This window comes from Ascaphus truei, chromosome 9, assembly GCF_040206685.1.
Source record: "Ascaphus truei isolate aAscTru1 chromosome 9, aAscTru1.hap1, whole genome shotgun sequence".
Taxonomy (NCBI): Eukaryota; Metazoa; Chordata; class Amphibia; order Anura; family Ascaphidae; genus Ascaphus; species Ascaphus truei.
This window is the reverse complement of record NC_134491.1, coordinates 11,176,823-11,248,911: the sequence shown is the minus strand read 5'-3', so window position 1 is coordinate 11,248,911 and position 72,089 is coordinate 11,176,823.

Sequence of the window (72,089 nt, the reverse complement as noted above, 5' to 3'; positions counted from 1 at the left end):
CCATATGGTACATTTTGTAGCCATTTCGGGTGATGGCAACTGGAAGGTGTGATAAAGTTATTGATATCGACGTCTTTGAAGAAGGTTTGAGTACTAATCTCTCCCTCTTCTATGAGTACAGTCAGGTCCAGGAAGTTAACCCTTTCCCGACTGTACTCACAGTTAAATTTGAGGTTGAGTAAGTTATCATTAAGATAGTTTATAAATCTTTTGAGACTTTCCTCGTCCCCTCTCCAAATAAAGAATATATCGTCGATATATCTCCGCCACAGGCACAAATCCACACCCAGCTCTGCAATAGACCAAATATGGTCTTCCTCCCATGCACCCATGAGAAGATTTGCATAGCTGGGTGCAAATTTCGTGCCCATGGCGGTACCACACTTCTGAAGGTAGTATACTCCTTCAAACAGGAAATAGTTGTGCTCTAGGATAAATTTTATCCCGTCTAGGATAAAGTTTGCCTGTTCAGGAGGCATATTTGTATCCTTAGATAACGCTCTGTCTATGGCATCATGTCCATCTTTATGACTGATACACGTATATAACGAAGTTATATCACATGTGGCAAGAAACCATCCTTCTTCCCATCTTTGGTTATTTATAACTTGCAGAATATCTGTAGTGTCTTTCAGATATGACGGAAGTTCTTTCACATATTTCTGCAGATACGTGTCTATGTATGCCGACAAGTTTGACGTCAGGGAATCTATACCTGCTATTATTGGTCTTCCTGGGGGATTTACTAAACTCTTATGGAGTTTAGGGAGATAGTAAAAGATGGGTCTAATAGGATGTTCTTTATGCAAAAACTTGTATTCGCTCTCATTTATGACTCCATCTTGTTTCCCCTTGTCCAGCAAAGTTTTTAATTTACACAGAAAGTCTGAGGTTGGGTCCTTTTTTAGAGGTGTGTAAGTATTTTTATCACCTAAAATCCGATGTGCCTCAGATATATAGTCTTCCCTGTTGAGAATGGCCACTCCTCCTCCCTTGTCAGCTTGTTTAATTACAATGCTAGTGTCTTTCTGCAGGATTTTGAGGGCATCTCTTTCGTTTTTACTCAAATTATTCTCAAATTTCTGATCAGAACTAGCTAGCTTTTCGAAATCTTTCTGAACTAGTTGTGTAAAGACATCTAGGTTTTTACCTTTCATATGTTTTGGGTAAAAGGTAGAGGATGGTTTTAGACCTGAATGTATCACAATATGTGCATTTTCTTGTGATAGTGTCATATCTCTTTTAGGTTGAGTGTCAACTTCTTTAGGATCTATCTTAGAATCTATTTTCGAGTTTTCACTGGTTCTAAGCTCAACCTCCTTCTGCCTAAAGAATCTTTTGATAGTTAGTTTCCTTAAAAATCTTTGGGCATCCAAAAAAAGGCCAAAATTACTAGAGCTTACAGTGGGGGCGAACTTTAAACCTTTGGAAATAAGGGACTCTTCGGGTTTGGTTAATACCCTAGAGCTCAAGTTGAATATGTTTTTACCTATTTCTTGGGTTTCTTTTGGTATTTCTTTCTGTCCCCTTCCCCGTTTTCGTCGGTTTTTTCCCTTTTCCTTTTTTCCGAGGAGTGATCCCTTCTCATCAGTGGGGCATATGAATTTATTCCCTGAAAAGAAGTTGACCCCCCCTCCCCTAAAAAATCCTTCTTGTTGTTAAACTTAAGGCCACCTTTCTGAAACATTTTATCTCTTTGGGTTTCTCGTTGTTCTTTTCTATTATATATACTAATTTCCCCTTCTGAGTCATAATCTATACTCATAGATCTTTTCGGGGTTAATTCTATGCTTACTTGTGTTTTAGCATATTTATTACCCTGTTGGTGTGGGGTTCTATATGGTTTTGTCCTCCAATTTTCCCTTTCTGGACTTTTCCTAGTTTTTTTAGGGGTGTATTTTCTAGATTTTTTCTTTCCCTTAGATATGTCCTTTTTTGGTGAGGGTTTTTTTGGGGTTATTTTAGATTTTTGAATGGTTTTATCCACTATTTTAACAGCACTGGATTCAATTTTCTCAAGTTTTCTAGGGGGCCCGTCTTTATAGTCCTCCTCATCTCTTAAAAATTTCTTTACTTTCTTTGTAATTGTTTCTTTCCATAATTTATCTAATTTCTTTTGCAGTTGTGCATCTTTTTCTTTGAAGAGAGCGGTCTGATCTAAAGTACCAATTCTCTCTTCAATTTCTTTCACCTCTATGTCAATTTGTGACACATGATGTTTCTGTTGTTCTATAACTAAACCCATTAGGTCATTAGAACATTTCTCTAAAAGACCATACCACTTGTCAAGGAAGCTTTCATCTTCCAAATCCATGGATGGATCCTTATTAATTCTAAGGCCTCTTGGGACTCTTCCACTTAAAACATATTGCTCTAAAAAGGTGTAATCCCAAAATTTCTTAATATCTTTAGTTAACAACTTCTCCAATTTATCAAATTCTGATGCAAGGATATTTGCTTCCCCTATAATAGGGGCTTTATCCAAATCTAATTTCAGAATACTATTGAAGTCCACAGATCTCGTGTGTCTTCTAGTGAAAATATTGGAGCAGTTGTTATCTATTTCTATATCTTCCATTGTGAAAAATAGTGCAGCCTATCTTAATAAAACAAAAACAGATATATAGAACACACAAGATGGCGCTCAATACCTAAACACAGTGAATAATATGTAAACACTTAATGGAAAAACTATGTATAAATAAAAATAAAAACACTCAAACCCTTAGACGGACTGTTTCAAGGTCCACACGAAACATAGGAAGAAAAAACCAGGGGAGCGTAGATACCTTTAAAAAGAAAAAAAGACAAACATAGTGCAACCTGTAGCAAAATATGTTATAAGGAGCTCCCAGCTGGGCACCACATACTAAGGCCAATGCCTAATGGGATATATCAGCAGGAACAATTCGGAGGAGATAATCTTTAGAAAAGAGAAGCACACATGCAGTATCCAATAAAATACAGTTTATCCAAAAATGATAAAAGTGGAGGCTTACAGAATCCCAATGGGAAAACAGCATTGACGGTGGTGATCTCAAGACCACATCACAGCGTCTCTGTTGTTAACCCCGAAAAGATCTATGAGTATAGATTATGACTCAGAAGGGGAAATTAGTATATATAATAGAAAAGAACAACGAGAAACCCAAAGAGATAAAATGTTTCAGAAAGGTGGCCTTAAGTTTAACAACAAGAAGGATTTTTTAGGGGAGGGGGGGTCAACTTCTTTTCAGGGAATAAATTCATATGCCCCACTGATGAGAAGGGATCACTCCTCGGAAAAAAGGAAAAGGGAAAAAACCGACGAAAACGGGGAAGGGGACAGAAAGAAATACCAAAAGAAACCCAAGAAATAGGTAAAAACATATTCAACTTGAGCTCTAGGGTATTAACCAAACCCGAAGAGTCCCTTATTTCCAAAGGTTTAAAGTTCGCCCCCACTGTAAGCTCTAGTAATTTTGGCCTTTTTTTGGATGCCCAAAGATTTTTAAGGAAACTAACTATCAAAAGATTCTTTAGGCAGAAGGAGGTTGAGCTTAGAACCAGTGAAAACTCGAAAATAGATTCTAAGATAGATCCTAAAGAAGTTGACACTCAACCTAAAAGAGATATGACACTATCACAAGAAAATGCACATATTGTGATACATTCAGGTCTAAAACCATCCTCTACCTTTTACCCAAAACATATGAAAGGTAAAAACCTAGATGTCTTTACACAACTAGTTCAGAAAGATTTCGAAAAGCTAGCTAGTTCTGATCAGAAATTTGAGAATAATTTGAGTAAAAACGAAAGAGATGCCCTCAAAATCCTGCAGAAAGACACTAGCATTGTAATTAAACAAGCTGACAAGGGAGGAGGAGTGGCCATTCTCAACAGGGAAGACTATATATCTGAGGCACATCGGATTTTAGGTGATAAAAATACTTACACACCTCTAAAAAAGGACCCAACCTCAGACTTTCTGTGTAAATTAAAAACTTTGCTGGACAAGGGGAAACAAGATGGAGTCATAAATGAGAGCGAATACAAGTTTTTGCATAAAGAACATCCTATTAGACCCATCTTTTACTATCTCCCTAAACTCCATAAGAGTTTAGTAAATCCCCCAGGAAGACCAATAATAGCAGGTATAGATTCCCTGACGTCAAACTTGTCGGCATACATAGACACGTATCTGCAGAAATATGTGAAAGAACTTCCGTCATATCTGAAAGACACTACAGATATTCTGCAAGTTATAAATAACCAAAGATGGGAAGAAGGATGGTTTCTTGCCACATGTGATATAACTTCGTTATATACGTGTATCAGTCATAAAGATGGACATGATGCCATAGACAGAGCGTTATCTAAGGATACAAATATGCCTCCTGAACAGGCAAACTTTATCCTAGACGGGATAAAATTTATCCTAGAGCACAACTATTTCCTGTTTGAAGGAGTATACTACCTTCAGAAGTGTGGTACCGCCATGGGCACGAAATTTGCACCCAGCTATGCAAATCTTCTCATGGGTGCATGGGAGGAAGACCATATTTGGTCTATTGCAGAGCTGGGTGTGGATTTGTGCCTGTGGCGGAGATATATCGACGATATATTCTTTATTTGGAGAGGGGACGAGGAAAGTCTCAAAAGATTTATAAACTATCTTAATGATAACTTACTCAACCTCAAATTTAACTGTGAGTACAGTCGGGAAAGGGTTAACTTCCTGGACCTGACTGTACTCATAGAAGAGGGAGAGATTAGTACTCAAACCTTCTTCAAAGACGTCGATATCAATAACTTTATCACACCTTCCAGTTGCCATCACCCGAAATGGCTACAAAATGTACCATATGGTCAAATACGAAGGGTCAAGAGGAACTGTTCGAATGATGACGTGTTTAATACACAATCTCAATTTATGCAAGAAAGGTTTAGGGAAAAGAAATATGAAGAGCAAGTTATTCAAGATGCAGTAGAAAAAGTAGGATGTCTAGAAAGGAAAGATCTTATAAAGAACATAGAAAAAGTTAAAACTAAAAAGAACTTTGACTTCTCTTTTCTCACAAACTATAATAGACAATCCGAAAAAATAACTAAAATAATACGCAAACACTGGCATATTGTCCAAAATGACTCTATCCTAGGTGAAATAGTACCTGAAAGACCGACAGTCATTTTAAAAAAAGCTAATTCACTAAAAAATGCACTTGCACCTAGTGCCTTACAAAAGGTCTGTAAAGAGAGTAATAGGTGGTTACCCCAAATAAAGGGGTTTTTTGGGTGTACCACATGCCTGGCATGTAGACATAGATCGGACGATAAGTTTGGATTCCAGTCTAATATTACCAAAGAAAAGTTTTTCATAAAACAACACATTACGTGTAGATCAGAATACGTGGTTTACCTAATACAGTGCCCTTGTGGGCTTCAATACGTAGGCCAGACCACTAGGCCAGTTAAAACACGTATTCTGGAACACATTGGTAATGTGCGTAGAGGTGTCACTACTCACTTTTTATCCAATCACTTCATCAATATACACCAAGGTGACACTTCAGGACTAAGGTTTACAGTGCTTGAACATGTTCTGCCCCACTGGAGAGGTGGGGACAGAAATGCTGCACTGAAGAAAAGAGAGTTTTTGGATCTTTTCTCTCAAAACCTTAGTGCCACAAGGCCTGAATGTGGACTTTGAACTTGGTGTTTTTCTTTAAATTTGGTGTTTTTCTTTAATCTGGTGTTTTTTCTATTTTTTCTGTAAATTTCATATTTTTATAGGATTTAGATGGGATTGCACCTTTTATATAATTTTTGAGAGCATTTTTTATTGACTGGTGTTCAGTCTTTGTGGTCCGATCTATGTCTAAAATAGTCAAGATGTCCTTATAACTTTGCCTCATTTGATAAGATTATTGGAATTTGATGTTGTACTCTAACCTAATTTCTTTGTCTTTTTAAGATTCATCTATCGTCTGCTCAATATGACTAAGAAAGAGTAGGATAGCTGATGTGTTTTTTTATATACTTTAATGTGTATTTTATTATGAGTTAGGATTATTATTTTTAATATGTTTTTAAAATATGCTTTGGTACTATTAAACTATTTTATTATAATTGTATAATTAAATGTTTATCACTGTTTTTAAGTATATGTATTTCCCTGTGTGCGGTCACATGCATGTAATTGGCCCGTGACTTTGGGGGATGTTCTATCAATCATCCTATGGAGGAGGGGAGTTTGATAGCAGTATGGGTATAAATAAGACACCCAGGACAGGTCACTGCTACTCCTGACGAAGCCGTCTGCAAGAACGGCGAAACGCGTTGAGCGTGACCTATTAATCAAGAAGGAGAGAGTGCCTGGGTATCCGTAGCTGTTTTCCTACCGGCGGCGCAACCGGAAGTGACGTGACGGCCCCAAGACCGGAAGTGACGAGACGGCTCCAGGCTGAAGTGTACCGTGGCGGTTTGCTGACACAGAGACGCTGTGATGTGGTCTTGAGATCACCACCGTCAATGCTGTTTTCCCATTGGGATTCTGTAAGCCTCCACTTTTATCATTTTTGGATAAACTGTATTTTATTGGATACTGCATGTGTGCTTCTCTTTTCTAAAGATTATCTCCTCCGAATTGTTCCTGCTGATATATCCCATTAGGCATTGGCCTTAGTATGTGGTGCCCAGCTGGGAGCTCCTTATAACATATTTTGCTACAGGTTGCACTATGTTTGTCTTTTTTTCTTTTTAAAGGTATCTACGCTCCCCTGGTTTTTTCTTCCTATGTTTCGTGTGGACCTTGAAACAGTCCGTCTAAGGGTTTGAGTGTTTTTATTTTTATTTATACATAGTTTTTCCATTAAGTGTTTACATATTATTCACTGTGTTTAGGTATTGAGCGCCATCTTGTGTGTTCTATATAGTGAGAATTAGTGGTCAGAATTAATAACAGTGCAATTACTAAAAAGTAGCTGTAATAAAATAATAATAAACACTATGCCTAAACACAATAAAAGTCCAGAAACCTAGCTCTAATAGCTATGTTATAACTCAATCATAAAAGGATCCAATTCGGGCGTCCTCTGGAGCCCTGGCAGCTCTCTTCAGGGAAACAACCACCTCCTCGATAGATATCTAAACAAAAAAAAGAAGAGAAAGCGCCCGCTCCATGTGTAAATTCGGTTTAACAATTTCATTTCCTGGACAAGATAAAAATAGCAAACTCACAAACATCCGTTTGGTAAAAGCATTGTGTGAGACAAGCTCGGGCTCCGTGGTAATCCGGTGGTCAATCCGCAGCTCCAGACTTTGGACGATGACCGGGAAACTCTATAGGCTGCGCCCCTCACAGTGTGGTCCTCCAGCAATCTGTGGTATGTTGTGGTTCCACTCTGTAAATCCGGTGTCTCGTCTTGGTCGCTTACCAACTTCTCTTCCGGCGTCAGGACGTATAGTGTGGCAATAGCAACGAGAAGAAAGTACTGAGGTGGGGTTGGATCCCCCTCGGTTATTTCTTGTTTTATTAATAAATAATTTACTATATTTTAATCTCTGGTGCGCATTGTGTGCATTTTTCTTCTTGTCTGCACAGTGCTTCAGATGCTGCATCTGAAAAAATGCCGGTGGATTGGGATGTGAGATAGGGAAGTGACGTCCGCGCCGGAATGTTATTGCCACGCCTCCAAATATTTATTGCCATGCCCCCAATCGCACCCGCTGCATACCCTGCAAAGCCATAAAAAAGCTCAGGCTTCAGCAAGTGTATTGCAGCATGTGTGCCTTCCCTCCGTCTGAAATACTATAGACGCAGCCTTATCGACGCTTACTAAATAGGCCCGTGTCTCTCTCTCTCTCTGTGTCTCTGTCTCTCTCTGTGTGTCTCTGTCTCTCTCTGTGTGTCTCTCTGTGTCTCTGTCTCTCTCTCTGTGTCTCTGTCTCTCTCTGTGTGTCTCTGTTTCTCTCTGTGTGTCTCTGTGTGTGTCTCTGTATCTCTGTCTCTCTCTGTGTCTCTGTGTGTGTCTCTGTGTTTCTGAAATAAAATCAGCTTGATTGGCATGTCAAAAGAACATTTCAGTATTGCCAAAGCGTGAGTAATAGGGGGTGTGGGACAATGATTACACGAATACTAGGGGGTACGGTATAATGGTTATACAGTACATTACTTTTGTCTCTCTCTCTCTGTGTCTGTCTCTCTCCCTGTGTCCCTCTCTCTGTCTCTCTCTCATTCTCTGTCTCTCTCTCTCTGTCTCTCTCTCATTCTCTGTCTCTCTCTCATTCTCTGTCTCTCTCATCCCTGTATGATACAGTAGGTATGTTCCAACTCTATTTTTTGCTCTTCTTTTCCGTTTGAGAGGAGGGAGTCCCTCACCTCTTCAGCCACACACCAGGAACGCTGGATTCCTTTCAGACGCTCGGAGAGGCGGATACAGTCGTGGATTGCAGGCACTGATTTATCTGGTAAGTACCGCAAACATGCTTGAACAAGGGCCGTACACATTTTATTTGATGGTTTAGATTATCATTGTCTGTGGTTGTTAGTTATTGGTATTAGATTTTTTTTATGTTGTTACGAATCAAATACATTTTGAAGTAGTAATCCCCTCCGAACTGGGCATTCCTGGCCAATAATGTCCTGGCTGTAAGAGTTGAAGGGCCCAAGCAAAGCCCCCACCTCTATACACACTAACACTGCAGGGGCATCAGAGTGTCTTGTTGTCATGGCAACGGGGGGGTGTCACGTGATGTAATTTGTTTAATAAATTATTTTTTAAGGTGTCCCGGTTTTTCATTTTCGAAATCTGGTCACCCTATTCATCAAGCAGAAAAAGTGAAGAAACAATTGTAGTTTTGCTAATGGACGTCATTTTGGCATATCATTACCTTTGAGGATACCCATAAATATGAAGAAAAATAACATCGATTCCCAATGTAGCCCCCCTTCCCTGGGCCAATCGCAGATCGGGCCCCCTCCTCTGTACTAGGGTCTGGCTACGTGTCTGAGTGTGGTGCATACCTGCTGGCAACAGGGGGGCCTGAGTCTCCCGCGATGGTATGGGGGATGACAGGATCAGGTTTCTGGGGTGAATGCCTCCGTCTCATCAGAGCAGGATGAAATTTCTCTTCAGAAGGACTTGGAGAGACTGGAAACATGGGCAGGTAAATGGCAAATGAGGTTTAATACAGATAAATGTAAGGTTATGCATTTGGGATGCAAGAATAAAAAGGCGACTTACAAATTAAATGGAGATATATTGGGGGAATCCTTGATGGAGAAGGATTTAGGAGTGCTTGTAGACAGCAGGCTTAGCAATAGTGCCCAATGTCATGCAGTAGCTGCAAAGGCAAACAACATCTTATCTTGCATCAAACGGGCAATGGATGGAAGGGAAGTAGACATAATTATGCCCCTTTACAAAGCATTAGTAAGACCACACCTTGAATATGGAGTACAATTTTGGGCACCAATCCTAAGAAAAGACATTATGGAACTAGAGAGAGTGCAGAGAAGAGCCACCAAATTAATAAAGGGGATGGACATTCTAACTTATGAGGAGAGGCTAGCTATATTGGATTTATTTACATTAGAAAAGAGGCGTCTAAGAGGGGATATGATAACTATATACAAATATATTCAGGGACAATACAAGGAGCTTTCAAAAGAACTATTCATCCCACGGGCAGTACAAAGGACTCGGGGCCATCCCTTAAGTTTGGAGGAAAGGAAATTTCACCAGCAACAAAGGAAAGGGTTCTTTACAGTAAGGGCAGTTAAAATGTGGAATTCATTACCCATGGAGACTGTGATGGCAGATACAATAGATTTGTTCAAAAAAAGGTTGGACATCTTTTTAGATGGGAAAGGTATACAGGGATATACCAAATAAGTATATATGGGAAGGATGTTGATCCAGGGATTAATCCGATTGCCAATTCTTGGAGTCAGGAAGGAATTAATTTTTCCCCTTAATGGGGTTTTTTGTTTGCCTTCCTCTGGATCAATAAGTAAGTATAGATATAGAATAAAGTATCTGTTGTCTGAATTTAGCATAGGTTGAACTTGATGGACGTACGTCTTTTTTCAACCTCATCTACTATGTAACTATGTAACTATGTATGTAATGGTGCAGCGCCTCCATCTCTGAGCCCCAGGAATACGGGTGGAATCCTTCCAGAGAGTCGTCCCCCCCTCGGGGATGAGAGATTCCAGTCTCACACTGTATATCTTTAAAAGCAGCCGCAGCTCTTTATTCACAGCAGCAGAATAGCAGCAACAAGACTGTCAATCAGGTACAGGATGTCTTCCTCCACACAGGACTGCTCTCCCTCAGGATGGTCTCTGTGTCCCTGCCACCACCCCAGGTCAAGGGCACCCAGGGTGGGGCTAGCTCTTCCCTCGCCCCCTAAACAGGGTGAGAGGAATTGGTCCACCTCCCTAACTAAGGTTGCATCAGCTCTACTCAGAGGCTGATGGCTCCCCTTCTCCAACGGCCAATTGATATAGGCTCTCTCTGTCACCCTGGGCCAGCCAGGTGACAGACTCAGCAGACTCTAACTCTGGACTGAACTCTTAACTCTGACACACACTTCTACTAAATAGGAAGTGCACTGCTCTTTATGATATTGGCAGGCACTGCCCCTGTGTCTCTGCCTACCACACAGGGTCAGGTACCAATTTCAGGAATGTCCCGTTATTAGCGTAAACACAACAGAGTTCCATGGATCTAGCATTAAGACTGTAAGCTCTGCAGGCCAGGGATTTCCTTTCCTATTGTCTGATTTTGTTTGTTGCACTTATTGTACTATAATTCTCTATACTGTATTGCCTCTCTTATAAAGCGCTATATAAATAAAGATTTACATACATAATATATCTTAATGCATCTTAAGACACCTTAGAGTTCCCTCTATAAGACACTTTATGGTCCACTCAAGTGAATAGTCTGTAAGTAGGGTGACCATTCGTCCCGGTTTTGCCGGGACAGTCCCGTTTTTTTCTGCCCTGTCCCGATTTTAGCTCCGTCCCGGTTATGTCCCGGTTTTTGTCCCTGGTCCCGGTATTGCGGGGCAGCGGCGGTGAGGAGAATGCGGCGGCCGGTAAGTATTTTCTATGTGTGTGTGTGAATGCTGCCGGGGAGACTGAATGAAGGAGAATGCCGGGGGCGGGACTTAGAATGCCGGCCGGCCCGCATGGGATTGGATGAATGATGATGCCGGGGGCGGGACTTAGAATGCCGGCCGGCCCGCAGGGGATTGGTTGCAGGCAGGTCAGAGGAAGCCGGGGGCGGGACTTCCGCTTTGTGCAGAGCACACATGTCTTCCCGCTCCCGGCTCCTCTGTTCGCGGTGAGTGTCCCCTTTCTGTCCCGGGTCCCAGCCAGGGGGGGTAATAGGAGGTGGTAGCGGGGGTGCGCCTTCCTTTGTACCACCTTGTACCTTTGCCCCCCCGGCGCTCCCACCATTGCCCCCCCGGCGCTCCCACCATTGCCCCATCAGCGCTCCCACCTTTGCCCCCCGGCGCTCCCACCTTTGCCCCCCGGCGCTCCCACCTTTGCCCCATCGGCACTCCCACCTTTGCCCCCCGGCGCTCCCACCTTTGCCCCCCCCGGCGCTCACAGCTTTGCCCCCCCGGCGCTCCCACCTTTGCCCCCCCGGCGCTCACAGCTTTGTCCCCCCGGCGCTCACAGCTTTGCCCCCCCGGCGCTCCCACCTTTGCCCCCCCGGCGCTCACAGCTTTGTCCCCCGTCGCTCACAGCTTTGCCCCCCGGCGCTCACTTTCCCCCGTCCCCTTGGTGTGGGAGATGGGCTCGGGGGCGGGCAGTGGTTGATGCGCGGTCGCAATCGGTGCAGGGGGAGGCGGGGTGTATCTCTGTGTGTGTGTGTGTGTGTGTGTGTGTATCAGTGTGTGTGTGTGTGTGTGTATCAGTGTGTGTGTGTGTATCAGTGTGTGTGTGTGTGTTTCAGTGTGTGTGTGTGTATCAGTGTGTGTGTGTGTATCAGTGTGTGTGTGTGTGTGTGTGTGTGTGTGTGTGTGTGTGTGTGTGTGTGTGTGTGTGTGTGTGTGTGTATCAGTGTGTGTGTGTGTGTGCGTGTGTATTAGTGGGTGTGTGTGTGTGTGTATCAGTGTGTGTGTGTGTGTGTGTGTGTGTGTGTGTATCAGTGGGTGTGTGTGTGTATCAGTGTGTCTGTATCTGTGTGTGTGTGTGTGTGTATCAGTGTGTGTGTATATGTGTGTGTGTGTATATCAGTGTGTGTGTTTGTGTGTGTGTGTATGTGTATCTCTGTGTGTTTGTCTATCTGTGTGTGTGTGTATCTGTGTGCGTGTGTATCTGTGTGTATCTGTGTGTGTGTGTGTGTGTTTCAGTGTGTGTGTGTGTGGTTCAGTGTGTGTGTGTGTGTGTGTGTGTGTGTGTGTGTGTGTGTGTGTGTGTGTGTATCAGTGTGTGTGTGTGTATTTTTGTGTGTGTGTGTGTGTGTATGTGTATCTCTGTGTGTTTGTGTATCTGTGTGTTTGTGTGTATCTGTGTGCGTGTGTATCTGTGTGTATCTGTGTGTGTGTGTTTCAGTGTATGTGTGTGTGTGTATCAGTGTGTGTGTGTGTGTGTGTGTGTGTGTGTATCAGTGTGTGTGTGTGTGTGTGTGTGAATCAGTGTGTGTGTGTGTGTGTGTGTGTGTGTGTGTGTGTGTGTGTGTGTGTGTGTTTGTGTGTGTGTGTGTGTGTGTGTGTGTGAATCAGTGTGTGTGTGTGTGTGTATTAGTGGGTGTGTGTGTGTATTAGTGTGTGTGTGTGTGTGTGTGTATCAGTGTGTGTATCAGTGTGTGTGTGTGTGTGTGTGTGTGTGTTTGTGTATCAGTGGGTGTGTGTGTGTATCAGTGTGTCTGTATCTGTGTGTGTGTGTGTGTGTGTGTGTGTGTGTGTATCAGTGTGGCTTTTTTGGCGATAAGCTGGTGATAAGTGGCTTATCGCTGCTTACTGCATGAGGGCCTTAGGGAGGATTTGTTCCTTTAAAGTACACCTAGTTTGGCATAGGATTTGGATGTCAGGGTATCAATGTGCAACCCAAATGTTAAATGGGAGTTGAATGCCCAGATATTTCAAACCAGTAACAGGGGCTAGGATGGTTTTAGAGCTGGTTTTTATCTGAAGCTCTGTCATTGGTAGCTTTAGCAATTTAGCTCTGGTCCCAAATACCATTGTTACAGTCTTGTCAGTGTTTAAAATCAGTTTGGTTTGGGAAATCTAGTTTCAAGTCTCAAAAAATCAGATTGAAGTACGTGTTCAAGGTCAGAGAGGCGAGGGCTGCGTGCATATAGGATAAGATCTAAGGCCTCTCACAATAACCCATTAGGAATATTAATTCCTCATCTATCCGACATAAGTATAAAATATAGTCTACCAAGACCCCTAATACAGAGTTACCCACCTTATACGGGAGCAGCTGCCAGACGAGTATAGTAAATGTATCTTATTTCTTTTGCCACTGGAGGGCAGCGTGGAGATACACGGAGTGGCGCCCGTAAGGACGACTTGCCAGTTAGGCGGAAGGAGAAGCGCACACACTTTTATGTGAAACGGATATATTTGGGGAGGGATTTAGGAGTCTGAGTAACAAAATTAACCATTTAAATATGCACAGATTTTATCCCACTTTTGGAAATTGGGGATGTTGCCTAAAAGTCTGAGAATGCATAAAGTGCCACCCATGGGCTTTAATGAAGCAGCATTTGTGGGCTAAAGGGAACAGCATTCTGTATAAAGGTATTTTGGACTCGATATAAATAATTGATGCCAAAAACTAATATTAAGTAAATTGAGAATGGAAAAATCTTCAGCACAAACGTACAGAATGTGATATTCTGAGAGATCTTACAGATGTTATCAAATCCCACAATGAATATATAGAAAATGTCTGTATAGAATGAGTCAAACAAGAATACGCCAATAAAACGTTTAAAGCTGCAGTTCAGTCTTTTTTTTTTTTTTAATTTTTTTTTTACTTCAATATTTTCATGTGGGCAATCTCTAATTACCTAAAGAACTGTATAGCTGCAGGTCAATTCGTTTTCCATGTATTGATAGGCGAAATTTGGTGACATAATTAGTGAAGGGATCTGTTTTTCTTCTGCTTCAGTCTCTCAGTGGAAGCTCATGAATATTCATGAGCACTCCTGCATTGACATGTGCTAGAGGGAGGGCAGGGCTGACAAAGGGGTGTGCCAGGGCTTGTGACAGGACATGAAGGGGCAGTGCCTTAGCAAATGGCTGTTAAAATAGAATACAAGAAAATTGGTCTTTCAAAGTTGTTTTTTTTAAAACAGAAAATGCTAAAAGTATTTTTTCTTACTACAGAACTGATTAATTAAAAAAAAAACACACATGCAGGATATTGACTGAACTGCAGCTTTAATTGGGAGATACAGGGGCCACAATTCAGGTCATTTAGCTGAAAGAAGGGAAGCCAGTCAGCCGGTAGAACAGGTCAGTCGGTCAGCCAGAAGAGCAGGTCAGCCGGTCAGCCAGTAGAGCAGATCAGCCGGTCAGCCAGTAGAGCAGGTCAGCCGGTCAGCCAGTAGAGCAGGTCAGCCGGTCAGCCAGTAGATCAGGTCAGCCGGTCAGCTCTGAGATCAGCATTACTTATATCTCCTAACCTTTGCCCCCTGCATGTAATGCTGCAGGACAGCCTACACTGCATATACTGTACATGAGATACTTAACCCTTTCTTTCGCTCGACTCTAATCTGAATAATTTGCTAATTGGTTTGTAATTAGAGAGATATTTGTAGCAGAATCCCATGTATGTTCTTTTTACCTTTTTAGATACCGTTTTGTGTAATAAAAGATATGACAGATCAGAGGGGCTTCCTGTTTGCACTCGTGTTTTGGCAGAAGTGTATATGTGACCCTATAAACCTTCTTCACACCCGGGCTTGGCAGCGTGACACTAGTGCAGCGACCTGGGGAAGAATCACTGAGATGTTAGCAATAGATACAACGGATAGAAAAGACACTACACATAGGTTTGATTAAAGAGAGTATTTTATTTAAATAATGAATCTCTTTGCTGGGAGGGGCCTGCAGCACATTCCAGAGCGATATAGTAACACGCAGAGCAGTGCATTGCAGGCCCCTCCGGCAGCGAAGGGGTGAAGACCAATGCAGGGTGTATAAAGGTCTCACTGATAATTCATGCACAAAGGGCAGTTTGTTGCTGTGATCCAGAGGAAGGCGAAACATAACCCCTGCTGTGCAATGGGGAAAAAAAATTCCTTCCTGACCCCATTAAATGGCGATCGGGTGGTCCCTGGATCACTGCGCAGTGAGATCAGATAGAGCAGCACAGATCAGCGTTGTTATACACAGGGGCACACTCAGTATATAGAGGTGCGGGTGATGGGGCCCTTGTGCCCCTGTGTATAACTCATCTGCTCCCCCATCCCCCTGCATATCTATCCCATTCACCCCTTTTCCTCCCGCATACCTCGCAGGGCCGGCCGGCCATTAGGCGGTCGCCTAGCGCGCAAAGGTCCTAGGGGCGCATTAATAATCATTATTATTTTTTCCTCTTATTATTTCTAATTTATTTATCTTTTTTTTAAAATTATTTTTCTTTTTTTTATCCAGTATTTTGGCGCCCTTTTATTTTTATTTTGCGTCACGCTGGGGTGCGGTCGCACCCCCTGCAGCCCCGATAGCTACGCCACTGTTTATTTTATTATTTTATTTATCTTATTATTTTTTATACAACTGGGGCACAAATTTTAAGTTTCGCCTCGGGCGCATGAAACCCGTGCTCCAGCCCTGCTCCTTGTTCTCTCTCACCCTCTCACGCCCAATATCCCTATCTCCCTCTAGTACCTGCCCCTCCCGCAGCCTTCCTGATCTTATCTGCCTCTCCTGCGGTCAAACCAACTTCTCAGGGCCCCTAGAATACCCCTGTATCTACGCCCTGGCTCCTCTGCTACCTGCTCCTGGCTTCTTCTCCGCCTAAAAAAGGTGAAGCAGCAGATCTGTCCGCACCTCTCGTATTCTCCTACCTGCTCCCGGGGTCTTCTCCTCCGCCTAAAAAAGGTGAAGCAGCAGATCCGGCCACACCTGTCGTATGCTCCTTGGTCATCGTACACCACGTCTGCGTCATCGGCCGCCTTGTAGCCCACCTCATTGTTCCACTTGACGCCCGCTTTGTCGTATGCCTCGTCGTCTGCCTCGTAGCCCGCCTCGTCGTCTGGTGGCACAAAGGGCACCACCTTCGTGCGTGTCCTGATCTGCAGGAGACATGAAGTGTTTGTAACCAGGGACAGTGATACTCTGTATCGCAAGAGCTCCTGTGCCACTTATACCCCATCCCCAATACCACATTATACCGCCCTCCACAGGGCAAATACCCGTTATACCCACCTCCCCAGGCCCAGTACCCAGTTATACAACCCTCCCAAGGCCCAGTACCCTGTTATACGACCCTCCCCAGGCCCAGTACTCGTTATACCCACCTCACCAGGCCCAGTACCCATTATACCCACCTCACCAGGCCCAATACCCATTATGTACCCCTCCCCAGAAGGTCATGTTTCTATTTATCAAAAATACATTGAGTTACCTCTGGTTTTCAGGCATGTCCTGGGGGAGTTATCACAGAGACACAGAAGCGTCGCTGAGTTTGGGTTAGTAACTCCCTTAACCTCTCAGCAGTTGAATTCCCCATTAGGCGCTTAGCACGTTAAAAACAAGCGTTGCTATTTCTCTGCATGAAGTTGCAGGTAATTGGAAGAGTTACACAGTGACGGCTATTTCATCACTCACCTTCTTACCCCGGAACGGTCTTTTCTGTCTTATTTCCGGATTCACATCGGATATCCATATCCATTCTTGGCCTCTGATCTGTATGCAAGGCAATGCTTTAAGACAGGGTTGTGCAACCTTTTCCCCCTGCTCCCCCCTCCACCTTCCCCACCTTGTCTCCGACGTTCTGATGTAACGACGTCATGTGATATCACGTTGCTATGGCAATGCCACATCATGTGACGCCACGTTGCTGTCGCCAGAAGCCGCCGGAGACAAGGAAAGGGAACTTACAGAGGCCTTGCGCGCGATCTCCGGCATTTAATTTAAATGCTGTGGGGAAGAGCGAGGGGCCTCTGTAGGCGCCGAGCCCCTCCTCCCAAGAAAATGTCGTGCCTCTCGATTTGCGCACCCCTGCTTTAAGAGATATTCTGGGACCCTCCAACTCCTCCATCGGACCCTTCCTCATATTGACTGACCTTGCAGTGCTCTGCACTGACTTGCACTGACCTGCTATGATGCCTCTCAAAATACCATGCTAACTCATTCTGAACATACATGTGTCCTTTCTACATGTTACTCAGCTTGTATGGGCCACAGACAGCTTTCCCGGGGTCCAGGACTAGTTTCTACCGGGGACACTCACCCATGGGTCGGCGACCTTGCGAGAACCCCCCCCCAACCTGTTTTCTCTTGCACTGCCATAGACAACAACATTTCGGCCTGCTGGTCTTTCTCAGGTAAAGTGGCTAAACCCACTAAATCCAGCAAAGAAAGGCCAGCAGCCGAAACATTGTAGTCTGTGGCACAATAAATTATCTTTTTTTATTCAAATCCATGTGCCCTTTCCCATCAATCATATTGTATGCATTGGACGAAATGCCGGTCTTCCCTGAGACGAAGGGGCACCGGTAAAAGTATCACTACTTATTGTTTTTTTTTTGGTGTGCAGCAAATCCCCATCATTTTTGCGTTCTCTTGCTCTGCCCCAATCTGACACACCACCTTGCTCTCTCACCCCCCTCTTAGACTCCCCCGTCACCCTTTCCTTCCTCAAAGGATGTCCTTTAATCAGATCTTACCCAAATTGTCTCCATCTCCAATGGAAATGTTCTGTCTTTAAGCTGTGCGGCTCCTCTTGATCCGAACTTTCTTAGCTGACCCCTTTAGGTTTCGGCTCCGAGGGTCTAAAAAATAAGCGACTCCGAAAAGATGTGAAATATGCGCACGGGTCCTAATGGGGCACTGAGGGGGAGACTTAAATACTAGTAAATATAATCTACTGTGCTAACAAATATAATCTATTAACTAACAAATATAACTTATTAAACTAAGAAATATAATTTATTAAACTAACAAATATAACTTATTAAACTAAGAAATATAATTTATTAAACTAAGAAATATAACTTATTAAACTAAGAAATATAATTTATTAAACTAAGAAATATAATCTATTAAACTAAATAAATATCTATTAAACTAAATAAATATCTATTCAACTAAATAAATATAATCTATTTAAAAACAATACAATAAAAAGCTGGAGAAATGATACGTCAACCAAGCCACAGATGTGATGCCAATGAGCGTTGAACTCCTTGCAGATCCACCGTCAGCTGGTTGTGGCAGAAAGTGGTGACATACAGTAGAACAGAGTGGTTGAGCTGTAACCACGGCAGTCAGGTCAGAAATAAACACAATATTTTTTGAAATTTAGAATGAGAATGTTCAGTATGTCACATTCTGGGCTCAGACTCTGAGCCCTGTCAGATGTTAGCAGCTTGTGATAATAGAAAGTATCCATATACTGGGATGTGATAAGAAACATGAAGGTCATTTTATACTGGGTCCCATAACCTGCTTTATATGAAGTATCATTTTACACTAATTAGTAGAGATGTTACATTTTGAAAAATAGCGCTTCTGGCGACATTGTTCATTTTCTCTACAAATGATAAATGAAAAAGTTGGATAAAACGTTATATGTGTGTGTGCGCGCGCAAAATATATATATATATATATATATATATATATACAGTGCTCGACAAACCCGGTCGCCAACTCGCCAGCTGCGATCGGATATTGGCTCGTGGCCAGTAACCTTTCCCCTGCTCTCTAAAAAAAAAAATCCCCTGCTCGAAGAAAAAAAAAAAAAACGGAAAAAAAAAAATCAGAGCTGATTGGCTGTGACGCGGGATGGAGTTGCCAGGACTTCAAACCGCCCTTTCTGCATGGGTAAGTAATGGGGGGGGGGGGAGTGCGTGCGTGTGTTTCTCCTCGTGCGTGTCTCCTCGTGCGTGTCTCCTCCTCCTCCATAGTATCCTCTTGTATAATTGTGTCAGCTCCTTACAAGACCTGCACTGATCCAGCCATGGAGGAGTTTGTACAGATGCTTGAGGTGGGGGGAATTTAATACACTTTAAATATTTATATATACACTGGTACATCTTTCCCCCTCTCTCCGGCGCTCCCGCTGCCCGCACGGGACCTAACATACTCTAATAGGCCGGGGTGCTTCTCTCCCCCCCCCCTCCCTCCGGTGCTACCGCTGCCCGCGCGGGTCTGAAGATGCTGCAGTAGCCGGGGCTTTTCTCTCTCCCCCCCCCTCCCTCCGGTGCTACCGCTGCCCGCGCGGGTCTGAAGATGCTGCAGTAGCAGGGGCTTTTCTCTCTCCCCCCCCCCCTCCCTCCGGTGCTACCGCTGCCCGCGCGGGTCTGAAGATGCTGCAGTAGCCGGGGCTTTTCTCTCTCCCCTCCCCCCTCCCTCCGGTGCTACCGCTGCCCGCGCGGGTCTGAAGATGCTGCAGTAGCCGGGGCTTTTCTCTCTCTCTCCCCCCCCCTCCCTCCGGTGCTACCGCTGCCCGCGCGGGTCTGAAGATGCTGCAGTAGCCGGGGCTTTTCTCTCTCTCCCCCCCCCCCTCCCTCCGGTGCTACCGCTGCCCGCGCGGGTCTGAAGATGCTGCAGTAGCCGGGGCTTTTCTCTCTCTCCCCCCCCCCTCCCTCCGGTGCTACCGCTGCCCGCGCGGGTCTGCAGGAAGTAGCAGGGTGTTTCTCCTCTCTCCCCTCCGCGCACGTCCCTTCCCGTGTGTGTGTGTGGGTGGGTATGAGAGTGAGATTGAGTGTTTGTGTGTGTATGGGAGAGAGAGATTGAGTGTGTGTGTGTATGAGACAGAGATTGAGTGTTTGTTTGTGTGTGTGTATATGGGAGAGAGAGATTGTGTGTGTGTGTGTGTGTGTGTGTGTGTGTGTGTGTGTGTGTGTGTGTGTGTGTGTGTGTGTGTGTGTGTGTGTGTGTGTGTGTGTGAGAGAGAGATTGAGTGTTTGTGTGTATATGGGAGAGAGAGATTGAGTGTGTGTGTGTGTGTGTGTGTGAGAGAGAGAGATTGAGTGTTTGTGTGTATATGGGAGAGAGAGATTGAGTGTGTGTGTGTGTGTGTGTGTATGAGAGAGAGAATGTGTGTGTGCAGGACACCAGAGGTAACCACCCAGTCACCCCACCCCCCCACCCAGTCACCCACCCAGTCACCCACCCAGTCACCCAACCCCCCCACCCAGTCACCCACCCAGTCACCCCACCCCCCCACCCAGTCACCCACCCAGTCACCCCACCCCCCCACCCAGTCACCCACCCAGTCACCCCACCCCCCCACCCAGTCACCCACCCAGTCACCCCACCCCCCCACCCAGTCAAGTCACCCCCCCACCCAGTCACCCATCCCACCCCCCCACCCAGTCAAACGCAGTCACCCATCCAACCCCCCCACGCAGTCACCCAGTCAGTCATCCCACCCCCCACCCAGTCAGTCATATGTCAGTTATCCCACCCCCCACCCAGTCAGTTATCCCAGCCCCCACCCAGTCAGTTATCCCACCCCCCCAGTCAATCAGTTACCCCCGTCTCTCCCCCCTCTCTGTCTCTCCCCCTCTCTCTCTGTATCTCCCCCCCTTCTCTGTCTCTCCCCCCCTCTCTGTCTCTCCCCCCTCTCTGTCTCTCCCCCCTCTCTGTCTCTCCCCCCTCTCTCTGTCTCTCCCCCCTCTCTCTGTCTCTCCTCCCCTCTCTCTGTCTCTCCCCCTTCTCTGTCTCTCCCCCTTCTCTGTCTCTCTCCCGTTCTCTCTCTCCCCCCCTTCTCTGTCTCTCCCCCTCTCTCTCTGTCTCTCCCCCTCTCTCTCTGTCTCTCCCCCTCTCTCTCTGTCTCTCCCCCTCTCTCTCCCCCTCCCCCTCTCCCCCCTTCTCTGTTTCTCCCCCCTTTCTCTGTCTCTCCCCCCTTCTCTGTCTCTCCCCCTCTCTCTCTCTCCCCCCCCCTCTCTGTCTCTCTGTCTCTCCTCCCCTCCTCTCTGTCGCTCTCCCCTCTCTGTCGCTCTCCCCTCTCTGTCGCTCTCCCCTCTCTGTCGCTCTCCCCTCTCTGTCTCTCTCCCCTCTCGGTCTCTCTCCCCTCTCTGTCTCTCTCCCCTCTGTCTCTCTCTCTCTCTCTGTCTCTCCCCCCTCTCTCTGTCTCTCCTCCCCTCTCTCTGTCTCTCCTCCCCTCTCTCTGTCTCCTCCCCTCTCTCTGTCTCTCCCCCCTTCTCTGTCTCTCTCCCCTTCTCTGTCTCTCTCCCCCTTCTCTGTCTCCCCTCTCTCTCTGTCTCTCCCCCTCTCTCTCTGTCTCTCCCCCTTTCTCTGTCTCTCCCCCTTTCTCTGTCTCTCCCCCCCTTCTCTGTCTCTCCCCCCCTCTCTGTCTCTCCCCCTCTCTCTGTCTCTCCCCCTCTCTCTGTCTCTCCCCCCCCTCTCTGTCTCTCCCCCCCTCCTCTCTGTCTCTCCCCCCTCTCTTTGTCTCTCCTCCCCCCCTCTGTCGCTCTCCCCCTCTCTGTCGCTCTCCCCACTCTGTCGCTCTTCCCTCTATGTCTCTCTCCCCTCTCTCTCTCTCTCCCCTCTGTCTCTCTCTGTCTCTCCCCTGTCTCTCTCTCTCTCTGTCTCTCTCTCACTCTCTGTCTCTCACCCACACTCTCTCTGTCTCACACTCTGGACATGGATATCTTATTTACCCTATATATCTTAACAGCCCTATACTACACCGAAATAACAAACTGCTTTCTTCCAGATCTGACTCAAGCTTCACACAGGAAACATCGGAACCCCCCCTAACCCAGAAGACAGGTAGGGAACGCCTCCCCTCCAATGTATAACATTGCGGGAATTAAGGTATCTGGACATTGAGGGACTGCGGATCAGGTAAGATCCCAGGTGGGATTGCTGCTTTAGATATTGTGAAGCGAGGCGTCCAGACATTGGTTAAGGGGTTCAGGAAACTAGTCATTCACATCTGGCTTTTTTTTCTAGATCCGACACACACACACACACACACACACACACACACACACACACACACACACACACACACACACACACACACACACGTAACAAGGACTAATTGTAGTATAATGTAATACAATAAATAAACTTATGTCAAAAACGAATGTTCTTACTAGGAATTTACTCAATTTATTTTATTTATGTATTTTTTTAAAAGCGGGCGGGACTAAGGGCAGGGTTGGGGGCGGGACTAGGGGCGGGGTTGGGGGCGGGATTAGGTGGCGAGTAGATTTTTTGGTTCGGCGAGTAGATTTTTGGGTGATTTGTCAAGCACTGTATATATATATATATATATATATATATGCAAATACAACTGTATGCTCATCTGCATGTCTTAGGCAGGTCTGCAACCCCACCTTTCCTCATTATCACCTAGCATACAGCACTTCCACTGCAGCAAGGGATTCTGGGAAATGACATGCAAATGAGCACACAGTGTCACTTTTTGCCTCAAAGCTGTGACCATGTAGCAAGCTTAAGCCTATAGGGAACCATGTTAAAAATGGTTTTTGAGGCAAAAAGTGACACTGTGTGCTCATTTGCATGTCATTTCCCAGAATCCCTTGCTGCAATGGAAGTGCTGTATGCTAGGTGATAATGGGGAAAGGTGGGGTTGCAGACCTGCCTAAGACATGCAGATGAGCATACAGTTGTATTTGCATATTTGCTTTCCTGTGGAGGGTTTTTGTCACTTTTTTTTACTCACCATAACTTAACTCAGTATTATGGTATATATATATGTGTGTAGAGGTATCAGTGCCGTGTTAGCCGAGCTTCAATAATCAAAAAATAAATAGATGATACCGTTCTGTGGCTAACGAAATGCTTTTATTTGTGCGAGCTTTCGAGATACACTGATCTCTTCTTCCGGCGATGTTACAATGAATGAAGCAAGCAAAAGGTATACTTAAAAACAGTGTCTCTTGGAATGTTATCTGTGCTGGTCCTTCCCCCGTGTGTGGATGTGTTTTATGCCTAGAGGTGTCAAAAGGTTCCTGAAAGCAAGTGATGAAAGAGTGTGTATGTGTATCAGTGTGAATGAAAATGAATGGAGAGCCCACAGTATACAGTATATAGTGCTTTACAAAAGGTGTGTGTGGAGTTGGAGTGGATATAAATGGTGTGGGTGGGTGTGGAAATGTGAGAGTTTGTAGCACAACTAAAAGTGTGTGTGGATACTTTGTGGTCCCTATTGGTGTATAGGGATGGAAAAACAGTATTTGTATGTGTAAGAGACAGCTGTGTGTGCATACATATAGCACAGTATGTTAAATTACGCCACGGGGTCATGTGACGTCACCCTCGTCAAATGCCGCTGCAGGTCACGTGACGCCGCATCAAGGTAAGGGGGGGGGGGCGCGAGCACCAGCAGAGGGAAGGCAGGGGGGCGAGCTGCAAAAGTTTGTGCTCCCCTGGTATAACCAATAAATAATATAGCTGATATAGCAATTTGGTTGTGGCTAGAGAGAGATTATAATGGCAGTGAGAATTAGTGGCCAGAATTAATAACAGTGCAATTACTAAAAAGTAGCTGTAATAAAATAATAATAAACACTATGCCTAAACACAATAAAAGTCCAGAAACCTAGCTCTAATAGCTATGTTATAACTCAATCATAAAAGGATCCAATTCGGGCGTCCTCTGGAGCCCTGGCAGCTCTCTACAGGGAAACAACCACCTCCTCGATAGATATCTAAACAAAAAAAAGAAGAGAAAGCGCCCGCTCCAAGTGTAAATTCGGTTTAACAATTTCATTTCCTGGACAAGATAAAAATAACAAACTCACAAACGCCCGTTTGGTAAAAGCATTGTGTGAGACAGGCTCGTGCTCCGTGGTAATCTGGTGGTCAATCCGCAGCTCCAGACTTTGGACGATGACCGGGAAACTCGATAGGCTGCGCCCCTCGCAGTGTGGTCCTCCGGCAATCTGTAGTATGCAGTTGTGATTCCACTCTGTAATTCCGGCATCTCGTCTTGGTCGCGTACCAACTTCCCTTCCGGCGTCAAGACGGATAGTGTGGCAATAGCAACGAGAAGAAAGTACTGAGGTGGGGTTGGATCCCCCTCGGTTATTTCTTGTTTAATTAATAAATAATTTACTATATTTTAATCTCTGGTGCGCATTGTGTGCATTTTTCTTCTTGTCTGCACAGTGCTTCAGATGCTGCATCTGAAAAAATGCCGGTGGATCGGGATGTGAGGTAGGGAAGTGACGTCCACGCCGGAACGTTATTGCCACGCCTCCAAATCTTTATTGCCACGCCCCCAAATCGCGCCCGCTGCATACCCTGCAAAGCCATAAAAAAGCTCAGGCTTCAGCAAGTGTATTGCAGCGTGTGCGCCTTCCCTCCGTCTGAAATACTATAGACGCAGCCTTATCGACGCTTACTAAATAGGCCCGTGTCTCTCTCTCTCTGTGTCTCTGTCTCTCTCTGTGTGTCTCTCTCTCTCTCTCTGTGTCTCTCTGTGTCTCTGTCTCTCTGTGTGTGTCTCTGTGTCTCTGTCTCTCTCTGTGTCTCTGTGTGTGTCTCTGTGTCTCTGTGTGTGTCTCTGTGTCTCTGTGTCTCTCAAATCAAATCAGCTTTATTGGCATGTCAAAAGAACATTTCAGTATTGCCAAAGCGTGAATAATAGGGGGTGTGGGACAATGATTACACGAATACTAGGGGGTACGGTATAATGGTTATACAGTACATTACATTTGTCTCTCTCTCTCTCTGTGTCTGTCTCTCTCTCTCTGTCTCTCTCTCTCTGTGTCTCTCTCTCCCTATGTCCCTCTCTCTGTCTCTCTCTCATTCTCTGTGTCTCTCTCTCTCTGTCTCTCTCTCATTCTCTGTCTCTCTCTCATTCTCTGTCTCTCTCTCATTCTCTGTCTCTCTCTCTCATCCCTGTATGATAGGTATGTTCCAACTCTATTTTTTGCTCTTCTTTTCCGTTTGAGAGGAGGGAGTCCCTCACCTCTTCAGCCACACACCAGGAATGCTGGATTGCTTTCAGAAGCTCGGAGAGGCGGATACAGACGTGGATTGCAGGCACTGATTTATCTGGTAAGTACCGCAAACATGCTTGAACAAGGGCCGTAGACATTTTATTTGATGGTTTAGATTATCATTGTCTGTGGTTGTTAGCTATTGGTATTACAGTTTCTTGATGTTGTTACGAATCAAATACATTTTGAAGTAGTAATCCCCTCCGAACTGGGCATTCCTGGCCAATAATGCCCTGGCTGTAAGAGTTGAAGGGCCCAAGCAAAGCCCCCACCTCTATACACACTAACACTGCAGGGGCATCAGAGTGTCTTGTTGTCATGGCAACGGGGGGTGTCACGTGATGTAATTTGTTTAATAAATTATTTTTTAAGGTGTCCCGGTTTTTCATTTTCGAAATCTGGTCACCCTATTCATCAAGCAGAAAAAGTGAAGAAACAATTGTAGTTTTGCTAATGGACGTCATTTTGGCATATCATTAGCTTTGAGGATACCCATTAATATGAAGAAAAATAACATCGATTCCCAATGTAGCCCCCCTTCCCTGGGCCAATCGCAGATCGGGCCCCCTCCTCTGTACTAGGGTCTGGCTACGTGTCTGAGTGTGGTGCATACCTGCTGGCAACAGGGGGGCCTGAGTCTCCCGCGATGGTATGGGGGATGACAGGATCAGGTTTCTGGGGTGAATTCCTCCATCTCATTTAATGGTGCAGCGCCTCCATCTCTGAGCCCCAGGAATACGGGTGGAATCCTTCCAGAGAGTCCCCCCCCCCCTCGGGGATGAGAGATTCCAGTCTCACACTGTATATCTTTAAAAGCAGCCGCAGCTCTTTATTCACAGCAGCAGAATAGCAGCAACAAGACTGTCAATCAGGTACAGGGTGTCTTCCTCCACACAGGACTGCTCTCCCTCAGGATGGACTCTGTGTCCCTGCCACCACCCCAGGTCAAGCGCACCCAGGGTGGGGCTAGCTCTTCCCTCGCCCCCTAAACAGGGTGAGAGGAATTGGTCCACCTCCGTAACTAAGGTTGCATCAGCTCTACTCAGAGGCTGATGGCTCCCCTTCTCCAACGGCCAATTGATATAGGCTCTCTCTGTCACCCTGGGCCAGCCAGGTGACAGACTCAGCAGACTCTAACTCTGGACTGAACTCTTAACTCTGACACACACTTCTACTAAATAGGAAGTGCACTGCTCTTTATGATATTGACAGGCACTGCCCCTGTGTCTCTGCCTACCACACAGGGTCAGGTACCAATTTTAGGAATGTCCCGTTATTAGCGTAAACACAACAGAGTTCCATGGATCTAGCATTAAGACTGTAAGCTCTGCAGGCCAGGGATTTCCTTTCCTATTGTCTGATTTTGTTTGTTGCACTTATTGTACTATAATTCTCTGTACTGTATTGCCTCTCTTATAAAGCGCTATATAAATAAATATTTACATACATAATATATCTTAATGCATCTTAAGACACCTTAGAGTTCCCTCTATAAGACACTTTATGGTCCACTCAAGTGAATAGTCTGTAAGTAGGGTGACCATTCGTCCCGGTTTTGCCGGGACAGTCCCGTTTTTTTCTGCCCTGTCCCGATTTTAGCTCCGTCCCGGTTTTTGTCCCTGGTCCCGGTATTGCGGGGCAGTGGCGGTGAGGAGAATGCAGCGGCCGGCAAGTATTTTCTATGTGTGTGTGTGAATGCTGCCGGGGAGACTGAATGAAGGAGAATGCCGGGGGCGGGACTTAGAATGCCGGCCGGCCCGCATGGGATTGGATGAATGATGATGCCGGGGGCGGGACTTAGAATGCCGGTCGGCCCGCAGGGGATTGGTTGCAGGCAGGTCAGAGGAAGCCGGGGGCGGGACTTCCGCTTTGTGCAGAGCACACGTGTCTTCCCGCTCCCGGCTCCTCTGTTCGCGATGAGTGTCCCCTTTCTGTCCCGGGTCCCAGCCAGGGGGGGGGTAATAGGAGGTGGTAGCGGGGGTGCGCCTACCTTTGTACCACCTTGTACCTTTGCCCCCCAGAGCTCCCACCATTGCCCCCTTCCGGCGCTCCCATCATTGCCCCATCGGCGCTCCCACCTTTGCCCCCCGGCACTCCCACCTTTGCCCCCCGGTGCTCCCACCTTTGCCCCATCGGCGCTCCCACCTTTGCCCTCTGGCGCTCCCACCTTTGCCCCCCCCCGGCGCTCCTCAGCTTTGCCCCCCTGGCGCTCCCACCTTTACCCCCCCCCCCCCGGCACTCACAGCTTTGTCCCCCCGGCGCTCACAGCTTTGCCCCCCGGTGCTCCCACCTTTGCCCCATCGGCGCTCCCACCTTTGCCCTCTGGCGCTCCCACCTTTGCCCCCCCCGGCGCTCCTCAGCTTTGCCCCCCTGGCGCTCCCACCTTTACCCCCCCCCCCCGGCACTCACAGCTTTGTCCCCCCGGCGCTCACAGCTTTGCCCCCCCGGCGCTCCCACCTTTGCCCCCCCGGTGCTCACAGTTTTGTCTCCCGTCACTCACAGCTTTGCCCCCCGGCGCTCATTTCCCCCTGTCCCCTTGGTGTGGGAGATGGGCTCGGGGGCGGGCAGTGGTTGCTGCGCAGTCGCAGGCGGTGCAGGGGGAGGCGGGGTGTATCTCTGTGTGTGTGTGTATCAGTGTGTGTGTGTGTATCAGTGTGTATCAGTGTGTGTGTGTGTGTGTGTGTGTATCAATGTGTCTGTGTATCAGTGTGTGTGTGTGTGTGTGTGTGTGTATCAGTGTGTGTGTGTGTTTCAGTGTGTGTGTGTTTCAGTGTGTGTGTGTGTATCTGTGTGTGTGTGTGTGTTTATCAGTGTGTGTGTGTATCAGTGTGTGTGTGTGTGTGTGTGTGTGTGTGTATTAGTGGGTGGGTGTGTGTGTGTGTGTGTGTGTGTGTATCAGTGTGTGTGTATCTGTGTGTGTGTGTGTGTGTGTGTGTGTGTGTGTGTATCTTTGTGTGTGTGTATCTGTGTGTGTGTGTGTGTGTGTATCTGTGTGTGTATCAGTGTGTTTGTGTGTGTGGGTGTGTGGGTGTGTGGGTGTCAGTGTGTGTGTGTGTGTGTGTGTGTGTGTGTGTCAGTGGGTGTGTGTGTGTCAGTGGGTGGGTGTGTGTGTGTGTGTGTCAGTGGGTGTGTGTATCAGTGGGTGTATCAGTGGGTGTGTGTGTGTATCAGTGGGTGTGTGGGTGTATCAGTGGGTGTGTGTGTATCAGTGGTGTGTGTGTGTATCAGTGGGGGTGTGTGTGTGTGTCAGTGGGTGTGTGTGTGTGTGTGTATCAGTGGGGGTGTGTGTGTGTATCAGTGGGGGTGTGTGTGTGTATCAGTGGGGGTGTGTGTGTGTGTATCAGTGGGGGGGGGGGGTATCAGTGGGTGTGTGTGTGTGTGTATCAGTGGGGGGTGTGTGTGTATCAGTCGGGGTGTGTGTGTATCAGTGGGTGTGTGTGTGTGTATCAGTGAGGGTGTGTGTGTGTATCAGTGGGGGTGTGTGTGTATCAGTGTGTGTGTGTGTATCAGTGGGGGTGTGTGTGTGTCAGTGGGTGGGTGTCTCTCTCACTCCCTGTCTCCCTGTCTCCCCCACCCTGTCTCCCTCCCTCCCTGTCTCAGCCTGTCTCACCCTGTTTCGCTCCCTCCCACCCTGTCTCCCTCCCAGTCTTCCTCCCTATGTCTTCCTCCCTCCCACCCTCCCAACCTGTCTTCCTCCCACCCACCCTCCCACCCTGTCTTCCTCCCTCCCACCCTCCCACCCTGTCTTCCTCCCTCCCACCCTGTCTTCCTCCCTCCCACCCTGTCTTCCTCCCTCCCACCCTGTCTCCCACCCTCCCACCCTGTCTTCATCCCTCCCACCCTCCCACCCTGTCTTCCTCCCTCCCACCCTGTCTTCCTCCCTCCCACCCTGTCTTCCTCCCTCCCACCCTGTCTTCCTCCCTCTCACCCTGTCTCCCTCCCTCCCACCCTGTCTCACCCTCCCTCCCTCCCACCCTGTCTCACCCTCCCTCCCTCTCACCCTCCCTCCCTCCCTCCCTCCCACCCTGTCTTCCTCCCTCCCACTCTGTCTCCCTCCCTCCCACCCTGTCTCCTTCCCTCCCACCCTTTCTCACCCTGTCTCCCTCCCTCCCACCCTGTCTCACCCTGTCTCCCTCCCTCCCACCCTGTCTCACCCTGTCTCCCTCCCTCCCACCCTGTCTCACCCTGTCTCCCTCCCTCCCACCCTGTCTCCCTCCCTCCCACCCTGTCTCCCTCCCACCCTGTCTCACCCTGTCTCCCTCCCACCCTGTCTCACCCTGTCTCCCTCCCTCCCACCCTGTCTCACCCTGTCTCCCTCCCTCCCACCCTGTCTTACCCTGTCTCCCTCCCTCCCACCCTGTCTCACCCTGTCTCCCTCCCTCCCATCCTGTCACCCTCCCTCCCACCCTGTCTCCCTCTGTCTCCCTCCCACCCTGTCTCCCAAATGTCTTACCCTTTCTCCCTCCCACCCTGTCTCCCTCCCTCCCACCCTGTCTCCCTCTGTCTCCCTCCCACCCTGTCTCCCAAATGTCTCACCCTGTCTCCCTCCCACCCTGTCTCACCCTGTCTCCCTCCCACCCTGTCTCACTGTTACGCCGGTGCTGCCCGCTGACCAGACCCGTCCCCTGAGCTGAAGGGTGAAGTGGTAATACAAGCACCCGCAGCAAAGGGAGCGTGTCCGGAGTGTGGTATAAAGTGTTGCCAGGCCAGGTGTAGTAAGGTAGACAATACTTGCCGGTACCGGTTGTAGAGATAGTGATGAATGCCTTGCCGAGGTCAGGGAGAGAAGAGTGGAGATAGGTCGTAGTCCAAGCCGTGTTCAAGGGGTTACCAGAGTGAGCGTTGTCCAAGGAGTGCCGAGATCGAGAGCCAGAGGGGGTAGTCATACAAGCCGCGTCAGAACCTGTGAAAACACTGAGAGAGTCCAGAAGTACTTCCATACAGAGACTATGTCGAGCAAAGACTGAGAGCAGAGAGGAGCTAGATAAAGCAGGAAGGTCCGATTAGGAACGGAGGCGGGACAGGAAGAGCTACAGGGAGACACTGCAGATTGGTGCAGGCATAACAGGCCAGGTGAGTCTTGTTGGTAACCTGAGTATGCTCGTGCAGTGTGTGGGGGCAGAGCCTGAGGTCCGGGGGATGGGAAGAAGAGTGTGCAGACTGAGCGTGCTCCGTAACTCGTGTACGCGCGTGAACCGAGCCAGTGGATGGTGCAGGTGTGCGTGCAGGAGGGCGTGGACGCGCGCGGCGCTGTACAGAGGAATCGCCGAGGGGAGTGATCCCGCGACGGCGGCAGGGGCGGGGAGCCGTGGAGGCCGGTAAGGCAGGATTGTTTTGTGTGAGGAGCCTGCGGGGAGGGAGTGCTCTGTGTGAGGAGCGTGGAGAACGCCGATTCCTGACAGTACCCCCCTAAAGGCTGCTATTCTGGATCGCCTAGGCCTCACGCCAGAGACCTACCGACAGCAGTTCCGGACAGTCAAATATACAAACCGAGACAGACCCCGGGTCGTAGCCCACCGCTTAGTAGACTTATGTACCAGGTGGATACAACCGGGAAAACATGACAAGGCAGAGATCCTTGAACAGTTTGTACTCGAGCAGTTCATACAGATACTGCCCCCCTCCTCCCGCTCCTGGGTAAAAAGACACGCTGCATTTTCCCTGGATTCAGCGGTCCGCTTGGTGGAAAACTTCCTGGGCGACGACACCCAACAGGATAGCTGGGAACGGCCGGTGCAAACACCAGTTGCTTCCGGTGATACTAGAGGCAGGAGAGCAGACAATCGAGGGGTCTACAACCCGCCAGCTCCGGAGATCCAGTCAACCCGATCGGAAGACCCTTTCCCATCTCGGAGGGTTCCTGGTACAAACTCCCGCAGAGAAGCCCATCCTGGGTCCGAGGCCACTGGATCACTCAAGGGAGGCCGCCACCCACAGTATTCCCCGAGAACCTGGACTCCTGTCACCCACCCGGTGGAGAGGATAACCCCACCAACCAGAAGGGAGGACCCCATCCAACAGCGGAGAGGTCCAAACACCGAGCCCCGTCGAGAGCTTCCGCGGACGACCGAGTTTGTGGACTCAGGAGATGAGGAGATGGACTGTTCATATGGCAGAACCACTGCCACAGCTTGTCTCCGAGGGGACCACAATCCGTGGTTAGTCCCAGCATCTCTGGAGGGGACAAAAGTAAACGCCATGCTGGACTCGGGCTCTGGAAAAACCCTGATCCTAGATGGCCTAATTCCAAGCAATAGACTATCTTATGACTCTCCTTGGAATATCGCGTGTATCCATGGGGATACAAAGAGATACCCGACGGCGAACGTTACACTGCGTATCCAGGATCAAGAGGCTAGCCTACTAGTGGGAGTTGCTTCCTGGCTACCTGCTCCTGTTCTGCTTGGCCGAGACTGGCCCTACCTCGAAACATTGTTGGCCCCTACTCCTACGGAGCCTACTTCTCTGGTAGCGGAGAAGCCCGGAGACTTGTTCCCTTTTTCCCCAGAGATTTTCCTCCGTAGACACCATGTCCCAAAGATACGTAAACAGAGACGTGCGGAAAAAGAGGACTGGTTAAGAAAGGCTGGGACTTTTGGTAACATTAGTCAGCCCAAAGGACTGCAGGTGATGGCCGGGGATGACCAGGTGGGGAACAGATAGATACGGGAGTGTTGCCAGACCTGGATCTTCCTGACTTCCGTCAGAGGCAGAGGGAAGACCCAGCTCTGGCTAGACAATATGAGAAGGTGGTACAGGTCAACAACAAGATAATAGATGAACAAGGTGTAAAAGTGTTTCCACATTTTGAACTGTTGAATGACATACTATATCGTGTGAATAAGGTTACACAAACGGGAGGTCATTCGACAGATGCTAGTCCCTAAAGGGTTGATTAAAACAGTGTTTACCCTAGCCCATACTCTCCCATGGGGTGGTCATTTGGGCAGAGATAAGACCACGGACCGCATCTCGTCCCGGTTTTACTGGCCAGGCATACATGGTGACATCATGAAACTATGTGAGACATGTCCTGAATGCCAGTTAACTAGCCAAAAAGGACAGAAGCCGGCTCCTTTGGTTCCTCTGCCCTTGGTAGCCGTCCCATTCGAGAGAATTGGGGTAGATCTGGTCGGACCTTTAGAACCCTCTGCGAAGGGACATAAATTTATACTCGTTGTTGTTGATTATGCCAGCAGGTATCCTGAGGCCTTCCCTCTGAGATCAGCCACTGCTAAACAGGTTGCTCACAGGCTGTTAGAACTGTTTTCTAGGGTAGGACTTCCCCAAGTAATGTTAACTGACCAGGGAACAAATTTCATGGCAAAGTTAATGCAGGATGTCCTGAAGTTATTGGAGGTAAAATCCGTCCGGACCTCGGTCTACCATCCTCAGACTGATGGATTGGTAGAGAGGTTTAACCGTACTTTAAAAACTATGCTTAGAAAGTTTGAGGACACTGAATAGCGAGCTTGGGATGAACTTCTCCCTTTCCTGTTGTTTGCGGTACGAGAAGTTCCCCAATCATCCACAGGCTTCTCCCCATTTGAGCTCCTATATGGACGCCAACCTCTGGGTATTCTCGACCTACTGAAGGAATCCTGGGAGGAGGAGCCCTCCCCCTCCATGAATACCCTTCAGTATGTCATAGACCTTAGAAACCGCCTAGACATGATAGGTCGGTTTGCGAAGGAAAACCTCAAATCTGCTCAAGAACGTCAAGAGAGGCAGTACAACCAAAATGCTCGCTTGAGGGTCTTCCAACCTGGGGACCAAGTGATGCTACTACTACCGACATCAGAGAGTAAACTCCTTGCGAAGTGGTAGGGTCCTTTCCAAGTTCTCCGCCGCACCGAGGAGGTGAACTATGAGATCTCTCAACCAGGGTCCAGGAAGGGTAAACAAATCTACCACATGAACCTCCTGAAACCCTGGAAAACGATGAGATCGCTGTTCATTCACCCTCGGGAAGGAGAGACGGATTTGGGTCCAAAGCTTCCAAAGGGTAGTACTTACACTGACCATCAGGTTCCCATGGGAGAGCAGTTAACAACGGAACAAAGGTCAGACCTACTAGAATTATGTGACCAGTTCCCAGATGTTTTTCTGAGCTGCCAGGGCAGACTGATTTAGTGTCCCATAGGATTGAGACAGAACCTGGCGTAAAAGTACGGACCCGTCCCTATAGATTGCCAGAGGGCCGAAAAGACCTGGTAGAGAGGGAGATAATAGACATGTTGGAATTGGGCGTGATCGATTAGTCCCACAGCGAATGGTGTAGCTCTATCGTGTTGGTCCCTAAACCAGATGGGAAGGTGAGGTTTTGCGTGGATCTGCGAAAGGTAAATGCTGTATCCAGATTTGATGCATATCCAATGCCTAGGGTGGATGAATTGCTTGATTCGCTTGGTAAAGCAGAGTATATCTCCACCCTAGATTTCACGAAAGGATATTGGCAGATACCTCTAGCGGAAGAATCCAAATGCAAAACTGCCTTCGCCACCCCTCTCGGTTTATACCAATTCGTCACTATGCCATTTGGGTTACATGGGGCTTCAGCCACGTTCCAAAGGTTAATGGACAAGGTACTACGACCCCATAGGGCAATTGGCCCCAATAAACATGTTTTTGTGCCTTAACCCCTTCATTGCCTTAGCGGTTAGCCGCTAAGGTAATGAAGCTGCTTTAATGTAATTTTATTAATAGTGTGCGGGAGCAGGGGGTCCTCTGAGCTGAACCGCATTGATTTCTGCCTCAGAGACCCCCTGCTTCCCGAGTTACAGGCCCCGGTTTGGGCATTGGAGGCCAGTGTCGCCGCCATCTTTATAGAGCCCACGTCGCGTCTTGGATGCTATAAAGATGGCGGCGACGAGGCGCATGCGCGGCGGACCAGGGTATGGCAGCATAAGTACATAGCACTGGCCCGCGCTCAACAAAGATTGCATTAAAAATACCCTCAAAACCCACAAAATACTTATAAAACCGCTAGACAGCACTGCATAACCGTATCAGGATGGCCCCGAAAAAGCCAGCGGGTCAAAAAAAGCAAAAGTTGGCCGATGTCAGGGCATAATTTGGAGGCTCGGGCGCGAGGGAGCAAGCAGGAGAACTGGCGCCGGCTTCAAATCCAGACACCGACACGGAGCAAGAGGGGGATGAGGAAGGAATAAACAGTCAATCCCTTCTCCCAGTACGGCGCTGTGATTTTGAAAGACTCTATAATGATTTAAAATCGCTACTGCAGGCCGAAATTAAGGAGGTCAAGCGAGACGTGGTGAAGCTGGGGACCAGAACGGATGAGCTGGAGACTAAAATGGATCTCACCATCAGAGCAGGGAAAAAAATGGAGAAGAAGACAGGCGACTTGCAGAGACAAATAGACAAATTAAGAGAGTGGCAGGAAGATGCAGAGTACCGTGACAGGCGGAATAACATCAGAATAAGGGGGGTCTCCGAGGAGGTAGGAGACTGTGAAGAGTATACTGCACGCTGGCTGGAATCCCTGCTGCCGGACTGCAGCAAGGAGGCGCTAGCTATGGACCGCTGCCATAGGGCCCTCCGCTCCCGACCAATTCACAACGAACAGCCGCGGGACATTATTATCCGGCTGCATTTCTACACTACAAGGGAGACAGTCTTACGCCACACAAGGGCCCTGCCTTTCATCGAATTCGAAAACAATAAAATGCTCATTTTTCAAGATTTGTCCCCTGTAACCCTAATGAGACGCCGCAGCCTGCTGCCAGTTACTAAGGTTCTCCACGAGCAAAACATGTGGTACCGATGGACCTTCCCGTTTGGGTTGCTGGTGGCGCGGAACGGGAAGTCCATCACGATGAAAGAACCTGCAGAGGGGCCAGAGTTCCTAACTAAACTGGGCCTGAAGGGTGCCCCGGTAAGGGCAGCGGACGAGGCAGACACACTGTAGCCGGAATGGAGCGGAGGAGCGGGCTCACCAAAGTCCAAGGGGAGCAAGCGGTGAAGGACTATGACAGCCATAATAATGGCTCACACAAAGTTATAAGTTAGCCAGTTAAGTCCCACGAAAAATGCCTGCCTGTGCATTATGGAGTCTTCCCGTCTGGAAAGGCATAGCAGCGGTAATGCCCCGTGAATAGGGAACATTGGAAGCCCCCGGACGATTTTCGAACACCCCCCCTTCACTCCGCACAGTTCACGGCGGCTCCTGAAAAGAAGGAAACTCACCTTTGATTCCGGCCCTGGAAGGTGCAAGAAGATGGCGGGCAAAATGGCGCTCTTCAAGATCCAGCGTGAGGCGCAGAACCAGGAAGAGGTAAAACGGCGGGAGGAGAGAGCGCGCTCCATCCTCCTCGAGGCAACAGACGATCCAAAATGGCGGCCACCGCAAACCAGAAGTCGTCATCTACCGGAGCCAAACAGAAAGATGCCATCTTGGTTGGGGCGGCTGACGTCATCAGCAGGCGGGCGCGCACCGACAGGCGTCATCAGGGAGAAGAAAGCCCCATGCAGAAGCCCAGCCTGGCGCCTGTCACAATGAAAATGGCAGAAGGAACGGAGGGGGGGTCTAGCAGGCCAGAGGGTCAGGGGATGGGTAGGGAAAGACAGCGGGCCGCCAGAAAAGAATGAGGCAGCTATGCCCAGTAGTTAGGGGGGGTCAGAGAGGAGAAAAGGGGAGGAAGAAGGAGAGGAGCCACGAAAGAAGGGGCAGAAAGATAAAAGGAGGGGGCCTGGAGAGGGACCGGGGGTAGGGGAGTTAGGAGCACCTAGGTTGGCAGAGAAGAGGGCAGAGAATAGGCAAACTGAAAGCGTGCTATAGGGGCAGTTCAAGTCTTACAGAAGCTCAGGTTAGAGCTCATGCAGGCTAGTTAAGGTTACTAAGGTTATGGTTTTGGGTTTAAGGGGTTAAAAGGGGTATAGAGAGAACGCGGGCACGGGGCGGTGAGGGAGCTCCACGCCTCAGGTCGGCATGTGCTGCGGACGGGGCCAGGGGAGGTGGGTCCCCCTGGATCCTGTTAACGTCCTTTGGGGGTAAAAGGGGGTCGTGGTCTAGAGGCCGCAGGAGTCACCACCCCAAAGGCGCTGGACTTGGCTACAGGAGGGGGATGGATGTGCTGTGCAGCGGGAGGGGGGGGGCAGGCCAGCAGTGGGGAGCATGGCTCAAAGCTGCAGGGGGAGGGAGGTTGGAAGCTGGGGGGGAAGAGGGGCCGTTTTAGCAGGGGGGGGGTCATGGCAGCAGGGGGAGCGAGGACCGGAGCGGCAGTGTGCTGGTGGATGTGCTGCGAGCAGGCACCGGATTGAGGCTGGGGGCGGAGCTGGCCTGCCGGGCTGCTTCTCTTCCTCTCCGGCTGGGAGTGAGGCTGGGGGGCGGAGAAGGCCTGCCTGGCAGCCTGCTTCCTTCTCCGGCTGGGAGAGAGCTGGAAGTGAGGCTGGGGGGCGGGGCTGGCCTGCCTGGCAGCCTGCTTCCTTCTCCGGCTGGGAGAGGGCTGGGAGTGAGGCTGGGGGGCGGGGCTGGCCTGCCTGGCAGCCTGCTTCCTTCTCCGGCTGGCAGAGGGCTGGGAGTGAGGCTGGGGGCGGGGCTCGCCTGCCGGGCTGCTTCTCTTCCTCTCCGGCTGGGAGAGGGCTGCGGCTGCTGCTGCTGCTGCTGCTGTGCTTCCTCTTCGGGCCACTGCCTCCGTGGGGCCGCCGGACGGGATGTCTTGCTATCGGGTGCAGGAGCCTGGATGCTGCTGGTCGGCCTCGTGCTGCTGGGATCCATGCTGCGGTCGCGCTCACAGGTACCTGCAGGGAGAAAGATAAAACAGGATTAGTGCCTTCTCCCTCGCGCTGCGGGTTTAAATAGCCTGCCCTCCTGCTCACCCCCCCCCCCCCCCCCCGCTGCTGCGCGCGCAACTCCACGCTGCCTCGTGGTGAGGGGGAGGGGCAGAGAAAGCTGACAACTGGCTTAGCTGGCAGCCGGGTTAGTAAGGGTTGGAGCCGAGAAGTTAGTTAGCTTTCCTAATGGAAATAGGATTTGATTTTATTATTTGGTTTTTCTTAAAAGGACGGTGGGCCTATTCATATTATTTATCCCTGTAAATAAACCCCAAGTATAGAGAAATACAGTGTTTCCTGCCTCATTTGGGACAAAAGAGACTGCAATGTGGTGTCGGCATCACAATATATATATATATATATATATATATATATATATATATATATAAAAATATATATATATATATATATATATGGTGTGTATATGAGAATGTTCAGTATGTCACATTCTGGGCTCAGACCCTGAGCCCTGTCACATGTTAGCAGCTTGTGATAATAGAAGGTATCCATATACTGGGATGTGATAAGAAACATGAAGGTCATTTTATACTGGGTCCCATAACCTGCTTTATATGAAGTATCATTTTACACTAATTAGTAGAGATGTTACATTTTGAAAAATAGCGCTTCTGGCGACATTGTTCATTTTCTCTACAAATGATAAATGAAAAAGTTGGATAAAACGTTTTATGTGTGTCTGCACTATATATATACAGTATATATATATATATATATATATATATATATATATATATATATATATATATATATATATATTGTGACATAGTCCAAAGATGTTAGGCAGCTTTCTGCCCCATTTTAGAGCAGAAAGTGCAGGAATAGCTAAAAATGATCCGTTCCACAGCTTCCCATTAACTCAGGCAGCTGGATGGAAAATCCAGACCACAGATTACAATGGCTCTAGTTCTCCCTCACCTGCTCTTCTAATCACATGCACAGGTATTTAGAGCAGAGAGGTTTTGCATTTGTCTCTCTCTCCTTGGAGCCTGGGGGCTGGGGGTGTCGCTACTCTCCTGCATCCAGTATCGAGGTTGACGGCCTCTCCACGTATGACAGTACCAGAGGATTTGCCTGGACACCACGAACAGATAAGACAAAACAAATGATTACTGCTGTTGCTAAAAGACTGTGCTGTATCTTGTGTCCCTAAATGAGAGAGCATTGTTTTAAGCTGGGGAACCAGGTTAGTTGGCCAGCAGCTGTTAGAGAGACTGATTCTGATGTGTAGTTAGATCCCTGAAAGGGATAGGATTTGCTTATATGATTTTGGTTTTATTTCTTGAAATAACAGTGTGGGAAATATTGTAACACTGAAATGTGTGAACTGCTGAATGAAAGTATCTGAGTACCTCTAACCTACACATGTTAAAGCTGCAGTACCTTACTTGGATGAAAATAAAGCAGGCAGAAGCCTGAGTTAAGCAGCTTAATACTTTGCATGATCCTGTTTTTTGTATTAAATAACCCTAGAAGACTGTGTCGGGAAGAACCCAGACAGACGTCAGCACTACAAAAGAGGGGCGTTTGTCACAATATATATATATATATATACACATATAGTATGTTTTTATATATATATATATATATATATGGTACGTATATATATATATATAGTCTGTTTTATACACACACACACATATACGTGTGTGTGTGTGTATTTATATATATATATATATGGTATAACCCAGAGGTGCGCATGGGGGGGCGCGGGCGGTTGCAGAGGCCCCGCACACTGCCCCGAGGCATTAAAATTAAATGCCGGGGGATCGCGTGAGGCCTCTGCAATGCTATTATTTACCTTGACTCTGCCGGCGTCACTCGTGTCCATGGCAACGCGGTGTCAAATTACGCCGCGGGGTCATGTGACGTCACCCTCGTCAAATGCCGCTGCAGGTCACGTGACGCCACATCAAGTTAAGGGGGGGGGGAGCGAGCACCAGCAGAGGGAAGGTAGGGGGGCAAGCTGCAAAAGTTTGTGCTCCCCTGGTATAACCAATAAATAATATAGCTGATATAGCAATTTGGTTGTGGCTAGAGAGAGATTATAATGGCAGTGAGAATTAGTGGCCAGAATTAATAACAGTGCAATTACTAAAAAGTAGCTGTGATAAAATAATAATAAACACTATGCCTAAACACAATAAAAGTCCAGAAACCTAGCTCTAATAGCTATGTTATAACTCAATCATAAAAGGATCCAATTCGGGCGTCCTCTGGAGTCCTGGCAGCTCTCTTCGTGGAAACAACCACCTCCTCGGTAGATATCTAAACAAAAAAAAGAAGAGAAAGCGCCCGCTCCATGTGTAAATTCGGTTTAACAATTTCATTTCCTGGACAAGATAAAAATAGCAAACTCACAAACATCCGTTTGGTAAAAGCATTGTGTGAGACAGGCTCGTGCTCCGTGGTGATCCGGAAGTCACTCCGCAGCTCCAGACTTTGGACGATGACCAGGAAACTCGGTAGGCTGCGCCCCTCGCAGTGTGGTCCTCCGGCAATCTTTGTTATGTTGTGGTTCCACTGTAATTCCGGCGTCTCGTCTTGGTCATGTACCAACTTCCCTTCCAGCGTCAGGACGTATAGTGTGGCAATAGCAACGAGAAGAATGTACCTACGCGTTTCTTCAGCACACGGCTGATTTCATCAGGGGATAATGCTACAACTCACGCGTAACGGTTTTATAGTCCCACAGTCCAATTGGTAATGGCATAATAGATCACAGATTTTACTGATTTTAGATAATACCCTATTTCCTCGATTCTAAGACGCCATCGATTCTAAGACGCACCCTTGATTTAATAAAAAAAAATGTGGGGAAAAAAACCCAGTATATTAAATGTGCAGATTTTTTTTTTTTTTTAAATTAGCAAACAGTAGCATACATTTATCTGCACTAGAGAGAGGCAGACACAGAATGGGGAGAGAGAGAGACAGTATCGGATGAGCAGAGAGTGAATGGATGGGGGGGAAGGAGAGAATGGGGGGAGGAAGGAGGGAAGGGGGGGAGAGAAAGGAGGGAAGGGGGGGAGAAAAGGGGGAAGGAGGGAATGGAGGAAAGGGAGACAGGGGAGGGGAGGGGGGATGGAGACAGTGGAGGGGAGGGGGGAGGGAGACAGTGGAGGGGAGGGGGGGAGGGAGACAGTGGAGGGGAGGGAGACAGTGGAGGGGAGGGAGACAGTGGAGGGGAGGGAGACAGTGGAGGGGAGGGAGACAGTGGAGGGGAGGGGGGAGGGAGACAGTGGAGGGGAGAGGGACACACACAGAGACACACACACACACAGAGTGACAGAGAAAATGTAATAAATCATTCACCCCCAGACCACTGTTCCTAACCTAAATTCAAACAACGGCACTAATGGCAATGCATTCATTCAAACCTTTTGGATTGAATGTTCCCCTGACATGAATCCAATATGTTTCCTTAAGGCTCAATCTTTTGAACCTATCACAGCACTTAATAGATAAGACGGAATAGCTTCAAAGCCAATCAGAGATAAAGAACCCGAATTCTTATGATATATTTGGGAATAATGTCTTGAAAGACTAGGAAGCGTGTACGTCATGTATGTGCTGTCCGCCCAACATACTGGAGACCGCATGGACAGGTGAGCAGATATACTATATGTGTAGACAAACAGTCTATATGTCCTACCACTGGATATGACACTCCATTGGAGTGGGAGTTAACCGTATCCCCTTTCTTACGATGTTTACACGTAAGGCACCGTGTTCTCCCACAGGAGAAATTACCATTTGGGGAAGGTCCATTCATTAAACTCCCCTTGTTTTCTGTTCATAACCTGTGAGGTGCTTTCATAGATTTGATACTTCTCGCTTTTTGAAATACAATTGGTATTTTAGGTGAGCTGTGCGCAAACGGGGGGGGGACAACCCCCAGGGGGGGCGCGAGACTGAATGCGGGGCGGCGCTGGGTTTACAGAGGCCCGCGCGCTTCCCGGAGGCACCTAAAGTGCCGGTGGAGCTGCAGGGCCTCTGCAAACCTAACTTACCTTGGCTCCGGTGGCTTCTCACACGCGTCGCCATGGCCGCTAAGGTAATGAAGCGGCTGTAAATGCATTTTTCCTGCATCGGCCTCATGCCGGGGGTCTCCGGTGCTGGTATTAATGGGTATCAGCTCCTGAGATCCCCGGCATCAATCCAATGCAGGAAAAAGGCCAACATTTTTCTAAGTCCCGAATCGCCGCTCATCGATGCTTCTCACCACCAATCTTATTTTACTGTTTGGATTTGGGGAGAAAATTGCCATTTTAGGGCCGCGATAGGCGGCGATCGCCGACTGGCGGCTACTGGAATCGCGCGTGTTTATGAACATTCAGAAAAGTGTCTACGTGGCTTATCGCCGCTCAGTCGGCGATTTGATTTTCTTCAAAAGATTTTTCGGCGATACAGGCCGTTATCGCCCACTTATCGAGGCTTACTGAATGATAGTAGGCATTTTGGCCGATAAGTGCCTACGGCTGCGTCTATAGTATTTCAGACGGAGCAGAGGGGAGACGCGCGCACGCTGCGCGTTCACATCTATGGTCCTCTTTGAGGATGTCTATAGATGGCGCCAGCGCGCACGTCAGACAGAGCTGGCAAAGGCGCAAAGTTGAAGGCGACAGAGCCAAGTGATTTTTTGCGCGATGGCATAATCACATGACCTGTCTTCTCCAATCAAAGTGAAGTTACATTTTCAAAGTGACGCCATTTTTCTTTTTTGTATGCCGGTGGTAAACACACACAACACAAACACACACACAACACACACAAAATTAAAGTTAATTTCCAGACCGGGGGAAAGTGAACTTGTCTGCACAGTGCTTCAGATGCTGCATCTGAAAAAATGCCGGTGGATCGGGATGTGAGGTAGGGAAGTGACATCCTATCCGGAACGTCATTGCCACTCCTCCAAATATTCATTGCCACGCCCCAAATTGCGCCCGCTGCATACCCTGCAAAGCCATAAAAAAGTTCAGGCTTCAGCAAGTGTATTGCAGCGTGTGTGCCTTCCCTCCGTCTGAAATACTATAGACGCAGTCTTATCGACGCTTACTAAATAGGCCCCTGTGTCTCTCTCTCTCTGTGTCTCTGTCTCTCTCTCTGTGTCTCTGTCTCTCTCTCTGTGTCTCTGTCTCTCTCTGTGTCTCTGTGTGTGTCTCTGTGTGTCTCTGTCTCTCTCTGTGTCTCTGTCTCTCTCTGTGTGTCTCTCTCAAATCAAATCAGCTTTATTTGCATGACAAAAGAACATTTCAGTATTGCCAAAGCGTGAGTAATAGGGGGTGTGGGACAATGATTACACGAATACTAGGGGGTAGGGTATAATGGTTATACAGTACATTACTTTTGTTTCTCTCTCTCTCTTCTCTCCTCTCTCTCATCCCTGTATGATGGGTATGTTCTAACTCTATTTTTTGCTCTTTTTTTCCGTTTGAGGGGAGGAAGTCCCTCACCTCTTCAGCCACACACCAGGAACGCTGGATTGCTTTCAGAAGCTTGGAGAGGCGGATACAGCCGTGGATTGCAGGCACTGATTTATTTATTTTTATTACTTAGGTTTTTTATTAATCATTTTTCAAAAGTGGGAGGGGTACAAAAAAAAAAGAGGGAGGGGAGCAGTACAACGGTATAATATTTCACAGAGTCTGATTACACATTAGGGGGGAGGGGGGTGTGGGAAGGGGGAAGGGGGACAGCATTTGAAATCACGTAACATATTAAATAAAAGGATAAGTACAACATAAATTATACATCATGAATCACTCTGTTCAGAATAATTTAGTCTAAATATGGGGATATACCTGCATGTCTAAACCAAGGAGCCCATGTCTCTGAGAATTGTGAAGTGGACCCAGTTAGGTAGGCAGTGAGTTTTGCCATGTAGACTATATGCCAGATGTTATTATTGATTTGGTTTAAGGATGGGGGAGTAGATTGTTTCCAGTTTTTGGCGATGGTGCATCTAGTAGCATTCAGGATTTGGGAGATAACTTTAATTTCTTTTTTGTTATAATTGGCCTTTGGCTTTCCCAATACTATATATATTGGGTCCTGTGGGACAGTGATGCCCAAAACCCTATGTATTAAAGCAAACACTTCCCTCCATGTTTGCTGAATTTTTGGACACGACCAGAATAAGTGCAGTATATTCCCCATTTCGCCACAACCACGCCAACATAAGGGAGAGACACCTGGGAGAAAAGAGTTCAACCTGGTGGGAGTCATGTACCATCTATATATTAGCTTGTAAATATTCTCCTTAATCACCACACAAGAAGAATTTTTGGAGGCGGCTTCCCAGACATCCTTCCAAACATCAAGGTCCAAATTGGTATTTAACTCCTCCTCCCAGGACACCATATATTTATCAGGGGTTTGGCTATTTTTGACGGGAGTCAAGCTATGGTATAGTCTGGAAGTAATGCCCTTCATAAGAGGCTGACGTACACACCAGTCTTCATATAGCGTTAAGACATGAGGTTGGTTTGGCTTGTAAATGGATTGGATATAGTGCCTAACTTGGAGAAATCTGAAAAATTCAGAGGAGGGAATGTCGTGGCTCGTTTGTAACGAGGCGAACGGAGGGACTTTACTTTTGATGAGAATATCATTCACTCTTAGGAGTCCTTTTTGGAGCCAAAGGTTGGATTGTCGGTTATTAGTGTAAAAAGGGAGGGCGGGATCTGAAAACAGGGGTTGCATGAGGAATGGGGTACCAGTCAGTTGGAACCTAGCTTTAAGGGAGTCCCAAAGATTACATGCGAAAGATAGCACCGGGTTTGTGTAAACCGCAGCTGGTCTGGATTTTCTATTAAGCCAGTGGAGAGTCTTCATTTCACAGGGGGAGCAGATCAACTCTTCTACAGTAGTTCGACCCATCTTTTTTCGGCTGGGTTTGAATGCCAACTAACTAGTTGCCCTAGCTGTGCCGCTCTATAGTACTTTTGTAGGTTGGAAGGGCTAAGCCCCCTTCTAACTTAAATTTATAAAGGATACCTTTGCGGACTCTCGGACGTCTATTTTGCCATACAAATTTCAGAATTTTATTTTGAATATTATTTTGGTCCTTCTGACAAATCTTAACTGGGAGAGTTTGGAAGAGGTACAGGATTCTAGGTAAAATGTTCATTTTAATAGCGGCGATCCTTCCGAACCAAGAGATGATGTATGGATTCCAGGTGGACAAGTCCCTTGCGACTTGGTCAAATAGAGGTTTAAAGTTTGTTTTGTATAGGGATGAGTGGTCTTTTGTTATTTGAACCCCTAAATATTTAATGTGGGTCTGATTCCACTTGAAATCAAAATTAAGTTGAAGTAATTTTACCATGTCCTTGGGAAGGTTCAAGCCAAGAGCCATAGATTTGGAGTGGTTAATTTTGTATCCTGAGAGGGAGCCGAACTCAGATAGAGCTTGGAAAAGGTTGGGGAGTGAGATAAGGGGATTTGAGAGCATCAGTAGTACGTTATCCGCATAGAGAGCTATCTTAAATTCCTTCTGTCCAACATTGATACCCTTGATATCGGGGTTCATTCTTATCTGGCAGGCTAGTGGTTCTATTGCCAAAGCAAACAACAAGGGGGACAGTGGGCACCCCTGTCTGTTTCCGTTCGATATTGTGAAAGGGTCAGACAAGGAGTTATTCGTTTTCACTATGGCTGTCGGAGCAGAGTATAGCGTGTTTATGCTGTTTAAGATTTTGGGAGTAAATCCCATTTGTGAGAGTGTGGCGTTCATAAACTGCCAATCCAGCCGATCAAATGCTTTTTCAGCGTCTAGTGAAAGTAATAATGATGAGCGTGTGGTTTGTTTTGCTACATGTATTAGGTTCACCGTTCTCCTTGTGTTGTCAAGGGCTTGCCTGCCCAGATCAAAGCCGACCTGGTCCGGATGGATCAATCTTGGAAGGATGTTGTTTAATCTAGTGGCCAAGATTTTTGCGTATAATTTTAGGTCTGTATTTAACAAAGAGATAGGTCTGCAGCTAGAGCACATCATGGGATCTTTTCCATCTTTTGGGATTACGACTATGGTTGCTCGTAGCATATCTCTGGGTGTGGGGAGGCCTAAAAGCATCTCATTAAATACTTTGGTTAAGTGTGGGAGGAGTATTATGGAGAATTTTTTGTAGTAAAGATTTGAAAATCCATCCGGACCAGGGGCCTTCCCATTTTTCAAAGATTTGATAGCCTTTAGGATTTCAGGGGGTTCTATATTTTTTTCGAGATTTATTACATCTTCTGGTTCCAGCGTCGGAAGCCGGCATTGAGTTAGAAAGTTTTGAATTTTTTTCGCTTTTTTCTTTTTAGCCGATTCTCCCACTGGGCCAGGCAGATTGTAAAGAGATGCATAGTATTCCTTAAAGGCGTCACTTATAACTTTGGGGCTATGAGATATCTTTCCATTTTTAGTATAAATATTATGGATCTTAGCTTTAACCTGCTTTTGTTTTAGCTTACGTGCCAGCATTTTATCTGCCTTATTATTTTTTTCGTAGTATTTCTGTTGGGTCCATCGTATAGCTCTCTCTGCGTTTGTCACTAACAAAAGATTTAATTGCCCTCTAATTGAGATTATTTGTCTATAGTTTTTCCGGGAGGGATTTGCTTTATGGATACTTTCTAGTTCTGATAACTTTTGTGTTAATGTCACAATGTGTTCCACTTTTTCCTTCTTTTTCCGAGAGGCCAGAGCAATCAGTTTACCTCTAAGCACAGATTTATTGGCCTCCCAAAGGGTAAAAGGGGAAACGTCCGGGGTGTTATTTATATCAAAATATTGGGCCAGGTCCTCTTCCAATTGTTGGAGATTTTGTGGGTTCGACAATAATGATTCATTTAAAGACCACTGCCTTGTTTTGTTTTTGGTTGTGAGGCCACCCAGTTTAGTTATAATTGTAGAGTGGTCTGACCAAGCAGAGGGGCAATTGTTGCTGCGGAAATGTTATCGCTAACTTGTTGGTCAATTAAAATATAGTCTATGCGTGAATAACTATTATGGGGATGAGAGAAGAAGGAAAAATCTTTTTCCTTATTGTTCATTAAGCGCCAGGAGTCTACCACCATCAGATCCTTGGTCATGGATACGAGACCACGGCTTGAGGGAACTATTTTTTGTGGTGTTGGAAGACTGGGAAATCTATCTAAGTTTGGGTCCATGATTGCATTGAAATCCCCTGCAAGAATTAGAAAACCTTTCTGGACAGAGGTTATTAAATTCGTGAGCTCCCGGAAAAAGGATTCTTGATTTTCCTTAGGGGCATATATGTTAGCTATTGTTAGATGGGTAGAGTCTAGTAATCCTGTAACAATCAAAACCCTCCCGTCAGGATCCTTCTTAATTTTGTCTACTTTGAAGTTTAGATTTTTGTGGAAAAGTGTAGCCACCCCATTTTTTTTTTGTATGGGATGATGACTGATAGATTAGAGGGTAGTCGCTACTGTACAGCAGTGATTGATCCTCCTTTTTCAGATGCGTTTCTTGTAACAGAATGATATCTCCTGCTAGTCTTTTAGCCTCTGAAAGGGCTATTCGTCTCTTACGGGGGGTGTTGAGGCCCTTGGTGTTTTGGGAAATTATATTAATTGGCATAGTGATGCTTTAAAGGTCTATGATACAGGTGAACAGAGTGATGACTTATATATAGCAGAAGAAACAGTATCTTAACTATTGTAAACAGTCTGTATTGTGAACATACTTCTTGAGAGATACACATATTAACTTTCTGTGGTAACAAATGCTTGTAGAACTGGGTGTGGGGAGAGGGAGGACAAGGTAGGGTGGGGTAAAAAGAGGACCCGGTTTCCAAACTATGTTTGGGGGGACCAACCATTTCAGGTCCTGTGATACGAGTGTATCGCAGTCACGGGATGCGCGAACCTGTGGGGGGCGGGTCACAGCCAGACGGCTTAATGCCACAGTGCTCCTGTGTTTGGGAGCCAAATTTTCAGAGATCAAAAGCAAAAACAACACCCCGGGAAGTACGGGGTGGATTGTATGTGTAGTCTTACACATCCGGATACAGAAAAACGAGGGGGAAATGAAACATTGTAACTATTTACATCACCTTATCTTTCCTTAATTTTCTCACATTGAGTAGATTAGACTGGCGTCCAGTGCTCGGCCATCTCAATATCTACGCTGGAGTGCTTTCAGACGCTCGGAGAGGCGGATACAGTCGTGGATTGCAGGCACTGATTTATCTGGTAAGTACCGCAAACATGCTTGAACAAGGGCCGTACACATTTTATTTGATGGTTTAGATTATCATTGTCTGTGGTTGTTAGTTATTGGTATTACAGTTTTTTGATGTTGTTACGAATCAAATACATTTTGAAGTAGTAATCCCCTCCGAACTGGGCATTCCTGGCCAATAATGCCCTGGCTGTAAGAGTGGAAGGGCCCAAGCAAAGCCCCCACCTCTATACACACTAACACTGCAGGGGCATCAGAGTGTCTTGTTGTCATGACAACGGGGGGCGTCGCGTGATGTCATTTGTTTAATAAATAATTTTTTAAGGTGTCCCGGTTTTTAATTTTTGATATCTGGTTACCCTACTCATGGTGCACTAGTACAAAGTACAAGGATTATTATACACTGAAATAGCAAATGTCCCATTACCCGATGCAGGGCTAAGCAATAATGACAGACGACGTTCTACATCACTTCCGGTTTCCTGATGCTCCAACGAAACTAGTCCTCCCGGCAACCCTTCGGTATAACCATTAGTTTCTGTAGCCTACTGTCCCTGCATTTTATTTAAATCATTGCCATTTTTGGATGGTCTGTTGGGGTACAGACTTCATTGTATGCATATTTTATGATCTGGCCCCTGGAATTGTGCAATTGTTTGTTTATATAATATCCATAAGGGATATTTGTAACACTGTTATAATTGGTTCAGTGCATTTTATGTTGAGGTACAATATATACATATAAAAAACAAATTATATCTAACAACAAATTTTAGAATACGACGACCACCATTTGCAAAATGGCTCCCATTATAAATGGTTACTTTACCGGACATTATGGGAGTATATCTAAGGATTAATAGTGTATTTTAGACATATTGTTATGATGCATTTAGACACACATTTTTTTGCTTTGGAGGGTGTATTCACAACACTTTTTGGCCTAAATCGGAAAGGATAGGCTAAGTGCACCTAATGGTTATACCGACTTTATTCTATATGGCGTCCCTTGAATATGGTCCTTTATGGGCTGCTAAACAAAGTGTATGTTTTGTTAACTTTTTATGAATGTGTTTTACAGTTTTAGATCCAGTTGATTTTATAGTGTTTTACTTCTGCTTGTACCAATTTTGTGTCCATTGATCTCATAAAATTAGTTATGCCATTTAATTTTGGTACCAATATTACATCACTCACACTATGATGACTGATTAGGTCTGAGTACTATGTGTTTCTATTTTAAAGTGGATGCGCCTGTAGTACACTATGTATTTGGTCCACTAGGATTATATAGCATATTATGTTGACTACTTTATTTCCCCTGTTTGAGCAAACTGTGCAGTAACACTATATTTTGTTCTTTCCCTCTTATTTAGTTTCTGTGGTTGAGGGCACATAGAATAACATGTATTGTAATCGGCACTAGCCAGTTGCTATTCCCAGAGTTTACCACTATATGGTGATATAACACTTTTTATGTCAGCTTTCACTGCGCATACAGGCTTTAAGCCTTCGTTTTTACTTACAGTATGTATGGGCTATTCAGTTAGAGTACCTAGCAGTATGTCCAGCCTCTCAGAGCACTCTTGTGGTATGTATAACTGGGATATTTTTCCAGTGGTCTACATGAATATTGGGGTGGCATTTTACTACATAATACCTCTCCCCGTTTTTTTAATTATATGCTATAGAGTGTGATTCAAATCAGCTAATTGCTAAGAAGGGTGATTCCACTCAGATGGCACACTATCCGCTGTGTGGCACATCGAACCGGGTATAAGAAGAACAGGAGCGCACACAGCCGACAGGAATCTGAAGAAGGAATCATTTCCGTAACGCGTTATTCCGGGTTGGTTGTGTGCAGGAGGTTTATACACTAAAAGCCACCGTAGCCGTCGCGTGTCTGCCTGTCGCGGTCCGGCTCCTGGACGCGGAAACAGGAGAACACCACGTCAGGCCAGACCCAGACGGCTGCTAGGAACTGAAGTGTTTTAGCTATTATGTGAGTCTACAGTATGTTTACTTTTTTATGTAATAAACGTATATTATTTTAAGTTGCCGTCTATATTATCTTTGCTGGGACGGCACATGGGACAAGGAACGAGATCTGTGATCGTGGGCTAACACTTTGTGAACTGAAGATCCCTGACAATTTCCTAGGAGGGGGCTCACACATGGCCGTGTGAGTATATGTTTATAAACTTATATACCCATCCCCTGATTGAGGTTTTGCTCACTGCAGGGCTGTTACAGTTTTGAACAGTGTTTCATGTATTCAACATTGCTGACTGCAGGGCCGCCAACAGGGGGGGACAAAGGGCACTGGCGGCGATTCCCTGCGGTCCCGGCGCGCATGCTCAGGGCAAGCAGGACCCGCTCCCCCCCCCACCCACCCACTGTCATTCACTCACCCACCTACTGTCATTCACTCAACCACCCACCGTCACACAGTCACCCACCCACCGTCACACAGTCACCCACCAACCGTCATTCACCCACCCACCGTCATTTACTCACCCACCCACCGTCACACAGTCACCCACCCACCGTCATTCACCCACCCACCGTCATTTACTCACCCACCCACCGTCACACAGTCACCCACCCATCGTCATTCATCCACCCACCATCATTCATTCACCCACCGTCATTCACCCACCCACTCACCCAGGCAGGCAGTCACATGTCTTTTGTTATAAAAATAAACAGGTTGCATTGTAATGTTTTTTTCTGTATCACAATAAGAAAATAGTTAAGTAAAAGTTGCGCGCTTAAAGATATTTGTTCGTGGTAGGTGCGCTATGGGTTCGGGGGGTGTGCTATGGGTTCGGGGAGGTGCGCTATGGGTTTGGGGGGGGGGGTTGCGCTATGGGTTCGGGAGGGGGGCCCTGCTCCTTCCATTTGTCCCGGGCCCCATGATTTCTGTTGGCAGCCCTGCCTGACTGACATTGTGTCATATATCTTTATATATCTATTTCATATGTGCGCTCACCACCTCCTACATTCTACCATAATTGGCAAGTGCATGAACAGTACATAAAAAAGATACTTCACCAAAATCAGTAGATAATAGAAGGAAGAATAGCCGGACCTGCAATCATCCGGCAGAAACAAGGTAAAAACTACCCAGGTATGTCAAAAATAGAAAGGCTTTATTGATACACACAGAAGACAGCAATCTCCATGCAGAACCTCTTACGCGTTTCACACCTAAACGGCACTTTGTCTAGGAGCAAGGAGTGAACAGACATTTTAAATACATAAAAGACCGTCAGATTGCAGGTGAGTCCCCACCTAAGTGCCAGGCGCCAACTCCACACCATCTCCCGCCACTGTGGAACACCATAAAGATAAAACTCTATGTAAGTGCAACCCCAGCGCGCACGACAGCATAAATATTCACTAAAATCAACCTGGTGATTTAAAGACTTTTTCAGTGGAGTGCCACCATACCTACTCAAACATAGAAATTAGTTTTGTGAATGTTACCCTCTTATTGGGATATTTATAAATAAACTATTTCCCTATTGTGTGGTCTATTTCACTTGCATGTTGAATGCTGAAATCTGCATCAATATTGTGGAGACTTTGACTAATAGAGTGACTAACAAGATAAAATATTGTGAATGCATATCCCATCACTATTTTATTACTTGCTAATTATATTAACAATCGTACACTATTTCCTCTGCTCTTTTTTCTTTTCTCCTTTATCTTTCCCATGTCCCGAATGACTTATGTTTGATGTTTTTGTTTGGAATAGCCCCTAGGTGCTGAAATTAACACTGTTAAGCTCCAGAGACCCCCTGCATTAATCCTACAACTAAAGAAAGAACGAAAAAGATGTAGAGCATGGTGTTTTGCTGCTTTAATAATAATAGCAAGAAGTGAGCCACCTCTATTTCCCCATGTAATGTGAGTCGACTTCTGTTGCCATTAAATCACCATACACATCCTATATCTATAATGCAATGCTGTAAGCAACTAATTAGAGTGAGTCACATTGGCATTGATAGACATTTTTTCTGGTCACAGACCACTCCATCTTCTCCACATACCAATATTATCCATGTTGCAGCAGGTTGGACCGAGGCCACAGGAAAATCAATCAATACTGACCATGTTTTTCCCTTTAGCACTTCTGAATTTCCGTGTGTCCTTGTCACCGAAGCTGAAATTGACCAGGAACTCTTAAATCAACAATGACCCAATGAAACGCGAGTCTAAGGGATCTCTTTTCTAAAGTGCAATCTCACTGAATTCCAGACCTGTACAAGCCACAGAGCCTCCCTCCCCTTCCTTTTGAATAAAATAAACATGTTTCTTTTGGATAACAAGGACACAGCTTTATTAAATTATATCAGCAGCCAGGTTGACTTGCCAGGCTGCGCGCCAATTATCTTGAGCCCTTTGCATTGCAGCAGGTCGCTGTCCCCGCTGCTGCCAGAACGATTGACAAATAGTTGTATTATTGATAATGGGTCATACTCCCCATACCAAGTAGGCCAAAAGGCATGACCCACCGTAAAGCACCATTGCAAGACAGCTCCCCCAACTTTGTTTTGATTTTCTTACACAACTATATACTCTTTGCCCATTTTTCTGTTCTCTTTTATAACCTTTCCCCCCCCCCCCCTATGTCAGGGGTTGTACTACCATCGTAGATCGAAATAATGCGAGAAAATCAGATCCTGTCATGTGTTGCAATACAGTGGCGGCCGCCTTTAGCCTCCTGCGGCCTTTTCCCCGCGATTTTAAAAATCGCAGGCTGATGCGGGCCGTTTTCGGCAGTTTTGGGCGCCTGCGGGCCTTTTCATTGTGTAGCGCTAAGCGCTTTCATTGTCTAGCGCTATTAGCGCTATATGGTGATTTCGGGCCGCGCGGACAAGGCCCGTGAGAGACGGAAAACATCCCCGAATTTTTTCGGGGATGTTGGAGATTTAAAGGGGCCGCGACAGTACATTTATATTTAATTATTGATGGAAATTGGGGGAGCTGTGCACACCAAAAAAAGAGATGCGGAGGAATTAATGCAAAACAGTCATTTAATGACTAGAAACAGTCACAAAAATCCAACGTTTCGGAGCTGACCACTGATGAGGTGGTCAGCAGCGAAACGTTGGATTTTTGTGACTGTTTTTAGTCATTAAATAACTGTTTTGCATTAATTCCTCCACATCTCTTTTTTGGTGTGCATGGCTCCCCCATTTTCCATTTATGCTAGTACCCTGACTAGGTGTCCTGCCTGTAGCACCCATGCTGTCATTGCTCTCCTTTTTTATGTCTCCTAGTACTAGGGGCATCACAAGTTGCATGTTCTTGATTCTCTCCTTTATGTTTGATTAAACCATGTTTAATTATTGATACATTTTTCTGAATTATATATACTTGATTGTTTTTTTCCCCCTTATATATTATATATACTGAAAACTGTGGTAACATTGGTCCTTTGTGGACAACTTTGGCCCACTGTGCAAAAAAGTTGAGTTTTTTTTTTTAATCAAATATTAAGCTCGAAATTTGGAAAATCTGTACATGTTAATTTGTAGGTCACAATAGTTGCAACATCTGCCATTTCTAATATCATCCTCATTTTCACCATTAGATTCCAGGACCGACGCCATTTTATATGTTAGTCCTTTATGGCTCGTTGCTGCATCTCTGCTATGCAGCCAATGCATGGCTTTGCGTAACCTCCACATTTTGCGCTTAATCTCATTTTGGTATGGTTTTGGGCGCCACAGGCCATAGAAAGGTTAGAATCTCTATACTAAGAATTTGTTTCAAATTTGTTTCAAAATTCAGTATTTTGTATGTACACAACTGTTGTCTAATTTTCAATAGTGCAATTATTTTCAAAGCAAATGTAAGTATTATACTGTTTTATTAGTAACTTAAAAAAAACTTAATGGTAAGAATGCCAAATATTTATGAATTCAAAGATATTTTAATTTCAGCATACATGTCCCCTTCTTGTCGTTTACATCCCCATGATCAAATTAAGAGTTTTGTGCGGACCTGGTCCTATTGTGCAGATTTATAGATGAGGTCCTCTTTATTTAGCGGGGAGATGATGAGACCTTGTCTATTAATTGTCAATAACTAAATTAAAAACTTACCTCAAAGGCCAGTAAATACGAGTTCGATGTTTTTTTATCTATTGTTATACGTTGAGAATTGAAAATTAAACACACGGACTGTTGCTAGTAACAACTATATAATACAAAAGAGTTGCCATCATTCAAAATGGATAACAAAATCGTTATGGACAACAAAGGAGGCTAAAAATAATTGAACAGAGGAAGGAGTGTACACACACCAATCTAAGGTTCTTATTAATACATTTGAAAGGAGCTTACTGGTTTTCTCTGTTTTGCAATCTTGTCCAGCTGGTAACAGCTGATTGGGAGGGTGGCTCCTCCTTCCCAGGTTCCAAGCTCACCCCCATCCCACTTTGCTTCTAAATGGTTAAGGATCACTCCTTATCACCTTCCACACAAGCAGGTCCATTCATGCAGTTTGGTTGCGACAAATTCTAATTCAGATTGCTTTTCCTGGTACTATACAGGTAAATAAGAGCGTCAATCAAACTAAGAACTATGCAGCTAATCATAACAGCTTTATTATAAAGTTTTCTTCCTGCTATTATACAGGTTATGAAGAATTTGGTTAGTGTTAGGACCTGCACAGATTTGGTCTACCTTGACGTTTGGTGTGTAGGCTTAAGATACTTTGGCCAAAAAATCAAACTAAATGACCATATGTTTTTAGTTATATAGGTACTTTATTGTGTATTTGTGTCATTGTAAGTAGCATTGGGCTCTGTCTGTGTTCTATCCTTTATTTTAACCATATATTGCCATGCCAAGTAGCACTCTGTTTTGACATTTACACACACACACACACACACACACACACACACACACACACACACACACACACACACACACACACACACACACACACACACACACACACACACACACACACACACACACACACACACTAACTATATATATATATATATATATATATATATATATATATATATATATATATATATATATATATATATATATATATATAGTATATATATATATATATATATATATATAGTATATATATATATATATATATACAATGGTTACCTTTGGGGGTATAAAAGGAGCTTACTGGTTTTCTCTGTAATACATTTGAAGAAAGAAATAATAAACAAACAATAGATGAGACAATAATTAAAACTAACGGACTACAAAGATGTGAACTCATTAACATAAGTTATCCTAAAAAAAGAGGAAACTAAATTAAAGAATGACTAATATGTCTTTCATCACATAATATAATAGAGAAGCCCAGAAAATCAGAAATATTGTTGCTAAATATTGGCACTTATTAAAAAATGATCCTGTATTAAGAGATCAAACACTCGATAGACCAAATATAATTTTCAGCAAAGATCCTAATCTCAAAACCAAACTAGCTCTCACAACATTTTGAAGCTTTACACTCTTCTGCCCCTCCTTACATCTCAGCCCTAATTTCTCGTTATGCACCATCCAGACTCTTGCGTTCTTCTCAAGGATGTCTTCTTTCTACCCCCTTTGTATCTAAAGCCCTCTCCCGCCTTAAACCTTTTTCACTGACTGCCCCACACCTCTGAAATGCCCTTCCCCTCAGTACCCGACTAGCACCCTCTCTATCCACCTTTAAGACCCACCTTAAGCCACACTTGCTTAAAGAAGCATATGAATAGCACTGTGGATATTCTGAACACATGATACATAAAGCTTGGCCTCCTGCAGACGCACTTACCAGAACTCCCTCCTACTGTCTCTGTACGTTCTCCCTACCTACCAATTAGACTGTAAGCTCCTCGGGGCAGGGACTCCTCTTCCGAAATGTTACTTTTATGTCTAAAGCACTTATTCCCATGATCTGTTATTTATATTATCTTTTATTTATTTGATTACCAAATGTATTACTACTGTGAAGCGCTATGTACATTAATTGCGCTATATAAATAAAGACATACAATAATAGAGAGAGTTTATATTTATTAACATCTCCTATAACTTCTTTTGATTTGAGAATTATCAGCTTTGTGTTGCTCCATGTAAATTATAATCAAGGTATGCATTTATATTGAAGCCATTGATTCATTACCCTTACCTGGGTTTAATTGTAACTATCTTTTTCTTTCACGATGTGCAACGTTTATAAATAATATGATACCGGTATATTAGAATATTATATTCCACCACAATGTGTATTCTAATTATTGTTTTTTTACCTCTCTTTCTTCCATTCATTGTTGCGTCATCTGTTAGATGTTTCATGTATTTAGAGACTAGAGAGAGCAATATTTTAAAGATGTATTTTAAATATGTGTAAGGTTCGTAAACTTATAATACACCGGGGACCAACTCGGACAGCCGTCCGTGACTGCAAACAGTGTTGCTCTACCCAGGGAGGCTGTTGGAATCTGATCTGATGACGTATGAGCGCTCGGAAAATGAAGAAAAGGACAATGTGTGTGATTCTGATTCTTCATCCCAACTTTATTACGGAAAAGCAATACCTTTTATACAGAGAAATAATGTGTTAATTAGAGGCGTAACAACATTAGCATATTACTAAATAACAACGTAGCTGGGAATTTTCCACTCATACACTATCTATAGCCTTGGTTTCTGTAAGCAAAACTTTGCGGCCAAGCCGATTCTAAGAAAAAACATTGCTGGTGTCCAGACAACAGAACAGCTCTGCCTGTCTGGAGGTCGATTCTTGCATACATATATTACTTAGTTCAGGGAAAAGGTTCAGGCAGAAAAGACGGAGGATACTTTTAACCCTTTTAGCCCCTCCTTTTGTTCTCTAAAAGAACAATAATATATAACAGTAAACATTTCTGCAGATAAGGGAAATGGCCTACGTCTCAATACGGCACATAACCTGAGGGTTAGTATTTCTGAGAATTGGTGGGGGCTAATTTCTACTGGGAGCGACTGCACAGACATCCTGCTTGCACGCATCTTTCATACTGGCAAAACAGACAAAATGGCTGCTAGGGTCAAAATGGATGACGTGATCCTTTCCTTGTGGTTGACTCACGCCCCTGGGTGACTTCCCACCTTCCTCATATCCAATCTTCTCAGTCCCCCCTTATTCTTAAGAGACAGTCTATTTAAAGAACGGTTAAACATTTCATAGTCCTGCTGGACAAAGAAGTTGTCCAATTGTGCATGACTTCATTCCTTTCCCGCCATTATATCGGCCCAGTTGATTTCTTCTCCTGTCTCTTCTTCTGGGGGACTGCCGACATCTTCATCACTGAAAAGAGGCATAGCGTCGGTGGGGTGTGCAACGCACTTCTGGATCAAAGTTTGCTGCACATAACACATACATAGAGAGTAATGAGTAGGACTGACACACAAACAAAAGCATTCGCTAGCTTCACTCAATCCAACCACCAAGTCCCAACGGATCCTGAATCTTGAATAGATACACTGGCGACACACTTTATTCGAGCTTGGCTAGTCCCACGAATTCGGGTATACCCGGGTGTATTGAGGTTTGTGACTGTTTTCTGCCCGAGTGCATTGAGTTATTTTCCAAGCAGGGATTGAAGCATTTTATTCCCGCTGGCTGCAATACTGCACAGTATATATATATATATACTGCATTACAATTCATGAATTTATGCCATCTGGTAGACACGCGAAGCATTGCAGCCTATTAAATCCTAATCATTATCATTTAACAGATCAGCCGCCCATCAGCCAGGCATGAACCCAGGCTGGGAAGGCAAATGCAACGGGGCTTGTCAGAGGTGAGGAGCGGCGCATTCCAGGTATCTGCCAGGTACATACCGGGTATTTGCTCGAATAAAGTGTGTCGGTGCAGTACACAACATTGCTCTTTAACTAGGGCGCATACATACACGTCCCTTTGAGGCTAAAATATGGTCTAGAGCCATTCCATTCTGTAGGGCCATTAGTCTGAACTGAATCTGTTCTTGGTTAAGTGAGTTAATGGCTGTGGTTGTATGATTGAGGACATCTACTACATCTGTAACCTGTCATACAGTAACCCAACTCCTTCATTTGGGAATTAGCTCGCCAAAACTTGTTCTTTCCATAAACTACTTTTTAACCCTTGTGTATTGGGTGTATCTCTCCTGTTTCTGAGACTACCTGTGAACAATTAACATAGCCGTGTGTTTGACTGATAAAACATCCTCCCATCGGGATATCATTCTGCAGGGAGATTCTAATAATCTCTAAATCCAAACAAAATAAAGGAAATAATACCTTCTACTATTTTGTCATCCTTATGGGACGCTACTTACGCAAACATAATTGAGCATACATTGTAATTGAAAAATAATAAAAACCTGTAAAAAAATGGTATAAAGTTCAAAGTTCATGTGTTGAGTCCTGAACTTTGGCTTGTGACCTTTCTCCCTCGATGATTAGTGGTTAGGGAGTATTATGCCCTTCAAAACACTAATTTGCAGGCGCTTTGTCTTTATTAGCTGTTTGTGCCGGGGTTGGCACTATTTTAATGTGCGTGATGTGTATCCACGATGATAATTGCGCAACTTTTACTGCAGTGTTGGTGGTGAGTAGTACTTTAAATGGGCCTTTTCATCTGGGATGAAGAGCGTTCTTGCGTAGCAAATGCTTGACTCGAGTAGGTGCACTTTCAATTTTGACCTGTGCCTAGAGAGACTCAAAAATATATTAGTTGCATACAATACTTACTAATTGTCTTATACTTAATAACCTCTGGCTTACCTCCAAAGTCCATTAGTAGCTTATAGAAAAACAGTGCAATTATGACAAATAATAGCAGATAAGTAATAATAAAATTCTTATACTTTACACAATACACAAAAGTCGTGCATCTAAATCAGAGATGGCAGCCCAATCTGGTTTCTAGGGCTTTGTGGCAGGGCGGCCTGTAGGCAAGGTCAGTCAATAGTCCACATGTGTAGTTTCAAGTTAAAGCAAATGTTAAGTGGTTTTATTTCTCCACAATAGAACGTAACATTTGGGCACACTGTCCCTTTAAGGCAACACAAACTATAGCAGCAAAATAACATCTACTCCACATTGGTAGAACTTACTCACAATAAAAGCCCTATCTATCAGGCTGGCTGACTATGTCCAGTTACCAAACCTTTAACAGTCAGGAAAACAATGGTAAAAGTTCTTACTGTGTTTGTGAATCCATCTGCATAGCAGATTGTCTAGGATAGCTCTGTAGTATGAGGCAGCCACTTGCTTACAAGCAATGGCTTCCTTATATCTCCTCATGCTGGTTGTCAAGTGTGTCTGCTTCCTCCTGATTACCCAACCATTCCTCCTGGGTTAACCCTCTGAGTGCTGGATGAAGGACTCAGACGTATGTCTCCCAGGCATAACTATTAGTAGCTGACTTCACCCTGTCACATACCTCCCCTGTTTGTGTGTGGCTATGGCCCCACAAGGCTGAAGCCCGACCCTCCACTCCTTCTCGTGACAAAAAAAATCAGCATTTCCATGTCTATAATGTATATCAAAAGAGAAGGGCTGGAGGGCCATATACCACCGGGTCAACCTCGAGTTTGTGTCTTTCATGGTGTTTAACCATTTCAAGGGTGTGTGGTCAGTGACCAGGGTGAAGTGTACCCCGCGACATAATGCCTCAAGGCTTCAATTGCCCATTTTACAGCGAGGCACTTCTTCTCAATGATGGAATACCTCACTTCCGTTAGGAACAGTTTCCGACTGATGAACAATATGGGGTGTTCAACACCATCAAATTGTTGGGACAGAACTGCTCCCAGTCCTACCTCGGAGGCATCTGTCTGAATTATGAAGGGCTCTTTAAAATTTGGGCTCCGAAGAGCGGGCCCTCTGACAGGCACTTCTATAACATGTCAAAGGCGTTTTGGCACTCCCAAGACCATCTAACTTGGGTTGGGGCACTCTTTTTTGTTAAGTCTGTTAGGGGTGCTGTAATTTCGGAGAAATTGGGTATAAACCACCTGTAATACCCTGCTAACCCCAAAAGGGAGCGGACCTGCATCTTTGTCTGTGGGGTTGGGACTTCCTTTATGGTGGCCACCTTAATGGCAAGTGGCCTTACTATCCCTTCCCCAATGGCATAGCCCAAGTATTTTTTAGTTACTTTTTCCAGGGCACATTTTTTTGAATTGATATTGAGCCCTGCTTCTCTTAAGGACGTTAGGGCTGCCCTTAATCTTTTTATATGGGACTGCCAGTGCCTACTATAGATGACGATGTCATTCAAGTAGGCAGCGGCATATGCCCTATGGGGTCGTAGCACTTTGTACATTAATCTTTGGAACGTGGCTGGAGCCCCATGTAACCCAAATGGCATAGTGACGAATTGGTATAAACCGAGAGGGGTGGCGAAGGCAGTTTTGCATTTGGATTCTTCCGCTAAAGGTATCTGTCAATATTCTTTCGTGAGATCTAGGGTGGAGATATACTCCGCTTTGCCAAGAGAGTCAAACAATTCATCCACCCTAGGCATTGGATATGCATCAAATCTGGATACAGCATTTACCTTTCGCAAATCCACGCAAAACCTCACCTTCCCATCTGGTTTAGGGACCAACACTATAGGGCTACACCATTCGCTGTGGGACTCCTCGATCACACCCAATTCCAACATGTCTATTATCTCCCTCTCTACAAGGTCTTTTCGGCCCTCTGGCAATCTATAGGGATGGGACCGTACTTTTACGCCAGGTTCCATCTCAATCCTATGGGACAAAAAATCAGTCTGCCCTGGCAGCTCAGAAAAAACATCATGAAACTGGTCACATAATTCCAGTAGGTCTGACCTTTGTTCCGTTGTTAACTGTTCTCCCATAGGGACCTGATGGTCATTGTAAGTACTACCCTTTGGAAGCTGTGGACCCAAATCCATATCTCCTTCCTGAGGGTGGATGAATAGCGATATCATCGTTTTCCAGAGTTTCAGGAGGTTTATGTGATAGATTTGTTTACCCTTTCTGGACCCTGGTTGAGATATCTCATAGTTCACCTCCCCGGTGCGGCGGAGAACTTGTAAAGGACCCTGCCACTTCGCAAGGAGTTTACTCTCCAAAGTCGGTAATAGGAGCATCACTTGGTCCCCAGGTTGGAAGACCCTTATGCGGGCCTTTTGGTTATACTGCCTCTCTTGACATTCTTGAGCAGATTTAAGTTTTTCCTTAGCAAACCGACCTGTCATGTCCAGGCGGTTTCTAAGGTCTATGACATACTGAAGAGTATTCTTGGAGGGTGAGGGCTCCTCCTCCCAGGATTCCCTCAGTAGGTCTAGAATACCCAGAGGTTGGTGTCCATATAGGAGCTCAAACGGGAAGAAGCCTGTTGATGCTTGGGGAACTTCTCGTACCGCAAACAATAGGAAAGGAAGAAGTTCATCCCAGGCTCGCTTTTCAGTGTCCACAAACTTTCTAAGCATGGTTTTTAAAGTGCGGTTAAACCTCTCAACCAATCCATCAGTCTGAGGATGGTAGACCAAGGTTCAGATGGATTTAACCTCCAATAACTTCAGGACATCCTGCATTAACTTCACCATGAAGTTTGTTCCCTGGTCAGTTAACATTACCTGGGGAAGTCCTACCCGGGAGAACAGCTCTAACAGCCTGTGAGCAACCTGTTTAGCAGATGCTGATCTCAGAGGGAAGGCCTCAGGATATCTGGTGGCATAATCTGCAACAACTAGTATGAACTTATGTCTCTTCGCAGAGGATTCTAAAGGTGCTACCAGATCTACACCAATCCTCTCAAATGGGACTGATACCAAGGGTAGAGGAACCAAGGGAGCCGGCTTCTGTCCCTTTTGGCTAGATAATTGGCATTCAGGACATGTCTCACATAGTTTCATGATGTCACCATGTATGCCTGGCCAATAAAACCGGGACAAGATGCAGTCCGTGGTCTTATCTCTGCTCAAATTACCACCCCATGAGAGAGTATGGGCTAGGGTAAACACTGTTTTAATCAAACCTTTAGGGACAAATATTTGTCGAATGACCTCCCCTGTTTGTGTAACCTTATTCATACGATATAGGATGTCATTCAATAGTTCGAAATGTGGAAACACCCTTACACCTTGTTCATTCACTATGTTATCGTTGACCCGTACCACCTCATATTATCTAGCCAGAGCTGGGTCCTCCCTTTGCCTCTGACGTAAGTCAGGAAGAGCCAGGTCTGGCAAAATGCCCATATCTGTCTGTTCCCCACCCTGGTCATTTCCCGCCATGACTTGCAGTCTGTTGGGCTGACTAATGTTACCAAGAGTCCCAACCTTTCTTAACCAGTCCTCTTTTTCCGCACGTCTCTGTTTACGTGTCTCCGGGACGCGGTGTCTATGGGGAAAAATCTCTGGGGAAAAAGGGAACAAGTCCCCGGGGTTCTCCGGAACTGGGGAAGTAAGCTCTGTAGGAGATGGGGCCAGCAATGTTCCGAAGTGGGGCCAGTCTCGGCCAAGTAGAACAGGAGCAGGTAGTCAGGGAGCAATTCCTACTAGCAGTCTAGCCTTTCGATCATTGATGCAGAGGAGGATGTTCGCCGTTGGGTATTTCTTTGTATCCCCATGGATACATTCGATATTCTATGGAGCGTCATAGGATAGTCGGTTGTTGGGAATTAGGCCCTCTAGGATCAGGGTTTTTCCAGATCCCGAGTCCACCAGTGAACGGGAGTATAATGCGTGGTGCTAAGAACCGTATACAGTTGTAGTTACATAGTTACATAGTAGATGAGGTTGAAAAAAGACTTCCGTCCATCAAGTTCAACATATGCTAAATTTAGACAACTGATACCTATATATCCTATATCTATACTTATTGATCCAGAGGAAGGCAAACAAAAAACCCCATTAAGGGGAAAAATTAATTCCTTCCTGACTCCAAGAATTGGCAATCAGATTAATCCCTGGATCAACATCCTTCCCATGTATACTTATTTGGTATATCCCTGTATACCTTTCCTATCTAAAAAGATGTCCAACCTTTTTTTGAACAAATCTATTGTATCTGCCATCACAGTCTCCATGGGTAATGAATTCCACATTTTAACTGCCTATACTGTAAAGAACCATTTCCTTTGTTGCTGGTGAAATTTCTTTTCCTCCAACCTTAAGGGATGGCCCGAGTCCTTTGTACTGCCCGTGGGATGAATAGTTCTTTTGAAAGCTCCTTGTATTGTCCCTGAATATATTTGTATAGTTATCATATCCCCTCTAAGACGCCTCTTTTCTAATGTAAATAAATCTAATTTAGCTAGCCTCTCCTCATAAGTAAGAATGTCCATCCCCTTTAGTAATTTGGTGGCTCTTCTCTGCACTCTCTCTAGTTCCATAATGTCTTTTCTTAGGATTGGTGCCCAAAATTGTACTCCATATTCAAGGTGCGGTCTTACTAATGCTTTGTAAAGGGGCATAATTATGTTTACTTCCCTTCCATCCATTGCCCGTTTGATGCAAGATAAGATCTTGTTTGCCTTTGCAACTACTGCATGACATTGGGCACTATTGCTAAGCCTGCTGTCTACAAGCACTCCTAAATCCTTCTCCATCAAGGATTCCCCCAATATATCTCCATTTAATTTGTAAGTCGCCTTTTTATTCTTGCATCCCAAATGCATAACCTTACATTTATCTGTATTAAACCTCATCTGCCATTTACCTGCCCACGTTTCCAGTCTCTCCAAGTCCTTCTGAAGAGAAATTACATCCTGCTCTGATTCTATTACCTTACACAATTTAGTATCATCAGCAAAGATGGAGACTTTGCTCTCGATCCCAACCTCAAGGTCATTAAACAAGTTAAAAAGCAGAGGTCCCAGTACCGATCCCTGAGGTACTCCACTCACGACTTTAGCCCAACCTGAAAAAGTTCCATTTATGACAACCCTCTATTGTCTGTCCTTTAACCAGTTTTCAATCCAGGTGCATATATTATTACTGAGTCCAACTTTCTTTATTTTGTACACCAACCTCTGTGTGAAACCGTATCAAAAGCCTTTGCAAAATCTAAGTAGACCACATCAACTGCATTACCCTGGTCTAAATTCCTGCTTACCTCCTCAAAGAAACAAATAAGGTTAGTTTGGCATGATCTATCCTTCATAAATCCATGCTGACTATTACTAATAATTTTGTTTTCAATTAGGTATTCCTGAATATTATCCCATATTAAACCTTCAAGTAGTTTCCCTACTATTGAAGTCAGGCTTACAGGTCTGTAATTTCCCGGTTGTGATCTAGCTCCCTTTTTAAATATAGGCACCACATCTGCTTTACGCCAATCTTGTGGTACTGAGCCTGTGGAAATGGAGTCCTTGAATATTAAATATAATGGTTTTGCTATTACTGAGCTTAACTCCTTGAGAACTCTTGGATGTATGCCATCGGGGCCAGGTGCCTTATTAACTTTAATTTTTTCAAGTCGCTTATGAACTTCTTCCTCAGTTAACCAATTGTTCATTAATATGGAGGTTGTGGCTTCCTCCTGCGGCACTACTATTGAACTTGATTCTTCCCTGGTAAACACAGAGGCAAAGAATTTGTTTAATACCTCAGCTTTTTCCGTATCTCCAATAATCTGCCTACCCATCTCACACTGAAAGGGTCCTATATTTTCTTTTCTTTTAGTAATAATGAGATAATCAGAGTAATTCCTGTGTAAGGTCTGGGATGTGATCTTGATTGTAGGGAGGGTACTGGGTGTGGTATCCTAGTTGGTAAACCAGCATAAATGGCACTCAAGTTGTCCAAAAACCCAAAGGCTAATAATCACCCCAATAGATAATACCCTAATCCCTTGGTAAATTGATATAACCATGTGGCAAACAGGAAAAACTCACGAATCTGCGGCAGCGTCCATGTTGATCCTGTCAGACCTTCAAGGTGTGCCTCCGTCCTTGGAGATAGAATGCAATAGGAGAGAGAAATGGCAGAGCACAACCGGAATCATCCAAAAAAAAGAGAATTAGGAGGAAAGTGCGTTATCCATAAAAGGGTTTAAAAGTCATGGAAGGAAAAAAGGCAAGGCATTACCCTACCAACATGTTTCGTGCTACACAGAGCAAATCCTCTGGCCGCACCATATCAGGGCGTACCAGAGTCACGGTGGCACTGGAGTCCAGCAAGCCACCCGCCTGCCGGTCCCCGATGGTCACGTTCCACAGATGCTTCTGCCAAACATCGTTGGGCTGCATCCCGACTGGTGCAACCTGATGGCCTCCGATCTCCGCTGGTGGCAAGGGCAGGTTCTCCCGTGGACGTCCCTCTGTGGGTTGATTCCACGGCTGTGCTTGGCGCCTCTTGAGTGTGCCAGTCGCACACGGGCGACTGGCCTCGCAATTTGTGATCGTTGCCCCTGATGGGGTCCCCCGGACCGGTCCCGGTCCAGACAGTCTGGCCTGAGATGTCCGACCTTGTTGCAGGTGTAACACCGCCTCTCGTGTCTAAACTCTGCAGCTTTGGGTGCGTTGCCTTCTGCTGCTGGTAAAATTTGCCTCCCCTTCTTTAAGCCTATTCTTATTGCTGGCATCTACCGCCTCCTAAAGCCCCACTACAATTCCTGACTGATATCACTCTGGGCACAATTTCCTCCTTGAATGGGAAAAGTGACCTGTTAGCTCTTGGGGGTTTCAACCTCAATTGGCTTGACCGTAAAAACAATAAAATCTGGACAAAAGTTAAGTCACAAAATTTAACCCAACTTATTTCCAAACCCTATGGATTTATAGACTAAAAACCTTAAAACCATTTGGTTTAAGTGTTGATTTTGAACTCAGTTCTTTTTTAGATTAAACCTTTTCCCTGGGATCTAAGTTAAATTTAATTATTTTTTAAGTAATAGAATAAAATTCTGATTTTTATTATATTTATATTTTATATTAAATTTTAGCTTATTATCCATATTCTGGAGAAGTTAGTTTTTTTTAGCCTTCCTTCAAAGTAATATTTTTACCCATTGGTTCCCCTTATATTTTGTCATTTTATAATGTCATTCATCAATGTGTTTTTAACACTTGTCTCTTTTTACCTTTTAGTGGTACTTATGATTTTATCATGGTTTAGGTAGTTTAATACTATAGGATTAATTATGTTATAGAATTTATTTTACCTGTTAGGATTTTATGATTATTTGTATTAAAATTGTTGTTTCTAGTATGTTTAAATTTTAGTTTCTCAATATGTATATATAGCTATTGCATGATCTTATGAGAATCAATTAGTAGCTAGTAGGACAACACCCTTGACATTTGCTCCGATTGGACCATTCGAGATCATTATGCCTATAAGTACTAGCTTAGGGCTCAGTAGTTTATCCACAACCCCTTAGGAAGCCGAACTGGATAGTAGGTGAAACGCGTAGGGTTTTTGTCCCTCTCAAGACTCCGTAGCTGACTCCGTAACTGCAAGGAAAAGCCCTGTCCCTCATGAGCCACCACACTTGCTGCGCGTGCAGATGCGGAAGTGCCGACGGCCGCAACTTCACAACGCTGATCACAGGATCAAGGCGGATAGTAGGGACCCACATCGTCACCTTTCCTGTTCCAGAGCTGTTCGGAAGTCTCAGAGCGGCGAGAGTGTGCCCTTTAAAGCACTCATTGCGATTTACCTTTTGGGAGAATGTGAGTGTGCCTTTTCCCAATCTGAATCCATTTGTTTGTGCATTAAACTGTATTATGCTATGTACTCTCTATGTGTCTTTTAAGAGAGAGATTCACGTGATCAGACCATACTCCTGCAGATGTTTATGTGAGTGATTTGTTCACTTAATCACTAGCACATCACTTTCACTGGGTCATTCCTGGTTTTAGTGCAAAGCACTCTATTGCGCATTATTTATTTATTCTATTCACCACATACGGTACACTAGATACTGTTTATTTAAATGCTGCACTGAGAAGCTTTATACAGCTGCGGCCACCTTTATCCTAATGCGGCCGAATCCACGGCGCTCTGATAACCGCGGCCAGATGCGGTATATTTTCTTTTTTTCCGGAGCGGTTTGCGGTATGTTAGCGCTCGTATTTTTAGCGCTGTCTGCTATACTGCAATACCGTCTAAAAACACAGGTGGGCGTTCGCGAGCTGTTGTCTTAAAAGTCTAATACGTAAGTCTAATGCATGTCTAATACATTATGTCTGTGTGCGCGCGCAGTATTTGTAAAATGGAAGCTTTACAGTATACAGTATTACAAAAAAATATAGCGTCACGTCTTCTTCGAATATAAAATTATCACATTTCAATATGGTACTGTATGTACTGTATTATTTTGTAATCAGTATTTTTACTTTTACTTTTTTTCATACTCTTTTTATATTTTGCATGTACCGTACAGTACTTTTTAGTGTATGTCTCATTTGAACATTGTTGAAACACATAGGCGTGTTACAGTATCACATTTCGGCGCATACAGCGCTCTCCCTCTCGCCCCCGCACACACAAAAGGCTAAAGTACTATTTCAACTTCTTATCTACAGTACAGAACACCTCTCCCAGCCAGATGGCTTTCTGAAAGCCAGATGGGTTTCTGGCTTCAATCATCCCAAACCTGTCATCACATTCCTGCGTGTATAGCGTACAGAGCCTGGTGTCACATATCAGCACCTGCGTATAATCCTCTTTGGGAAGGGATCTACAGTGGTTGATGATTAATGCGCATGCGTGTATAACTTCACAATCATGTGGAAGTTCAAGTCTGGAAAAAAAAATATTTATTTTTGTTGTTGTTTTTGTTTTGTTTCCAGACGTATTCCTGCATAAAAATTCTTTTTATTCTGATATTCTATCGGCACTGTAGCTTTTTAATGCGACACTGGTCATTCACATGCTTTATGTGATTTTTATTGATTTGGGGATGTGGGGATCAAAACATTATGATGACCTGTTGAAAATACTGTATGTCTTTGAACTAGAGTACAGCTAATCCTTCATGCAGCTTTACCCCCTACCCCCCGCAGAAACACACAAGGCTCAAGAATTTAAACTTCTTATCGAGACCTCTCGCTAACCATTCATTTGCTAATGCTTCGCTTTGTGCTTTTAATCGTCCCGAGCCGAGCCTGGTGTCACATCTCTGCGCCTGCGTTTAATTCTCTTTACGAAGGGACCTACAGTGGTTGTTGATTAATGCGCATGCATGTATAACTTCACAATCATGTGGAAGTTCAAGTCTGGAAAAAAAAAATTTCTTTTTGTTGTTGTTTTTGTTTCGTTTCCAGACATGTGTGCCTATATTCATTCAGCACTGAAGCTTTTTAATGCGACACTGGTCATTCACATGCTTTATGTGATTTTTATTGATTTGGGGGTGTGGGGATCAAAACATTATGATAACCTGTTGAAAATATTGTATGTCTTTGAACTACAGTACAGCTAATCCTTCATGCAGCTTTACCCCCCTCCCCCCACAGACACACACAAGGCTCAAGGATTTCAACTTCTTATCGACACCTCTCGCTAACCATTCATTTGCTAATGCTTGGCTATGTGCTTTTAATCGTCCCGAGCTGAGCCTGGTGTCACATCTCTGCGCCTGCGTGTAATCCTCTTTGGGAAGGGACCTTGTTGATGATTAATGCGCATGCGTGTATAACTTCACATTAATTTTGAAATGCTTGGCTAATCCCTTATGCTAATCCATTATGATGACCCCCCCCCCCCCTCCAACCCTTTGAGTTTTTGTTTACGGTAACACATGCGCACTTATGATAAACCCTTCTCGAATTGAATATGTTAATCTGATTATGTAACCAATGAATAAAAATGTAACCAATGAATAAAAATGTAAGCCTTCTTGAAGAACCCCCCCCCCCCCACACACACACACACGCACCACACACATTCACAGTGAATTTAAAGTTCAAGGAAAAAAATGTGAATGTAAAGAAATATTTATTTTATTTAATCAGGAATAAAAAATACAAATAATCATTTTCAGTGTTTATCTTCTTTGTACACGTACAGTAGTGTACTGTAGTTCTTCTGTCAGTTGAAATTTGAGGGCCGGTGCATAATCATGGAAGAAAGAAAAATACAAATAATCATGAATAATTCCCATTTATAATAATAAAAACAGTTACAGTATACAAATTTTTAGTCTCTCTTGTTCGTCATGGCCACATTGCATTCTGTAGTTCATTGAGAGAGGTTTTTTTTTGTGTGTAAATCATGACTGTAGATACACTGGCGACACACTTTATTCGAGCTCGGCTAGTCCCACGAATTCGGGTATACCCGGGTGTATTGAGGTTTGTGACTGTTTTCTGCCCGAGTGCATTGGGTTATTTTGCAGGCAGGGATTGAAGCATTTTATTCCCGCTGGCTGCAATACTGCACAGTATATATATATATAGTGCATTACAATTCATGAATTTATGCCATCTGGTAGACACGCGAAGCATTGCAGCCTATTAAATCCTAATCATTATCATTTAATAGATCAGCCGCCCGACAGCCAGGCATGAACCCAGGCTGGGAAGGCAAACACAACGGGGCTTGTCAGAGGTGAGGAGCGGCGCATTCCAGGTATCTGCCAGGTACATACTGGGTATTTGCTCGAATAAAGTGTGTCGGTGCAGTACACTATACATACAGTTCACACAATTTACATATGATACCCCCCCCTCCCCCACCCGTCCTTTTGTAGTGCAGCCAGCTTCTCTGAAAAGGAAAGAAAAAATTAGTGCAGTTAAGTGCATATAATTGCATTGTGTACAGTACAGTATAACTACTCCATATTGGACTATGCAGTTACTACTGTCAAACTACTGTATACTGGAACTACTGTACTGTAAAATACTTTGTAACAAGATTGGTAGTGCAGCCAGCTCTCTCTAAAAATGTAAAATTAGTGCATTAAAGTGCATGCTTTATACTGTAAAACAATCTGTCATACTTACCTGTATCATACTGTACTTGGTGTGCCTGTACTTACCATACTACAGTACAGTACTGTACCATACAACCTTCCGGATGCTTGCCCATTACGCTCTATCACAATGGGCAACACAGTCACAATATGGTCGATATATTTATTACATCGTTCCACGGTGAGCACATCGTTCCAAAAACTCATTATGCCATTCTCCAACTCATCCTTTTTGAGGGTTTCACCACTTTTCGGATATGGTCCTTCAGCTGATGCCAGACCATTTCGATAGGATTGAAGTCTGGCGATCTGTCATTGGAGGGGAAAAAAAGGAGAATAAGTTAAAGAGATACACAGTAAACAGTGGGAAAAAACGAGACACGGTTACCGTACTTACTCCGCTGGCGTCTTCACCAAGTTGATACCGTAGGCAAGAATATGCGCAGTTGACGCAGTGTGCTTCGGATCATACTGGTAGAAACGGTGACCATCTGGGAATTCACGTGTTATGTATTCCACAATCTTAGGCACTATTTGCTCTTGGAAAAAAAGCTTTATTCATGATTCCTGTAACAAGAAAAGAGAAGTGCTCAAAATAATGCACGCTACAATAGTACAGTACAGTGCATAAGGCAACAGCATGTGACTTTGTGCATTATTATACTGTACCATCAAAGATGACAATGCATCCTGGTCCACGCCTAGAGATGGCACCCCACACATGCATCTTCACTGGGTGTTTTGGACGCGGCTTCATAGATATGTGTCCTTTTTTGTGGAATGCAAAGGTGGCAAAAATCTCTCCAGAGATACAGTAGACTCGTCAGTAAAGATGCAATCCTGAAATGTTTCACCACTGTCGATCCATGCCTGTGCCTCGACCACTCTCTTTATCTTGTTGACGTCCCTTATCATAGGGTACGCTCTGTAATGACAAGGAATAATTTTATAGGTACAGTACAGTTTATTAAACCACACTTTTCACCTCCTGTACTGTCCAGTACTAACCTCACACGTCCATATTTCCATCCAATTCTGCGTCTCATCTGCTTAATGCTGGTCTCTGATACGGTTAGATTGTGATTTTTCTGCAGAGTGTCTTTGACCCATAAGGCACTCTTCTCATCATTCTCTTCACTTATTCGGTCAACCAGAACAGTTGTCTCCCTACAGTTTAAAGGAAAAACAACAATACGTTACAGTAGGCCACAAGTACAGGTACATTTACGCTCAGGCCTACAGTATGGTCAAATATAGATATTACTTTAATAGAATAGTTATACTGTATAAATATACAGAGATAACAATAATAATAGATACTGTATAGAATAGAGTTATATAAATATACAGCGATAACAATAATATAATATTAACGGTACTTTATGTGTGTGTGTGTCATAATGTGAGTAAACTGTGTACTGAAATGGGGGGTTGTGAGTGCGTGGGTCATAATGAGTAATAATGAAGTGAGTGACAATTACTTTACAGTATACAGTAGTACAGTACTTACGCGGTAGTTACCGTTGATGTCCTCTTGACTTTTTTAGTCTTACCGTGGGCATGATAGCTCACGGTTGCTGCTGGTACAACGAGGCCAGAAGTACTTAGCCAGCGTTGAATATCCGCAATTCGTTTTCCTCTCGTGTACATCTCCTTTATTCTCATGCTGAGATCCTTAGAAATCTTTTTAACAGGCATCGCTGCGTGTAGAAAGAAATACAAGCACAAGAATGTATATTCGATGTTTAGTCGATGTGTATTCAATGTGCAGTGAATCCACAAAATGAATGGTGTATTTATACTTTAATGACTCACATTAGAGTATGCCCACTTTTAACACCTGCACCTCGTCGCCATGCATAAAAGGTGACACACATTGCATAGCCTCCCACTCGATGATCTGTAACTGAACTTGCCATTGTCCAGATACTGCATTGTGCCATCTGCTTCCATGGATCAACCCCGATTCTACGGACGCAGGAACCCACTCGCCTCTGCCGTGCCTGTCATGCAGAAAAAGTGAAAGGCGGCAGCCGTTTCCAAGCCAAGGCCAAAGCAAAAGGCTAAGGCTAATAAAGAAAACCTTCTGACGACTCCAAAGGCTACAGGTAAGGCTTTAATGAAGACTTATTATGCCAAGAAGAAATTCGGTGATGTACACTCAAAGCAAAACAAATGGTCACCTTCTGCATCAGCCCTCGCCGCCGCTGCCGCTTCTCTCCCGGAAACCCAGAGGACACCTTCTCCATCACTCCTCAACGACTCTGTTGCTTCTCTCCTGGAAATCCACAGGACACCTCCTCCATCACTCCTCGATGATGCTGCCGCTTATCTCCACGGAACCCCCATCTCATCCTCTTATGCACCCACCCACCCAGATGTCCACAGCACCCCATGCACAAGATCCAGCTCGTTAGACCGCATGCTGAATGGGTTTAGTGTCGATATCCCTGGGAACTCTATGCTGCTAAAGATAGATCTTCTTTTAGAGACCATGCTAAATATGGATCAACGGATGGAGAAGATGGATCAACGGATGGAGAAGATGGATCAACGGATGGAGAAGATGGATCAACGGATGGAGAAAATAGAGACTGACATAGCGGGGATACATAATTTGCTCGGAGTTCATGCCCCTGTATCTCGGACACCGGAGCAGGAGGGGGCATGGATGGGATGAATGGGACCTTCAACTTTCCATCATCAAGCGCACCCACTCCATCAGAAGAATATGTGTTCATGTATGCCGTTGACAAGGATGACATGACAACCCCGTCAGGAGACAACACTGACAAGGCAACTGTAACAGGCGATTTATCCCTGTTCAGAAAACTTGCCTCTAATCCAGCAGTGTGCATGTTAATTGACCTGCACCTGGCTGATTGGAGGTTTGTTAGAGAAAAAGGCTCCTCCTGAGACAGGAAGGGAAGACTCCTGAGCACACACGTGGGCTGAAACAGGAATGGACAGAGAGGTCTTGAGCAGCTGTATACTGACAGCCAGACAACAAGGGGGAGAACACTTTTAAAACCTGAAAGCTGAAAGTGCCTTAGGACAA